At 42.7% G+C, this 72,089-nt stretch overlaps 1 protein-coding gene across 1 annotated transcript; it reads left to right on the top strand.

The window, feature by feature from the left end:
- The first annotated feature begins 40,974 nt into the window (after positions 1–40,974).
- On the top strand, positions 40,975–51,082 carry LMO2 (LIM domain only 2). The gene is made up of 4 exons (XM_016147124.2): positions 40,975–41,019; positions 41,143–41,383; positions 45,399–45,614; positions 50,121–51,082. The coding sequence occupies exons 1-4, from the start codon at positions 41,013–41,015 to the stop codon at positions 50,338–50,340; spliced, it is 684 nt and encodes a 227-aa protein (XP_016002610.2). The 5' UTR covers positions 40,975–41,012; the 3' UTR covers positions 50,341–51,082.
- Positions 51,083–72,089: the final 21,007 nt, after the last annotated feature.

Here is a 72,089-nt window from a genome sequence, read left to right as displayed (position 1 = left end):
ACAAAAGCCAGGGTCCCCCTAGGAGTGGCAGGAGGTGCTGGCACAATTCACCGCCAATGGTGAAGCAGGTTCTATCAGGTCTTCCAGGGATCCCATGCCACCCCTGTAGGTACCTACCTTCATGGTCTATGCGTGGGGTCAATATAATCCCTGTAGATAGAGATCTCACTAATTCCACTGACACAGGCTGAGTCACAGTCAAAGCACTCCACCAATTGGCTGTCTGGCCTTGAGCAAGTTGACTCCTCTCCAGGGCCTTCTGTCCTAGGAAGGGGTTGAGAACATTGGTTTCCAAGGATTCTCTGCCCTTGTTTTTCTCAGAATGTAAATGTTAATAATAAAACCACAACAGCCAGTATTTGTTGAGTGTTGACTATGAACCTGGCATAAATCTAAGCACCTTATAAGGTTTAATTCATGTAATACTTACGACAACCTTTGTGACGCAGGGTCTATTATCATCTCGTTTTACACATGAAAAAGTAGTCTTAGAGAGGGTAAATCACTTGCTCCAAGTCGCAGATCTGGTGAGTAGTAGAGCTGGGTTTGGAATCCAGTCAGCCTGGCCTCAGAGTTCAACAGGCAGGGAAAAGCAGCAGACTCATGGCGTTTCATCACGGCTCTGTTAAGAAGGCTGTATGCATTACAAAGTTGTCACCTCAGTCTCTGGAGTCCCTGACAAAGCTGTAGGTCTGTGAAACTCCAAAAAGAAAATTTTAATACTTTCCCAAGGAATGAGGAGCTTGTTCTAGGCATCAGATCGATAGGCAGCTATCATGGACAGTCTAGTCTTATGAGTTCTTTACAGCTAGGATAGTTTTGATTAGTCTTTGCCCATGGCATACCAGTTATCGATTATTTAATATCACCCTGGATAGAAAGAAGAATGTCTTGTTTGTAAGGATTTAGAAATTGAACAATTTTCTCAGAGGAGTTTCTCAAAAAAAAAAAAAAAAAAAAGACAGCTCTCTGGCTTGGGTAGATAACCAGGCCATGTGCTTGATGGCCCTTCAAAGTCCTGCATAGGTCATCAGATCTCATAGACTCATAAATATTGCTGGATTGGCCTCTCATTTGGAGAAAATGATAAGTCAACCCCACCAGAAAAGTTCTATATCCTAGCTTTTGCCAGCCTAGCTGTGCCATTTCTTTCCTTAATTACTCTACCTTGGTATTCCTTTGGGAACTAGCCCCCCACAACCACCACTTACTGTCTTAGTGGGACTGCCCATTGGGGTACCTTATCCTCCCAGGCCAAGAGAAGGCCATGTGAGCTAGTGAGGCTGCTCAGATGCTCTCTTGGAATGTGAATCCTGAATCAAAAAACAGCACGAATGCATCCCCAAACAGCACCTTTAAGAGAGTGACCCTGGTTTCTAATACTTCTGAGATCTGAATATTTAATCTTTTTCTTTTTAATTACATCTCATAGTGTGCTAATTCTTTTATTTTCTGAACTTATCCAGAGTTTGTTTTTGTTGCCTGTAACCAAAATAACACTTACACAGGATTCAATATTGAACGTCATTGCTTTTTTCTTAGAAGATTTTAATCCTAAAAGACAGACCCTTTTTTTCTGGCCTAACCTCTCCCAACCCCAGAGTCCGAGTCCTTTCTCTTCCATTTCCTTCCAGAGGTTCATGGGCCAGGATGGGAAAGGGCTCTTGTCAATGTGCTAAGCTTTACCTTGAGGAATGAGTGAGGACACCCTTTAAATTACCTATAAAACCCTTTGATTCGCTCAGTAGAGGTTGCCATGGGCAATTTGCTAAGCTTATTGATTATTTTCTGTTTAAATTAAAGTTTGATGTCCTGGAACAGGCTGTGCAGCGCATGGAGTTAATGGAAAAGGTAGAGATCCAGGGGAGAGACACTCGCTGGGGAAATGGAGGGTATTCAAGGGGAAAACAGGGAGTCTATAAAGAGGAGATTGTCGGCGCCAAGTTGTAGTAAATATGATGGTGATAAAAAAAGATAGAGAATGGAATTTTTTATAGAAAAGGTCAGTTTTCTGGACATTTGAAGCCTCAGGGAGATAGTGGGGAAAAAATGTATTCATTCCACAAATATTCGTTGCATGCCTGTTACATGCCAGGCATTGTGCTGGGCCCTGGGGAGGGATGATGCAGAAGGCATGATCCTTGCTTCTGTACTTCAAACCAGTGGTTCCCAGAGTGTGGCCCCTGGCACAGCAGCATCCTCACTGCCTGGGAATGTGCAGGACATGCAGCTTCTCAGGCCCCAGCTCAGATCGACTTTATCAGAAACTGAAAGTGGGGCTCCGTTGCTTCCAGTAGAATCTGATGCATGCTATAGTTTGAGAACCACTGCTCTAGATCCTTAGCCTTCTGCCAACCCAGAGCTTAACCACTCTGGTCTGCTGTTGTCCAAACGCCAGACTTTCACAGGCTTTGTGGCTCCTTCTGCCCTGGTCAAAGCTAATCTTCCATAGAGACAGAACCACGGTCTCCCCCAGATGAGCTCTATTATGCAGTTGAGTTTAGATGCTTGGGGCAGAAGAGGAAGTTAAAAAAAAAAAAAAAGTAACAACTGTGGAATGGACTGAGAAAGAGACAGAGGACATACTGGGCTGCAAAGAGAAGTCAGGCCAGCAATGCCCACGTGCAGTTATCTTCGCCTTAGGGAAAGCTAGAATTCAAAATCGCCATGTGTTGATCAGATATGGGGAAATCTTATCAATTCAATCAAAAAGAGGCTTCATGTCATGATGCCTAAATTCGAGCCCATTAACTCTTCCATTTACAGTGTGTTTTCGTTTCCTATTGCTGCTGTAACAAGAACCAGTACTAGTTTTGTATTGTTGCTGTAACAAATTAGCACAAACTGAATGGCTTAAAACAACACGAATTTCCTCTCTCACAGTTCTGGAGGTCAGAATCTAAAATCGAGGTTCGTCAGGACTGTGTTCCTTCCGGTGGCTTCATGGTAGAATTTGTTTCCAGTTTCTGGAAGCCACTGGAATTCCTTGGCTTGTGGCCCCTCCCTCCCTTTTCTCTCCTGTCTGACCTCTGCTGCTACTCTTACATCTTCTTTCTATGACAATGAGCCTCCTGCCTCCCTCTTACAAGGACCCTTGTGGTTATATCAGGCCAACCTAGATTATCCAGGATAACCTCATCTCCAACTAAAAGCCTCCAGTTCTCCCCCAAATGGAGGTTATAATAATTCTTGGTCCTTACAGGGCTATGAATGAAATGATTGCATATGTCATTTCAATGAAAGATGTAAATATTATAATTGCCTTAGTTTCCTCATCTGACAAATGGGGATAAGAGTGGTATTTCTTCTTCATCCAGTTAAAAATATGTATTGCTTACTTACCCTGAACCATATTGTATTTGTGTTGTACTGGAAAGGGCTCGACACAGTATCTGCGACAGAAAAAACACTCAGTAAAATGTAGCTGTAGTAGTTGCGTAAGTTCCTTAGGTTTTAGAGCCTTATATATGTGTCAGCAACAGACAGAGATGAGGCTGATTCTCCTGAGGAGCCAACCGTGTGATGACTCACATCATCTCGCAATGTTTGGAAGAGAAGCAATAAGCTCAGGTCCCAAGATGCTCCAGCAATCACTAACTTAAGAGTCTGTCCACTGGGCTAACTCAGGGTCAAAATGAGCCTCCGCACCGCGCTTGGTAGGTGACAGGGTTAGGACTGCCCGTGCCCACCAGAGGCTGTTACTGCCACTCCCCTGGATCTGCATTTGTTGGTGATCAGGGGAACAAAAAGCAGCAGCGGGTCCATCAGAAGAGAGACATTAAAGTTGATTAAGTGAGTGGGCCAATTAGCGTCTGGCTTCATGCAGTGTGGAGTTAATTAGCCTCTACAAAACAACAACAGCTGCTTTAATGGAGGAGCAGGAGGCCCAGCAGAGAGGAGCCATGGGAAGAGAAGTGATGGGGCTAGTGCTTAATAACTTGGCTGCAGTGGGCCCTGCCCCACTAAAAATGTAGAACAAAGCCCTGGGCAGACTTCCCTGCATGTTTCCAGACGGCGCATGGGGTGGAGAAACAGACCCTTCTAGTGTCCTCCCCTTAGGGAGAGGCCAAACTCAGACCTCAGGCTTGAGTTATTTTTCGAGACTGTTTAGCAGAACTTAGTTTGCATCCTAACAAAAAATCACTACCCTATATATTTCGTCTTGATTCTCAACTTCATAATTCACATTTTTCCCTAATGATGGTATTTTTTCCTTATTACAAAAGTAATACATATTTTTGGGAGAACATTTGGAAAGCATATAAACATATAGAGGAAAAAAAAATAGTCCCTCCACCCTGAAATGGGTTCTTTCATTCGTTAACCATTTATTGTTTGCCTCCTAAACGCCAGTGCTGTTCGAGGTGTTCGGACAAAGTACACATCAGTTTTGTTTTTCCTCCATGCAAATATATACACTGTTTTATAAATTAGACATACTGTGCATGATCTTTAATAACCTGCTCTTTTTAGCGATATGTCATGAACATTTCCCCCATCTCATTAACTGTTTTCTAAAACTACTCAGGCTCTGTGGTTCCACTAATTAAGCTATATTTTAGTTGTCCATTTATTTATGCCTCCTGCCTCTTCTAACAAAGTTCTCTAGGGCAGAGACAACATCTTTTTTTTTTTTTTTTTTTTTTTTTTTTTACTACTATATCCTCCCCAATGCCTAAACCAGAGCCAGGCATGTGGGAGGCACTCATTAAAAATGTGATGAATGAGTAAGCAAATGAGGGAACAAATTTAACCAGTTCCTTCTTATGGGCCACTGAGGTTGCTTCCACTTCTTTGCCTTTATAAAACAGGCTGTTCTATCACCTAATGCGGGGTTCAACTACAAATGACAAAAAACTTCCCAGAGCACTGGCTTAAATAAGATAGAAGTTTAGTTCTCTTTTGCAAAAGTTCAGGAAGTTACTCCAGAGCTGAGATGGCATTTCACTGTCCATCAGCATGGACTCCATTTCCAAAGTCACCTCATTGTTCAAAATGGCTGCTAAAGCGCCATCCAGATTCCAGCCAAAAGCAAGGAAAAGGAGGAAAGAAAAGGACATGCATCTTTCTTCAAGGACCCCTCCCGGAAGTTCCATATATCACTTCTGCATTCTCATTAGTCAGAATTTGGCCACGTGAAGTCGGAATTTGGCCACATGACCATATCTAACTATAGGAACTTTAGGAAAAGTGGTCTTAATTATGCAGCTCATATTTAGAGCTACTGTTAATGAGGGAAAAAAGGACGAAAATTAGGGACCGTTAGCTGAGATGGCTCTTGGACTTCTAGATTGACCCCAGCCTCTCAAACTAGCCCTTTGCTATTTTGACCCTTAGTTTTTCCAAATGGGGATTTAGATATGTCTCAGGACAGCCTGGTTTCTTGGACTCGGGTCTGGGACCAGTGTACTGGGAGGGTTTCCGAGCCTTCACCTCCCTGATGTCAGCTTCGTCTTACCAGTTGACATAGCGATTGCCAAAGATTGACTCAATAAAGATGCCCCATTTCCCAGAGGATGTTTTTCCAATTAGTACAAAGAGGAAGTTCCAGCTGTGAGAACAGGAATCAGGGGGTTTCTGAAATGCAATGATTATTAGTAACAATCAATCAAATGGCCTCACAGGACAATGGAGAGAAAGCCAGTTCTCAAGGATTCTATGTGGGACAAGGATGACGAGCTGCCCGTACAAGAGGCAGAGTGGTTCGAACACAATGTGGCCAAGCCCCTGAGACAGTGAGGGACTTTGTAACAAGATTTTACTGTCTGCAGTAAAAATCCTGCCAAAACGCATTCAGGAACGTGCAGGGAGACATGTATTCATTATTATGCCCCTAGCAGCTATCACAGGAAACCATCTGGACTCAGATGGCCTATAAATTTGCAACTTGCAGTTGGGTGGGCTACAGGGAATCAACCAAGCGGGAAGTCAAGGTGTGAAGTGGATCTGGCAGGTTCCACGCACAGGGCTAGCTCAGAAAGTTGCCATTCCCGGCATTTTTTTTTTTTTTTGTAAAATATAAGAAAAGAGCACAAAACATAAATGTGTACTTTAACAAATTATCATAAGGTGAATACATATGTAACCATCACCCAAGTCAAGTAATATGACACCACCAGCCCCTCAGAAACCTCCTAGGTGCCCTTTCATAAACACAATGCCCTCTTTCCCCGCGAAGATCATGATCCTGACTCTAATGGATATAACTCGTCTCACTTTACTGTTTTGTCACTCAGGTATGCACCCTAAAATGGTATAGTTTAGCTTAGCAGTTTTGAATAAATATTTGTCCAATTTATATTGGATAGAATCGTAGAGTCTATAGTCTTTTGTATCCGGATTTGTGTTTTTGGATTTTTGTTTTGTTTGGTTTTTTTTGCTCAACATTATCTTAAATATTTATTTAATTTGCAGAAACTCTAGTTTGTTCATTTTTATTCTCAAATATTATCTCACTTATCTATTTTACTGCTTTTGCGCATTTTATGGTTCCTGGACATTTGAGTTGTTTTCAGGTTGAGGTTATTACAGGTAATTCTGCTATGAACATACTCGTACATATAACCTTGCATATATATGTATGAGTTTCTTCACAGCCGACAATCTTAGACTTCAGCATGCATGAAAATAGTTGAGAGCTTCTTAAAATGCAGATTCCTGGCTCTTTTCCCTAAAGATTCTGATTCGGTGGTGCCCATACATTTTCATTTCCAGCAAATTACTAGGTGATAATGAGGCTGCTGATCCCTGGACCATGCCTGGGGAGCAGGAGTTGGCAAACCGTGGCCCACAGGCCAAACCTGGCCTCCCATCTGCCTTCATATGGTCCATGAGCTAAGAATAGGTTTTACAATTTGAAATGTTTAGAAAAAAGGCAAAGAAGAATAATATTTCATGACACATGAAAATTACATAAAATTCAAATGTCGGCATCCAGAAATGGTTTCATTAGTGCACAGCCATGTCAATATTTTTTTTATGTATTGACTGTCAATGCTTTAAAGCTCAGTAGAGTTGAGTAGTGGTGACAGACACCATTTTACTTTTTGGTCTTTTACAGAATAGGTTTAATACCTGCTCTAGAATATATGCATTTGAGTAGAATTACTGTGTTACAGAGTGCGTACTATAACCGGATAACACCAGTTTCTCAGGGAGCTGTACCGCTTTTTGTTCCCATCAGCAGTGGACAAAAAGTTCCTATTGCTTCACACTCTTACCAACACTTTGTCAGAGTTTACATTTTAACCAGTCTATTGGTTGTGCAGTAACATCCATCCCACTGTGGTTTCAATTTGAATTTTCCCAATTATTAACAGCTGTTTTAAGCACATTTTCAAGTGTTTTGCTAAGTTCAAATCTTTTGCCCTTTGGGGTTATCTGTCCTTTTCTTTACATGTTCTGGATACATGTCTTCGGCCATTGATGTGTGCTACAGATTTCGTGCCCCACTGCAGGACTTGCCTTTTCACCTGACGATGGTGATTTTCATGTACAGAGTTTTAAATTTTAATGTAGTCAAACTTACCAAACATTTTTATATTATCGCTTTGCCTTTCACATTTAAGTCTTAGTTTATTTGGAATTAACTTTTTGTGCATGGTCTGAGTAGAAGTCTAATTCCATTTATGGATACTTAATTTTTTTTTAACACCACCTATTGAAAGACAACTTTTTTCCCCACTGTTCTTTGGGCTACTTTTATTATAAGGCAAGTATCCTTGTATGTCTGTCTGTCTGTCTGTATGTATGTATGTGTGTGTGTGTATGTATATATATATATATCTGTCCTTTTCTTTACATATATATATGTATATATATACATATATATATATGCATGCCTATTTCTGGGCTCTCTGTTCTATTTCACATGTCTATTTGTCTATCCTTGTACTAACACTACATACACTATATTATTCTGTGTGTTGAAATCTGATAAAGCAAATCTTTCCACCTGTTCTTCTCTTCTTCAATAGTGTTTCAGCTATTTTGGGCCCTGGAAGTTTTTTTCCTTTTTAAATTGTTCTGACAAAAATCATGAAGTTGATGGAGAGTGAAAAGTCATCACTGACTGGTAGCAGAGGTCAAACCTCTTTGGAAAGCTATGTGGTAATACTCTGATTACTGATCCCTTTATCTACTCCTCCCCCAAAAGGATATGTACTTTAACCTATTAATTTCATATCCCGAAATCTAAAGAAATATCCAAAATTAAAATTCAAACAGAGGAGAAGTTGTGACTCCACAAACATTCAGTCTCATGCTGGAGGTATCATGATGAAGCAACCTACTTTTACCTTCTAGAACTTCAAGTCTTCTTAAGGGAGGCAGCCACAGAAATATATCATTGCGATCCAGTGTGGTAAATGTTCAGATAGATGTAGGTACAAACACTATGTGCACAAAATCGTTTATCTCAGAATTATTTATAATAGGAGGAAGTTGAAAATTGCTTAAGTGAAGGAATAGACAAGTAAATTATGGCACATCCATAAATGATTTTAATACAATGCTACGTAAAAGAGAACAACATGTGATGCTCTAAGAAAAAAAATTATATCTGGGAAAAAATAGATACATTGGGAAAATACTGGAAGGAATACACCATCATGGTAATAGTAATTATTAATGGGGGGGGGGATTTCTCTTTTCTATTTTGCACACCTTACAATATAAATTTATAGTAAAAATATAAGTAAAAAAGCCACTTCCTATCACCAACTGACTTTTTTTCAGTACCTGCCCTGTGCCAGGGAGTGTGCTAAATGCTTTACAGGAGTGATCTCATTTAAGCCTTGGAGACTGCACAGGATGGGGGTTTTTTAGGTTATCTCTTCATGAATAAGAGGAAGAGAAGGAGGCTGAGACCGGTGAAAGAACTTTCCCCAAGTCACACAGTGAGAGGCGAAGCTGACGCATGGACAGTATCTGCCAGGCTGTGCTCTTAGTCACTGTACCAGCCCGGTTCCACTTGCTACAGAACTGCGGCATCTTTCATAGGGAAATGGGTTAAAGGATGGTTACAGTGTGGTTCTGCCCTAGAAGAAGGTAAGTAGGTCATTAGCCTCTAGACCCCTCCGGCCCAGTGATTCCGATTCTCAACCCCATCTTGTACTAACTAGCTAGGTGATCCTAGACAGTGACCGAATCCTGCTGAGCCCCAGCTTCTTCGTCTGTCAAATGCAATAAACAGAGCCTGCCTCGTGGGTTGTTGCATTGATTAATGAGATAGTATATAGTCCATGTCCTACAAAAGGGAGGCACTCGTTAATTTATTTCCCTCCACCCAAGGACACAGGAAACTTTAAAAAGCCCCAGCCTTTTCCTGTCACTTGGCCTCTGGTTATTGTCCTGGGTGTAATGGAGTGGAAAACTCTATACATGGCTCCCTCTGACAGTGAATTTCTAATCTCAGAAAACTTAATGGTTTTTGTCAACTTGATTGTCCAGTGAGAGCGGATTAGGGGAATGACTTCCTTGTCACTGGAAAGTTGACTTGCTTCACAGTGGTTTTCCTGCTGCCGGTGGGAGGCATGATCGATACAACACAGACCTAAATACTTACCTGTGGTTTTGAAGCTGAGGACAAAGGTTGGGCGTTCCATTTAAGTGCTTTAGCCATTTCCAAGTAAACTCAGGCGTGATGTGCATTAAGCGGTTTAGGCTGGTGACCCAGAGCTCTGCAGTCTGAGGAGCAAACCAGAAATTGAGCAGTTGCTTTCTCCCGACCAGCGTCGCAGAGGCCCCTCTGGCTCAGGCTGAATCTGTCCTCTCTGCTTCAGTGTTCCCGTCTGGGGAAGGAAGGCCCATTAGTTACTGTCTCTACTATGCTGGGAGGATGGCCTTGCTTTTTTCTGTGTCGAGACTTTGCAGGCAGAATGCACTAGGGCACAAATGAACAGCGACTACTAATGGAAGGAAGCTTGGTTCCAAAGCCCCCTACTCACTGCCAGCCTGCGACCTGGAGCATCTCTTGCACCAGGCTGTGCAGCAGATGGAACTGAAAAACGGACCTTGGCAGGGAGCATCTGCCAGAATTTGGTCACCTGAGGAAACTCCTGCCCTGCCCAGGGAAGCTCTCTGAACCCTGGAAGACAAAACAAAGCCCTATTTTATCGAGGCACTTAAAATATGTCACTTCCTTGGAGACATCTTCTCTGACATTTTAGAATAGGCAGGTCCCCTGTACATTTTCTTCAGGACACTCATTCTAATTAGAAACAAAACAATCTCTCCATCCATTGGAATATAAGTTCCATGAAGGCAAAGACATGTGTCTGCTTTGTTCACTGCTGATCTTTGTTTCATGCTTACGAATATTTTGGGCACGTAGTAGATGCTCAATAAATATTTGTTGAGCACATTAATGAATAAAGCTATGCAATTACTTGTTTATGACCTATCCACACTATTTGATTACAAACTCTATGAGAGAAGAAAATGTGTCTGTGTTATTCACCCTGTATCCTTAGGACCCAGAACAGAACCTCACACATAGTAGGTGCTCGATAAACATGGAAGGAATAATGAAGTACTTAAAATTTTTTATGTTGAAGTAATGATATTAATTTTAGTTATTTAAGTAAAAAAAAAAAACCTCAGTACAGTTATTTCAGAAAAAGAGAGTAAAGTAAAAGACACTCACATCATCACCCTTAGACAGCTACTTGAATTATTTTGATGTTTTTCATTTCAGAGTTTTTCACCTGTGTATTTTACAAATAGTTTTTAATCAACTTATTTTAAGCATACACACCTCAACTGTCCAGGTGAAGAGAGTTTTACGAATTTAAGAGCAGGAAGGAAGTCCTGGATGCACAATGTCTTTCTGGCTGTCATAATTCATTGTGGATTCTACAGTGAGAAGCATGGCTGTCTAAAGCTCCAGCCCTGGAATCAAGGCAAATCTGGCATTGGAAAAAATTCGCAGGTTAGAAATAATCCACAGGAAAGCACTTTACTTTTATGTACACAAATCAGGGAAAGTTTCTGGGCTGCTGCTAAACGTAACTGGTTCCATGCACTGTGGTGAGCTGACCGTGGCTCAGCGTCCGTTTCTCAGCCTTCTTTATCTGGTTCATGCTGTGGAAATCAACCTGGTTTCTATCTCTAAGGCTGAAGTGATATGATGCCAACAAGTGACTTCCGCTGTAATTATAGAAGTGAAGAAACCACCATATACTTTAAAAAAAAAAAACAAAACAAATCAAAACCCCATTCCGTTATATTCAAAATACATTTCTAAACATTTTGAGGAAAAAGGTTTTACCTCCTGTGAGAGGCAGTCTGTAATGGCAGAAAGCCTCTCAGTTTACGATGAGGAAAATTCATGCAAACATTTCATTTATAAATAAGGTAGGAAGTTGAGTGGAAAAAAATAACTCATCTGTTGTTGGGGGACCACTCTGGGGGCAATCCAGACTCTGTTGACTGGAGGAAAGATGTATATCTTGACCTTGATCTTTTGTCTTGTTTTCCTGTTTCTGACCTGAAATAGATAGGAGTAAGGGGTGGGGAGAAGGGATTATCTGAGACTAATAAAGGAGCACTCCTTCAGGAGACGGTTCAGCAGAAAGGCAGAGGAACTGAGCGCTAGTTCCACGGCTATGCCCACCTACGTGCGTGAATAGGATCTTCTTTCTGGGGGCTAGAGGTGGTAATGACCTCACACCACCTTCATAGAGTTGTTGGAAGGATCAAATAAAACACTGGGCGTGGGAGCACTTTGAAAAACAGATCGGCAAATGTTTTAAAATGTATGGTAAGGTTTAATAGTGAAGGAGAAAACTGTACTATTGCCTGGTAAGAAATGTCAATGTCCAAGCTCCAGCCCCAGTATAGGAGACCTGCTGAGAAAAAGTCGAGAACCCAGGACTTTAGTATATTGGAGACACAGAGAAATAAAGAGAGTGCAGTTTTCTTAAGCATACAAAGGATTGCCAAAGGTAAGTAGCACTGGATAATAGTCGAGTTTAATGGGAAAGAGCATCTATAGCTGTTTCTACTTCTTTAAATTTTCCTTTCTAGGATATTAGTGTGTTTGTGAAACAAAGACAGCAAAGGAAGATGACCGTTTATGCAGAGATTCTAAGAAAGTTAGATTTCTAGGGCTAAACACATAAGTTCTATCACAGTTCCCCCCAAATGTTTACAACTGAAACCGCTGGATCTGACCAACAATGTATTCCGTTTAACAGGTTCCATTTCTTTTTACCTTACTGAGTTCACTTATTCATTCAACAAATAGTTACCATGTATCCACCTGAATGCACAAGGAGAAAATAATTAGCTTCTCTAGGGTAGGTCTTAGAGTCCCAAATTTATTGGGCATTGTAAAGATCCAAAGAAAGAAATGAAAGAAAACATTGAAAGATCAAAGTATCATTCAGAATTCAGAAAAGAAACATCACATGTAGTAATAGGGACTATGGCTATATGTTTACTCTCCATCTTGGGCATACAGATAAACTACATTTCCCAGTACCCCTTGCATTTAGCTATCAACACGTGACTGAATTCTAGCCAATGAAATGAGAAATTATATGCATCTTTTTCAAGCTTGGCCCATAAAAGCAAACCCACACAATGCTCTTCCCATACAATACTCCTTTTTCCCATTCGGCTGGCTGGATTGAGATGATCACATGTTGAAGGTGGCAGAGCCTCCATCAACCTAGATCCCTGAACAACCACATCGAAGAAGCCTGTGCTGTGAACTGCTCACCAATCCAGTACTATTATCAGAAACACAAAGTAAATTCCAATTATGTTGAGTTATGATTCATTTGGGAGTCTGTGGTTTCAGCAGTTATCCTAATTTAACTAATACACATGGCAACTAAGCCTTCAAATTTTGAACCTGTAAGAAGGAAGAAATGAGGACTAGTAATGTAGAGATTTAACAGCAATGGATGGTTTTGTTATTTGTCATTAAAAAGTGCAAAAGTTTTGAGATTCTCATTCTAATTGTCCCAAGGACTTTCCTTCTCTATATAATCATCTTTACACTTTTTTCTGCCATGGTTTTTCCATGGCGTGTCAGAAAGAGAGATTACACACACGCACACACACACACACACACACGTGTACACACACACATTATATATATATATAAAATAGCCATTACGTCCAAAATAGTTGCAACCTATTGAACTCCTTTAATGACAGATGGAGAATGGAGATATGAAAGGAGAATATTAGACATCAGGGAGAATCTCGTTTTCTATATCTCTGGTCATTGCCAGGGTACCCACAGTAATGTCAGAACTCTGTAGCCTGAGCCTTACCCAGGCTCTGGGCCAATGGGAGCACAGCCTCATAGTGCACCAGGAACCTGCTCTTTATCGATGAGCAGAATTGATGTCTCTTTGGTTGAATTTGATAGAAAACTCAAACCAAGATGATTTATGCTGATAAGAAATGTATTGATACATGAAACTGAAAAACCCAGGGGCAGGGGCCAGCTCCATGCAAAACTGGATTTAAGGGCTCCAACAATGTCATTAGGACCAGATCTCCCTCTGCCTTTCTCCTTTGCTTTGCAGGCTTTCGTCCTTCATTCTTGGCTCCACATGGTGGCAAACTGGCTGCAGCATCATCAGCTACCTAAGGTGAATGCTCTTCTCTGAACCACTCCCAGTGGCCAGGGAGGCGCAGTGCTTTGTTTAGTGAGATGTGGTCACATGGTCTACTATGGAAACTAAATGTGGAAACTCCACTCAGAGCTTGGAGACTAAGAGTAGGGAAGTGATGACTTCCTAAGGGAATATCAAGGGCTATTACCAAAAAGGAGGGATGGGAGCCAAGATGGCAAACCACACTGGGTAAAGAGGTAAGCAAAGCACCAAGTTCAGGTTATAGCTCTGTGCGGAACCTTTATACCTCCCCACTCTCCATGGTGCTGACCCATCTCCCTGGCCTTTCTAGAACCTGAAGGGAGACGTGAACTCTCGTTCTGAACCCCAGCAGGAAGCTATGACTCCTGTCCCACTTGCCTAAGCCCTCACTCAGGGCTGGTTTCTAGATTTCCCTAACTTGAAGTTGACCCTGAATCTTGCAAGAGATGAGAGTGGGTGGGGCAGGGCAGCTTTGGGGTCTTTAGTAAAATTTCTGCCTATAGATACCGCTTTTGGCTTTTCTCACTTCTCTATTTTCTGATCTCTGCTGCCATCCATTCCCTATTTATGGTGTGCCTACTTCTTGGTTATTATCATGTGCCTAAATTGCACTTGGGCTTTGCTCACATTCCTTTGGACTTGAGAATTATATTCTCAATGGAAGAGTTTCCATTTATTTGGTCTCATGGTATTTCTGGTTCCTGCCTTCCCCCTTCTCCCAACCTTAGTCCCACTGGCTCATGTGACCAGCCCTGCTCAGCAGTTGAGTCATCTCTAGACTGTTTCGGCCCTACAGGCTCATAGGATGTGAGGACTGGGGATTCAGCAGCCTAGAGAGGGACAGTCAAGTGTCCCTTGGACTTTCTTGGACCAGAGGAACATTCTCTGGCCTTGTGACCCTTCTCTGGCTTTCTAAAGTAGGACGACTGATGCTGTTTGTAGACCTGAAAATGAAGTCACTTTGAATGCACATTGTAGCTAATCAAAGCACAAGCTGGAAGACAGCTGATGGACAGAAAACATCCCGAGTCCTGAGCTAGTAGGAGGAAAGACCTCGGAGTCACCCGAGGCCTGTGATAGAAGCCACCCTACATGACAGAGCCTTCATCATCTACCTCAGGGGAATTTAAAATCATTCAGTGGCTGATTTTCTATGAAAACCATCTTGAATAAACTTTCAGATCTCGAGAAAAAAAGGAAAAAAAATTTTCTTATTTAAAAACTAATGAAAACATCTATAATAATGATGATAATGGCTGATATTTATTGAGCCTTTTCTATGTTAGAAGAACTTTATATATCTCACTGTGTTGGATCTTTACAATATCTTCATGAGATAGGTATTATAGTCCCTACCTTTTATAGGTGAGAAAATGGAGGCATGGAAAGGTAAAATAATGTGTCCATGATTACATGACTAGTAAGTGACAAGAACTAGTCTGTAAATGAACAGCTAGTCTGGTATTAGGGCCTGTGCTCTTAAACTCTACATTAGAGTGCTTAGTTTTAGAAGAGGTTCAGGTCTTATACAGGGCTTAAACAGAGCTCAGGGACAGTCCCAGGTGAAAAATTTCAAAGCAAAGCAGAAGCGTCACCAGGAGTAGGCAACAGGTTCTCGTGGGCTGGTCATAACATAGAGATCGGGCTCGGCCAATGTCACAAACAGGGAGGAAGTCAGACCAGGAACACCAGCGCTCAGAATCAGGTTACCAAAGGTCAGGTTGCCAAGGTCAGCACTCAGAATCAGGTTAACAAGCGCAGGAGGACCGCAGGAGGACTGAGGTGGGGTGGGCAGGGCCAGAGAGAAAGGTGATCTGCCAGGAGGCAATTAACCTGTCTCCTTACAGGCGGTGTTCCCCACATCCTGTGTGTATCTTGGCTCACAGTTCAACCCCTTTGTACTCACAGAATCTGGACCTCAAAGCATTAAGCAGAGAAGTTCGCAGTGGGTTAGAAAAGGTGGCAGCAGTGGTCAGCTGGAACTAAGACCCCGTCAAATTATTTTCTGGGCTGAGTATCTCCAGTGGGGCCACACAATGCCTGGGAGATTCACTGGGAGATCTGAGCTCTGTACAGAGGTGAGAGAAAATGGGAAACAAGAAAATGAGAAAACCACTGTGATTGTGGTGAGAGGTCAGAGATTTGCGCTTTGACAATTACTGCGTTTCCCCTCATGCTGAGAGCCCTGGAAACCTGGGGTGTATGTATGTGGGGGACCTGGGAGGACAGGCTGTGCCAGACAATCTGGGCTTCTTTCCCACAGTTTGTCCACTCTTTTTCACAAGTTTTGAGTACAAAATGTCTCTCCCTAGGCAGGACGAGCTTCAATAATAAGATGCCTAGAGTTGGTTATGACACTCAAGACTCTTGCAGGAAGAAAATATTTTTTTATGCCATCATAAAACTGCCCAGCTCACCTACGTCTGCCGTGGAAATAGTGCGTCTGAAGACAGAGGGGAGATAAGAGCATCTGACCTGAGGCTGAGGTAGAAGGGAAAGTCTGGGATATACGTCCCCTCCCAGCCAGAGAATCGGACTGGCCTTTGTGCTGTGCCCAAGTTAGCAGGAAGCAACACACAGCAGTTAAGGGGTTTAGGGTTGGAGAGGTCCCTGGCCTGACCTGGCCCTATCCAGAGGAATGAAGCCATGAAAGTCTCCCAGGGACGTCTTCCCCACTAGAAAGGTGGGGAGAGGTGTGTGTGGAGGGAGGGCATGTGTCCTCAAGCAGCTTCCCAGAATCCTCTGCTTAGCAGAGCTGCTCATCCTAGCTCCTGCCTACAGTAAGCAAGTGCAGGTTTGCCAGAATGAGTCCACGGAACATGCCCTCAAACGAGAGACATCCCAGCATCTGGGCTCTAGGGGTAGGATGACCTCTGCCCAAACATTGCTCTGCCATTTTTGGCTAAGTCACCTTGGATGACTTCCCATCTCTGAGCCTCTGTTTCCTCGTCCAGGAGTTAGGGGAAAATAGTGTCCATCTAGCAGTGCTCTGAGGCTCCACAGGCGAAGCTCAAAGCATTGTACCTAAAAATATTCTTACACAACCGTCCCACCCAGAACTTTAATGATGGTGTTCAAGAAACTCATCCTTCCAGAGATGCAGCTTACAGGGTCTCTCTCACACAGGTCCTGGAGACACAGAGATGAATATGGCAGGGTACACAGTGAGCAGGGGAGGCGAGACTCACAAACAACTGATGAGAATCAGCGCCAAAAGTGCCTTGTGGCATGAATGTGCAGCTTTGGGAGCTCTGAGAAGAGTGTCCACCTAGGGGATCTAGAGAGTCAGCATATGATTGAAGCAGGATTTTATTGGAAGGGTAGTTTTTGGTGGAAGGACATTTTTGGAAGAGGTAACCACATGAACAAAAATATGATTGAATATGACCAGAATATCAGGAACACAATGAATGATCTGAAGGTCTAGAGAATACAGTCCCTGATGGGGAGTAGAAGAGGAAGTTGAGAAAGGTGAGCTGGTCAAGACTTAGACGTGGCTAATATAGCTGAAGTGATCTGATAGAACAATGCTATCCAAGGGAACTCTCTGTAATGATGGAAACAGTGTGTGTTTCCACTGTCCGATATGGCAGTTATTGGCCACCTGTGAAGCTAAAAAGGCTAAGGAACAAAATTTTGTTTTATTTAATTAATTAAAACTTAAGCTTAAATAACTACATATGGCTAGTGGCTACCATATTGGACAGTGCAGCCATCAGACTTATGGCAATAACCTCAGATGTGTAGTCCTCAGTGCCCTTGCCTTGCAGTCCTAGCCTCAGCTCTTAAAGTGAAAGCTCCCACGCAGGCTGTTGTGTGGTTGTGCAGCCAAGTGATGAGTTGCACTGAGATATAACTTGTTTCCTGCTTGCCGAGCTGTGCACCCCAACGTGGCTCTGTCTTCTTAGAGGAAGGAACAGCTTTTTCTAATTCTTACAAAGGTGTCACATGGGCTAGTAGCTGCTCTGCTTCCTCTAAAGTCTCTGTCCTCAGTGGTCTGTCTGCAGGTAGAGTCAGATCTCCTTTCTGCTCCTATTCCCAGAGCTGCTGGGCCAGGCAAGCACACCTGGGGCATGGCCAAGGTGGGGAACGCGGGACACCGGCTGTCATTCAGCAATGCTCCCACAAGGTCCTCAGTATGGCTGTCAGTGTAAGGTTCTGTTCTGCAGCCTCGACTGTTAACAAGCAGATCTCTTGACCTGAACTCAGGAGGAGGTAATAGGAGGCTCTTACTTTGGCCACAGTTGGAAAGAGTTATCATTATTCAGCTTTACCGGCAATAAAGCACAGTTTATAGTTTAATTCCTACTTGGCTTCCTGGTCTATTTCTCAGTTGTTTCTAATACAAGGAGAGGAGAGAAGAGGGAAAAAGAAAGGTAAGCCATTACCTTTCCTTCTGAATCTCCTCACCTCCCAACAACAACAGAAAAAAAACATGAACACATTTTCTAGTCTTGAATACAAAAGAGTGACATATTCGTGAGTCCACATATCCAGGCATGACAAACCACTCTAAGGCATAGACTTTCACAGTAGGAAGGAATATTGAATTCTAAAATCTCATCACTTGGATCCCAGAGAAGCTGGATGACCTGCTCAAAGCCACACAGACATCAGAGTCAGACATCCAGAGACTGGATCCCAGTTTCCAGACCCAAAGGTGGCAGACTGGTGGCCATTGGTTAAAGTCACCCCACTGTTTTAGTTTTGTTTTGTTTTATGTACACAGTGTTGGCCTGTGCAGGATTTTAAAAATAATTTTTAGTTATTTGCCTGTACCTAAAAACCAGAAGAATTCACTTTGAAATTCTGATTAGCTATCATCTTGGGCCTGTAAATACACAAGGCAGGAAGGGCCGGGAGCAAAGTAGTGTCTGATCCTGCCACAAAGAGTGGGAAAGAGAAATGAGAGATGTGTACCATGGCAGAAGCTGATCACCCAAAGCCATCAACCCGGATCCCAAAGTAATTTTAGGTGCTTTTGAAACATCTGGTTTACAACTCATTATTGCTTATTAAAGGACTTAGAGTTTTAATTTGTAGACGTTTAAACAAAAGGTAGTTCTTAGAGATCATTTTGGTTGAGCCAATTCATTTTACAGATGAGCATCACTGGGTCCCAAGCCAGACAAGCCCGCGGTAAGCACAGGGTCACAGAGGCAGTAACCAGGCAGGATTCGTTTGACTCCCCTGGCTCCTGCTTTGTGGGGACTCCAGACCCATCACATTCTCTCCTACGAAGAGTTTTGGGAACAAATTCCCAAGAGTGAGAACTCGCATATATTGAGGGCACTGATTTCTGCACTAAACACGTTTATGTCCAACTTGGCACATAATAGGGATTCAATAACTGTGTTGAATGAACAAATAAATGAATGAATGTGTGAACGAGTCAGGTAATGACCTCAAAAGTAGGTGTGGCTTCTCCATGTTACTGTTTTTGGTACAAAATCTTTTCAAACGAATATTGATGAGTCTTGGGAAAATACTAATATCTATGTCAGTTACAATCTATTCTTTTATAAATAGATGTGAGATTGCTCTGATTTGGAGAAGTAGTGAATCAGAGCGATGGTGTTACATTTTTCTGGATGCATGTTATGGTCTCATAAAAATATTAATATTTTTATTATCCTAAAATAAAAACTAAAGAAATCTTCACTGGGTAGTAAATCAGGAAGAAAAAAGAGAGGTTGCTGCCCAAATCCAACTGAAAATGTCTCTTTTTGTACCATTTTCTGAATACCCTAGTGCCATCTTTGCTCACAGCCAAGCAGCTGGCCCCAATGTCTTGTGTCTTGCTGACCCACAGATAGTTCAGTGAGAAGCCTTTGATTCAATTTTTACTCCTTCTCTTATTATAGCTCTCTTGTCTAGGACTCCACTGGGGGCCCAGAGCTGTCCTCAGAAACACTTCTGCCCTCCACTTACTATTAGCCATTGTCCTTGATTAAAACAAATGCCCCTCATCTTTGCCTGTGCTTGGGACAAGTTATCTTCCGAGAAGCAGTTTGGTCCTGCAGGTTATTAAGTTTTGGGGTGAAGAGGGTGCCCCAATGGTCTTCGGGCTGGTTCTGACATGTCCAGATCCAGCTTAGACAACTTTGTCTGTTACATGAAGGTGATAGATAACACATCAGAAGGAAAACGAGCCAAGTGACTTGCTTCATTTTGCTGAGCAGTGTTGGGTCCTTGCTGGGCATTTGCCAGGCTCCACTTGATAGGAGGACATCACTGGTCTTGGTCACTGTCCTGAAACAGGTTCTACCACTTTGATGGCCTTTGACAGTTGAAAGCCTTTTCTCTATAAACATCAATAGGCTAGAGAGAAATCTCCACAGGTTTTCACTTTTTTTTTTTTTTTTGATATTTAAAAATGAGGTTTCAGTATGTACTTTGAGACAGAGGGGCAATAAACTACAACTTATTTATTGTGTGCCAAAAATTGTACCAATTGTATATCTTATTAAATCTCACAACAGCCTGGAGGGGTTTTATAATCCCCACTCAGATGAAAAGAGGAGGTGGGGAGAATATGGGTCTTGTTTAAGTAAGGGGCTGAGCTAGAATTCAAACCCAGGTTTTTCTAACTACGAAGCTAGTGTCCTTATCTTAGCATTGCCCTTCCTGAGAGACTGGTTTTTTCTTTTTTTCAAAGCACCCTGAATCACACAATATAGCTGGCTTTCTTTGTGTGTAATCACTAGGACTTCATAAGACACCATATTCCCACCATAGTCTAAGATGCTGCGTAATGAACATACAATCAACCCGAAAATCTACTATTTGAAACACCTTGGTTGGGAGAAAACTCTCAGAACCCCAAAGCAATAGTCAGGACGGTGGCAAATGCCGTCTGATCGCCCAGCCCAAGGCTCAGCCTAAAACCTTGTGCAAGATAACCCAAAGGGTCTCATAGCTTCCTGGTTGTTCAAACAACAACTACAGCAGCAGGAATTGAGACCTAAAGATCAGTGGGGTAGAAATGAGGAAGGAAACGGCATTTTAAATGACTATTTTTCTCCAACTTGTCTTTTCTTTCTAGATATAGCCTCAGAAGTTGCATGGTTATGGAGGGACAATCTGATTGATCAAATCTCTATGTACTTTGAAGTCTGGGGTGCAAGAGAATTCCTAGGAGATTTAAGCTTCTATCTCTGAAGGCTCGTTTGACTCAGACACCTCCACAGGAGGCCTTTCCCAAGCTACTCTGGGAACTGTCCTAGGCCAGCCGTAAAGAAGTATGTCATTGGAGCGCTCTGCCCTTTTGAAGATCTAATCTTAATCGTCCTCTTTCTTTCTGTCCTTTTCTTTCTTGTTTCATCAAATCTGTTGCCACTCTGGCTCTTTCTGCCCCTCCTCCCTCCCCCGACCCCATTTTTCTGTTTCCTATCCAAGGAGTCTCTCATGTCCCCACTTCTGGATTTGTTCCCTGAAGGGCAAAGCAAGGGTAACTACTTCCCTCCTCCTTTTCCTGGGCACGCAGGGCATTCCTTAGTGATGAAAATCTCTCCTCCCTAAGAGCCGTCATGACTTCACGCGCTCAAGTTGTGGCGAGAGAAAAGGTTTCGTTTGATGTGGTTAAGGCAGTCATCCCTGCGTCTTCACACCCTCAGCCCCAAGCCGCTCTCCTGCTCATCACCCTCACTTTCCATTTCTCTGGAAATGTTTCACGTTCACCACGAACCCCCACAGCCTCAACCAGGCCTGAAGCAGGGCCCAAAAAGGGAGTACACTTCCTTTCTTGGTTGAAATACCGAATGCTGTGGCTAAGCCATTCCAGTTTGGGCTCATTACAGGGAACAAGAGAAAGAGAAAGCAAGAGTGAGTGGAGCAGTAAAGACTGTTGTTACACGGTTTCCCTTAGGCCCCAGGAATAGAAAGCCAGACTTCCGACTTGCAGTGCCCCTGTGCAAACCACCAGACCACACTGCCAGATAAGAAAAATGTTAGATTGTGTCATACTTCCTTCATCAGCTCTTGCTTCTGAAAATGACCCTGAATTTCAGAGAACCTCGACATGATCCTAAGACTTAGAGAAGATGGAAGAGGGAGGACGAAGGGACCAGACAGCTTTCTTTCCGGGTATAAATTTATTTTCAACCACAAAATAAAGGAAAGGAAAGACTATGAAAGATTAGTCACAAGCTAACTTTGTTATTTGCACATACCAGAGAAAGAAATGACCCGGACGTAAACAGCCATATAGAAAGGGAATCTGCTAACTAAAAAATCTTTCCTCGGCCTTTCCAATTCACATGTGTTCATTTATTGAGTACCTACTGCATGCCAAAGACTGTGCTTGTGGATTCAAAGAGGATGAGACATCTCCTTGAGTCTGGACAGGATTCAGACTCACCCAGATTCCATCTCCTGTGCTCAGCATCCCCTCCACCATGGAAATAATTTTGCTTCACTCCCCCAGAGCAGCCTTGGCGGGCGCTTGCGTTGTCAGCCGCTGCAGGAAGAGTGATGGCCCAGGTGTTGACAAGCTCCTAATTGGAAGGTAGGAGGTGCCGCCAGAGATCAGCTATAAAAGATATCTTTGGACCAGGGTGGGCTGCTAATGCTTGGAAGAGACTAGGGGGTGAGGCTTGGAGAGCTGTCACCCAGGGATAAGGACTGGCCCAGCAGACAGAGGACACAGGCAGGGGGAGGCAGCTGACAGACAAGGCCCGCGTGGGGAAGCAGCCATTTCAGGGGACGGCAACAATAATGTACATACCAGGACTTGGGGAGTTGGTGAGCTCACTAGGGTGTAGGGCACAAGGAAAGAAGAAGCTGGAATGGCCCCACAGACCAGGGTCAAAGGGGCAGGGCCAGGAGAGCATCTGATAAGACAAGGGAAAGAAGAGACCAGAGTTTCTTTTAGACAGCCAAGAAAGAACCAACCACTTAGGAGTGACTTCTGTCTGCCTGTAAGTGTTGCAGGCCCTGAGGGGCTCAAAAGAAGAATTAAGTTCGAGTTTAACATGATTAAGAGGTGATCAAATCCATACACTGAAATTATTGCTGGGTAAGACAATACTGCATGTATTAGGAAATACTGGTGATTGTGTAAGCTCTCTCCTTGTCTTATTTCATTTAATCCACTCAATAATGCTGCAAGGTAGGTACTATTGTCCCTGTTTTAGAAATGAGGGTACTGAAGTTCTGAGAGGCTGTGGACCTTATCTAAGTTTGTCTCTCTAGTAAGTGGCTGAGCTGGAATTCAAATCCAGGTCTACCTGAGCCTCCAAACTTTCCGGTATAGCCTGCAGCATCCATTATGGAAATAAAATGGTGATTCTTGAGCCAGAGGGAAAAGTAGTAAATAGTGATTGATGGTGTGTGAGAGAAGTTCAAAGGGAGGAGCCATGGGAGGGGGAGGGTGCTCTGAGGGAACAGGGTCAAAGATGGCTTCTTGGAATTAAAGGGTCTGTTGGGGCTCATTCAAAGCTGTGGGTCTTGAGTTTTCTCCACTTTCTGAGCCAGAGAATGCGGGTTGGAGTGAGGATGTGGGCCATCCAGCCTTGCTGTCTGGCACAGCACAGAGGACCTCCCCCGAAGACCCAGGAATTCCACATAGGGGGCACATCTGGTGTGAGTGCTCACTGCAGGAGCGATGGCTCCACCCCGTCAGATAGAAAACCAGGCCTCCAACAGGCCCAGCCCTCTGAACCTTGGGTTTGCAGACAAGCTCAAAAAACAGCGACTAGCCTTGAGCAGAAGTGAGAAGGAAACATCCCCTCCGCCCTAGGCCGTAGAGTGGGCTTTGCTGTCCACAAGGACCTGTGGGTGTCCTGGCAGAGAAAGGAAGTGGCACAGGCACCAGGCACTAGGGTGCCAGGGCCTCCTGAGAAGGAACAGGTGCGAAGCAGAGCAATTAGCTGAGCTGGCAGAGGAGCAGGCAGCCTAGGTCTGATTGGGGAAGCCACCGAGATTACGTCATCTGCTGGTGAGTAGGCTTCATTAACTCTTTGATGAATGGAGGATTGCGGAGGAACTTTTTCTTCTTCAACGAGCCAGGAGAAGCGGCAATTAGATTTGTCTTTTAAAATAAAACTATTCTCCAGCTTCCCCATGGTGTTCTGGGCACTCTGGCTTCTCTCTGAGAGAAAAAGGAAGACCATCTATTAACAGGCTGTGACTCGGAGAGGCCCCGCGGTGAGTCAGGCGCTCTCTGTGTGATCCGAGTGGTTGCTAATGTCTTCGAGAACTGCTAATTTATCCATCTAATTTGTTCTTCTACACCAGCTACAAAGGGAGACCATTCGTTATTTTGATCCAAAACACAGGCTAGTGTTTACCATGATCTCCCCAGCAACTGTGTGTGTGTGCGTGTGCGTGTGAGCACAAACGTGTGTGTGTGCACGTCTGTTTGTTTGCACAATGCCCTTATAAAGAGGTGGGGCTGCCGCCTTAGCTAGCATTTTAAAACTCATTCCAATTCAGGCCTGAGGGCAGGGATCATAATGGAGTGCCTCACAGAGGGCTTGGCCCCCAGAGAGGTGATAACTTGTAGAATGTCTTTGAAAACCAAGGTGCACAGGGAAATTGGCCACATGTTCCTAGCGGCACAGGGACTAACGAAGGAGAGCGAACGTTTGCGAGCGTCTGCTTCGTACCAGGCACCGTGCCAGGGTTTTATATATCTCGTCTTACTGTCTTCTTAAACCATCCTTTGCAGCAGGTTTTATGCTTTCATCATTCTGGGTTCTTGCCCCAGCGTTTCTGCTTAGAGAAAAGCTATATTCCCCTACATCCCGCCTCAAATAGTCGACCCTCTGTAAAACCTTTCCTGACTTTACCAGTAAAATGGGTTATGCTCTTCTTTGTGTTGCCAGAAAATTATAGACTTTAGGGAGATGGCAGCCTCAGTTTTCTCATTTGTGATACAGCGGTCATTGTGAGGAATAAATGAAATAAGTCATGTAAGTGCTTTGACAGTGCCTGGCATTTAGCCCTTGTTAGTCATCCTCATTGTTGTTAGTGATTGTAATAATAACACCACCCATAATTCCTTGCCACTGGTTGTAAGTTCCTTGGGGATTGGAATAGTGCCACTTTGTTGGTCGTTTTAGTGTCAGAATCTAGGAGTGTTTGGCACACAGTAAGCACTTGTTTTCTAGCTGGTGAATGAATGAATGAGTGAAGTATTTGCCTCCTCCAAGCTTCTGTGGGCTTCTGGATGTAGGCCCTTGTCTGAGCCGTTTCCATATCTCTAATGTCACCACTTCATCTGGCACAACGTACGTGTTCAGTGACTCTGTTGAACAGATGAACAGGGTTATGAGAAGCTGCTATCCAGCCAGTGCCTGGTCCAGGGAGTCTGACTCTGTGCCCGTGTCCATGCTCAGATCAGGATGTCTTAGCTCCTGCTCCATAAATTCAGTAAGCGTGTCCTCGACATGTCACCCCCAGATGGTGAGCACCTCAAGACGGGACCAGGTCTTATTTCTTTTTAAACCCTTAGTGTCCAGCATAGCACATGGCACACAGGAAGTGCTTCCATGGCTACCTGCGGACTTTTACACCCAACTGGAATCAAAGGGAACAGTCCAAAATGAGTGTGTCATCTTTCCCCTATCATCACCCAAACTTTTTCTTCCACAGAAGGTCCTCTTTTTGTTAAAAACCCGTTTTCACAGTTACAAAGGTCTAAAACTCCTTGAAATTATTGTAGCCTAATGGAAAATAACAGTCTTTGTGGCCAGGCTTTTCTGGGTTTCAATTTTGGCTTTAGCAACTATGGGCCATCCTGCCTGGACAAACTCCTTACCCTTCCTGAGCCTCAGTTTCCCCTTCATTGGACAAGAATAATAATACACACCATTCATTCATTTAGTAAATATTTATTGGGCGCCTGATATATGGCAAGAACTAGGCCTGGAGATACATAGTTGTGAACAAAACAAACAGCGCTCTTGCCTGAATGGCAAACTCCAAACTCGAGAGAAAGAGAGAGACACTTAACAAAGAAGCCAGGAAACATACAGTACATTGGATGGTGAAGTGTTGAGCTTGGACTGACATCTACCACCATGTGGATCTTGGAGGAAGGCGAAAGAGATCCTGGTCCCCAAAACCAATGTTCTAACACAGCATGCCTGAGGCTACCTACTCTTCACTGCGCAATGCTGAAGCAAGGACAGCCACTCACAGCTGTGGGATACGGTGCCCCGAGCATCATAAATGAGCAGACCCAGCTCCAAGTGCTACTGTGAAGCCTAAAACCTGAAACTGTTATTGTGGAAGCTTTAGGGCATCACTAGGGGCTGTGCCCGATAGGGCTGATGGCCTCAGTCTGGGACACAGTTTTCCTACTCAATGCCAAGACACCTGGGCAATGCGGCACCCACGGTGTCATCCCTATGTGTTTTGAATGTACAACACTTCTTCTGCAACTCCATAGGCCAGGTATACCACATTATCCTGAGCAGCCACTGGGAAAAACAAAAAGGAATGTGTGTGGCCTGAGCTCTTAGTGACTGCCCCCTCCACAGGTTACATTCCCCATAGTTGTGATGCCAAGTTGGCTGCCCAGCACATAGCCCTCCAGCACTCCTTCCACTTTATGCATCTTGGTGAGAGCCTTCCTAATATCAACCGATGTCTCCAGGACCTGGATCTGGCTCCAGAAGTTGAACTGGCCCAAGGAGTCAACTATTGCATTGCAGGCGATGACCACACCCCAGAAAACCACCATGTCTCTACCCAGTTACCCACATTATCTACCAAGGGGTCCTCTGACAGAGCACAGGCCTCTTCCCTCAGCAGGGGGTGGGGGGGTCCCTCACTCAGTATGTACCACACACTCAAAAGAGGTAAACACCAGATAAATCCTCAAAGTTATAATTTTCTCCTCCTCATCTTCCCTTTCGGGCACAATAAACCTTGTTCCCACTGTGACTAAAACTTCTCCTCCTGGACCTTCCAAAGCAAACCTACCACTTAATGCCATCCCCAGGCTAATATGTATGTCCACAAGGTCAAAGCCACACCGCAGCGACTGGACCTTACATAATGTTTGGTGTGCTCTGCCCCCATGAGCAAGCTACCCACTTATTCACACCATGCCAGGTGATGCTAAGCTAAAAAAAAAGACCCACTAAATCACCAATACCAATGCTGCTGGTCTGGGCCCCTAGGTCTTGCCCTGTCCCATGCAGGACCAGATGGACAGGACATAGACTGATGTTATCATGTCTGGTCCCTGGCCTATGAGTCCGGATCATGCATCTGTCCAAATGCACATGCCTGTGTTTATGTCACAGCACACCGGGACTCACAGCCCTTGCTGGCCCAGATGTTAAAGGAACACGAGCAATTAGGAGCTCCGGGGGGAACCCGGTTCACCTGTGCCACTCTCCTACATAACGATGCCCCAACTTCCTAAATCCACCTGCACACTCTTCTAACTTTGACAACCTCCTTAACATTTTTCTGACTGTCCCATGATTGAATGCCACTGGTCACAGTCCCCAGTGGGAGGTGATGAGCCAATTTCCTACCCATTACCCTAGATATGAGGGATATTTGGGGCTGGAGGAATGGCGCTAGGGCTCACAATACGACCACACAAGGAAAACAGCAGATGTAGCAGAGGAAATGTCCAAGTTCCTGTCAGAACCTTGAGACATAAACAGTCATAACTGTTGCCTTTCAATGAAGGGCAAAAATCCCTAACTAACTGCCAGAGTGGCAGATAACAGACGAACTCCAGATGATTTGCCAGCTGCCCAGGAGTATGTGCCCTCAAGGGAACCTCTTGCTGCATGTGGATAAATAATGCAGGCAAAATAATTCAAGTACCCCAACAGATGTGCCACCAAACCAAAACCAAATTTTACACAAGGTGCCTTGAACCCTTTAGGACCTGGATGTCCCTGGCAGCCTGGAGTGAGCTTGTTCCAGGGGCCCTTCTGCCAGCAAGCAGATTTTGTGTATTGAACTGATGATGTAAAATCAGTACAGCCTGCAGACCAGTTTGTTAACAAGAGTCTTAGCATCGTGAAGCAAATGTCAGGGGCTGAATTTTGGAGAAATTATACTGGGTACAAAAATTAGCTCCTGGAAAAATGACACTTGGCCAAACTTTGACACCCACCAGGGCAGAAACTATCAATAACAATCAGAAACAATGACCCCCAACTTCTGCTACACCTGATAGGTGTCATACAAGGTAACCCACCATGTCCCTGTTTGATTTTCCCTCCCCGGCCTGACTCCTAGTGAAACAGAGCACCTAAAATTAATCTACCCCCTCTACCACCTCCTGGCATTTTTCAACAGGTGGGCTCCTGTCCTAGATCTATGTCCCTAGGACCAGGCTCTCTCCTTGAGATGCCAGGGAGCCTTCTTGTTAGGGGGCCCCTCACCCAGGGCTTCCCTCACTTTGCCAATGCTGGAGTCAGTACTAAACCTATGAGTTTCTTGTGATCATGGCTTAGATGTGGTGCATTTGGAAAACCTGTGGCCAAGTTAAATCATAACAAAATTACTGCAGAAGGAAATCTGAACCTGTCATTATTCCGTCACTATCTGAGAACTGCACCTCCAACTCCTGACCCCACACCCAGGCTATTTCCTGTCAGCCACACCTGCTCTGTTTACTGGGTCAGCTAAGGGAACTGGCTTTGAAATCACTGACTGTTAATCCCTACATAGTCCTTCACAGCTCTGTGACCTGGAGCAAGTTCCTTAGCCTTTCTGTGGCTCAGTTTTCTCATTCATAAAGTTACGATTGCATTACTTACTCCATTAGGGTGTTGCAAGGGCAATAAATAACAAAAACCACTCTTGGTAAAGCTCATAGTACAAGCCTGACACAAAAACAATTCTCAAGAGTTTATTCATCAAGGGGTAACTCAAATTCTACTTCCTCCAGAAAGTATCCCATGCTATTCTCACTTCAATTTCTCCTTAACCCAATCTCATTGTATTTCCGGTCAGCACCTCATTGTTGAATACGTATTTGTTCCCTGTCCTTTTTAACTTCCCAAATAAGAGACAACGGTCTTTGAAGGAAGGGACTGTATTATGCCTGGCTCTCCCACTGACTTGCTGTGTCACCTTGCACTTAATTTTCTTGGGATTGAGTTTCTTTCTCTGCGATGGCAATACATGACATGTGTGCCCACGTTTCCCCATCCCATGGCCGTGGGAGACATTAGTACTCAATAACGACTCTCCTTCCCGCAGAACCTGGGGTCCAGACTCAGAATCTTTCTCAACTCAGTGCTTTGGACAATGTCTGCTAATTTATTCAATCAATATGTATCGAGTACTTACTAGGCACTACCCTAATTGAGTATTCCGGAGATAAAAACTTTGGGCATCTTGTCCCTACACTTATGGAACTTGTCACTAAGTGAGGGGGAAAGATAATAATAATAAAAAAAAAATACATAAATTAAAAAAAAATCAGGTGGCAATAAGTACAATGATGAAAACAAAATAGTAGCTTGTCAGTGTCTAGAGAAGAGGCTACTTTAGATTGGGTATCTAGAAAAAGACTTTTTGAGGCCCCTGGAAATTTCGATCTGGAAGATTTGGTGTGAGCCTAGAAATATGTGTTGTTAACAAGCAAATGCAGGAAATTTGGGGGAGGGGAGGATAACTTAGAGTATAAGAGTGAAGTTGTGGAGTCAGAAGACCTAGGTTTGAATCCCATTTCCTACACTTATATAGTAGTGTGACCCTGAACAAGTTATTAAAATTTTCTGACCCCCTGTTTCATTTTTCGTAAATTGGAATGCAACTACTACTGTTCTCAGAAGGTTGTAATTAGGATTAAATGAGACAAAACATGGAAAATGCCTGGCATATAGTATGTGCTCAATAAAAGGTAGTTATTGTTTTCAACAATAGGTCCATCTATTCCTAACTGTAATCTTTTGTCTGAATTACTCAAAAGACAAATCCAATAAATGAGTTGAGTTTTGCCTAATGAAACTCTTCCTCTTGAAAAATCAATTCTCAAAAAACCTTCTTGTGAACAAGAATGCCAGAGTCCAATGAATAAGTGTCCTGTGGCTCTCTGGTTTAGGCAGGTTTGAGATTTGAAATAACTTTGGCTTAATTTCCTCTTCTATCAAACAGGAGCCTGGCTACTTGCCCTTTCTAACTCAGGGTGGGGGGTGATTTCTGGGACCAAAAGGAATGTGAGATTGGTAAAGTGTGAGACGCAACAGAAAATTCACCTTCTCAGCCCAGCTGGAGCATCCAACTGCAAGGCCGCAGCAGCAATGATAAGGAGAGCTCCTGATATACTAGCCCTGAACGTTTGGAGAAGTGGGCCAGTCTTTCACATTTATAAACTGAGCTGGTACATAACGAAGAAAAAAAAAAAAAGTTGGGCAGGAAGCAGCCCTTTCAACCAGTGAAGAAACCGTTAGAATCCATCCCTTTGCCCAGATGCCAAAGCTCTGCCTGCCCCACCCAGCAGCACTATCAAGAACCCTCACACTATCAGCAAGCCCTGGGGCTATTTGTCCCTAGTTTATCAAGGACCTGTGGAAACACTTCTCTGACTGAAGATAAAGAACTTTTTTTTCTCCTCTCTCTCTCTCTCCCCCTTCTACTTCTAGCTCCTACCAGAAAGTTCCTCTCATTTTCTTTCAGTAACGACAATTCTGGAAAGAAGTTATTTTTCAGCCTGGACTTGAAGTACCTGGAGGAGAGGCAGGTAAGAAGAGTTTCATTCATTCATTCCTTCGACAAATATTCACTGAGTACTTACTACATACTGGACAAGGCTCTTAGATCCGATTCTAAGAAGAAGGACCCTGCAGCCTTTTTGGGGAGCCAGATAGTACTGAACGATCACACAATGTAGAATTACACGTTGTAATCCAAACTGGAAGTGAGATCATGTGGTGGTGGGCCCTAATCTAGTCACGGGAGCTGGGGGAACTTCCTTGAAAAAGTAAATTTTGAGCTGAATGAGTGCGTATAATACTCTCCTAGATTTTGTTCTTGCCCTCTGAGTGGGTGTTTTCAGGATTGGAAGGATGCCTTGGGGTCCTAAGGACTTGCTGCCATTCCAATGCACTCCTGTTTCTGATACCAAGTCACAATTACTCGACCTTTGTGAAGGTTAGGATGGAAATGACTTATTGGAGTGATAAAGAGGCCAGCATAAACCTGCCAGGACCTTTTTCAAGATTCAGTTCGCTTTGCAAAAGTTGCCAGATAAAAGATATTTCCAGATGGAGGGCCATGCAGGAAATACAAATGGAATATTTTTTAATAGCTCTTCCTTTGCAAGATATGACCCCAGGCAGCCTTCTGCAAGATGATGGGAAGCATCGTAGCCTGAAAGCATGAGAGGAACTGAGCTGGCCCTGGGACCTTTGGAAAGGGGCTGTGGCCTAAAGAAGCATTAGAGATGCTCCTTACATGATCTCCCCACCCCCACCCGCCGCCTCCACCACCACCATCAAAAATGGAGCCTGTGCCTACACTAGTGGATTCTCAGAGCAGAGGGCAGATAGATATCTATAAAGGTGTTGAGTTCCTTTGAGGATGTGGCTTTACATAATAATAAACTGCGCCCCTTTCCCTGTCCTTGGAGCCAAGTGAGCTTCTCCAAAGAATGTCATCTGGAAGCGAGGGACCAGCACTACCCACGGGGGCAGGGATTGCTGGTAGGGAACCTAAAGCATATCTCAGAGCTCACAGGACCGGAGTCACCGTAACACTGGGGTTGTTAAATGGGTCTGTAGATGAACCTGAGAAAGTCGTGAACTCCCTGAAACAATAGGTAAAATTCCACATGTTGGCACAGATGGACGCCTAGAGAATGGTCTTTAAATGTTACCGTTTTGTGTGTGTGTGGGGGGGGGGTAAAATTTATATAACATAAAATTTACCATTTTAACCATTCCCAGGCTCAGTGGCATTAAGCACATTCACATTGCCCTGTAACCAGCACGGCCACTCGCCTCCCTTTTTTTCTCTCAATCTGAAACACTGCACCCCTTGACAGTAACCTTCCCCTCCCCGCTCCAGCCCTGAGCAGCCGCATTCTATTTGCTGTCACCAGGAATTTGAACACTCTGGGTACCTCATATGAGTGGAATCATACAGTCTTTGCCCTTTCGTGACTGGTTTATCTCCCTCACTATAACGTCTTTAAGGTTCATTCATCTCATAGCATGTGTTCGCATTTCTTTCCTTTTCTAAGGTGGAATAATATTCCATTGTATGCACATACCACTTTTTTAAAATCCATTCCTCTGTTGATGGACACTCGGGTTGCTTCCATCTTTAGGCTCTTGTGAATAATGCTGCTGTGAACATAGATGTACAAATATCTGTTTGAGTCCCTGCTTTTAATTCTTTGGGGCATATACCCAGAAATAGAATTGATGGATCAATAGTAATTCTATTTTAAATTTTTGAGGAACTTACGTACCGTGTTTCATAGTGGCCACACCATTTTGTATTCCCACCAGCAGCATAGCGCACGAGGGTTTCGATTTCTCCATATCTTCTCCAGCACTTGTTATTTTCTGTTTTGTTTTGTTTTTTAGTAATAGCCATCCTAGTGCACATAACATTGTATCCCATTGTGGTTTTGATCTATATTTCTCTAATGATTAGTGATGTTGAGCATCTATCTCTCCATGTGCTGATTGACCATTCGTGCATCTTCTTTAGAGAAATGTCTTTTCGAGTCTGTTGCCCATTTTAAAATTGGATTGTCTGGGGTTTTTTGTTGTTGTTAAATTGTAGGAGCTCTTTACGTATTCTGGATGTTCACCACTTGTCGGATAGATGGTTTGTAAGTATTTTCTCCCATTCCGTCAGTGCCTTTTCGCTCAGTTGAAAGTGTCCTTCGATGCACAAAAGTTTTTCACTTTAGTGTAATCCAATTTATCTGTCTTTAATTTTGTTGCCTTGCTTTTGGTATCACATTCAAAAAATCATTGCTAAATCTAGTGTCATGTAGGTTTCCCCCTATTTCTCCCCTAAGAGTTTTGTAGCTTTAGTTGCTAGGTTTTTAAGAGGTCTGTGATTGACAATGCATGGGACATCCTCAATGCTGATTCTGGAGAGACCCCCCCACCACCACCAATGTAAAGACCCTTGAGTCTTGGTGAATGTCCATGTGAATCTAGGAATTGGGAAATTGATACCATGGTTGTGACATTTGAAGACTTTAATTTTAAAAAAAAATTATTGAGTATCTCCAAATTTATATAAGTATGCTGGGAGCTAGTGAAATGAAAATCATGGCCTCTCTTCTCCAAGAACGCATGGCACTTTTGAGGTGGCAAGGTGCTACAAACATATGAAATCACTGAACTGCAAGGCAGAGTCTAATGAACACCCAACCAGGCCCTAGAGCCAAGAGCTATGAGAACTCAGAAAGATATCAACTACTGTGAGCTCCAAGGGACAGAGCAAACTTCAGAGTAAAGATGTGGGTTGAGTTGGGTCCAGGTAGATAGACACCACGGAAAAAGGCAGAGAGGACTGGGGGCGGGGGTGGTCGTATGAACTGCAGCAATGATTGCCATTCACTCAGCATTGCGCTCCGCCTGCTGCATACATTATCTCAGTTATGCCTCCTAACTCCATATTTATCATTGCCTCTATTTTATCATTTCAAGCACTGAAGCAGAGATTTGCCTAAGATTAGTTACCCAGATAGTAAGTTGTGAAGCAGAGACTCGAAACTAGGTTTATTTATCTCCAAAGCCTCTGTTCTTAACCACTCTACTATTTTAGTACCAAAGTTTTGAAACACAGACAACGCAGTCATCCCAGATAGAGAGAACAGGATAAAACAATGCATAGAAGTGGGCACACACAGGGTGTTTGAGATCAAGGATGAGCAGCCTGGCTGAATGGGAAGGTTCAGGCTCTAAGGGTGTGCAATATAAATTTGAACTGATATAGGAGGCAGGGTGCCTTTAACAGAAGCACAGGGATTTGGTCTGGATCCACCAGAAGGGCAGGATCGCACACAGAGCTGCAGCTCTAACCTTCCAGTCCACCTCCTCTTTCTCTGAAAATGAGAACGTTGAGGTCCCAAAAGGTTAAGCAACTTGTTACGAGCACTAGGGAGCCATTGCAAATTCTTGAGCAGGGTGGTGACCATGAAGGGACCAGTATTCCAGATAGGTTAGCGTGGCTGTAAGTTAAATGAAGGGCAGCCGAAGGGAAGCAGAGAAACAGCATGCAGCTCTTTCCCTGGCTTTTGCCGAACAGTCCCTCCATGAGCAATAGGTATTTCCAGGGAGCTCGGAGACAACACTTCTTCCTGCTGAGGTTTGAAGCCTTAGGAAGGCTCGGTACACTAAGCTAAGACATGAGTGCTGGAAAACACCGCTTCCCCAGAAGCGGCCTGGCCCTTTTCTCCAATGAAAGGCCTGTCTGGAGTGCAATGTCTCAGACCAGAGACCCCCAATTCTGAAAAGCCAGTGGCCAGGACAGGCTCTCGATATCTTCTCTTCATGTCACCTTCCTGAGCATAAAGCTGGTCCATGTGTCTGTAGACCTAACCAATCTCCCTGTGTCAGTCACCCATCAGGCAACAGTCACCCAAGCAAAGAGGTTGAGTCCACCCTGCTTGGCCAGAGCCCTTGTTGTGGCAGAACTCAGTCTCCATCTATGTCCAGCCAAGAAAGGCCTGTCCTGGTTGACTATCCTCCTCTGAGGTTCTCTGCTTAATTAATTCTAATAACAGCTGCCATTCATTGAGCGCTGTGCTAAGCATTTGACATGCATGACCTCATTTTATCCTACAACCCTCTTATGAAGATATAATTATCCCCATTTTACACATGACAGAACTGAGGCTCAGGGTAGTCAAATAATTTGCCTAAAACCATATAGCTAAAAGAGCCAGGACTAAAACATAAGCCTGTCTATCTCCAACACCTGTGCCTTTACCCCCGCGATTGACTGGGTGCTCCACATTGGTTGACTGCAGCCACATCTCCTTATGGGCATGGGGGCCCTGCAGTGGAGAATTAAGCTATTAAGAGCAGCCTCACTGCTTTTTGACACACACACACGCCCCTCCCTGAATGTTCCTAGGAATCAAGAGTCTGATCGTTTTCCCTAATCCGAATGGTATCTGGGCCCTTATTATCTCCCAAACGTGATGCTCAAGAAAGACAAGAGAGCTTCAAGTTCCTCACAACTTTTACCCAGGAACGTAGGGCAAGTATACTTTGGCCAACGGGAGCAGGGCTGCCATTTGTATATTGACTCATTCAATGAATATTTCTCGAGGGCCTACTGCATGCTAGACACATTCTAGGTGCTTAAGACACAACTGAGAACAAGTCATAAAGAATTTCTATTCCCATGGAGTTTACATTTCAGCCAGGAAGAAAAGCCAAAACAAAACACCAAGAAAATAATAAATACATATATAGTTAAGCAGAAGTAATGATGATACTAGGAAGAAAAATAAAGCAAGACTTTTAAAGGGGATTTTTAAAGGCTCTTATGAGGATAATAAAACATTTGAACAGAGACCTGAATGAAGTATATGGGAGCCATAGGATAACCAAGAGGAAGAGCATCTCAGGCAGAGGAACGAGCAAGTGCAAAACCCTTCTAATAGGAGTCATCTTGGTATTTTCAGAAATAGAAAACGGATCAATGTGGTTTAAGGAAAGAGAGTAATGCGGTTGTGATGGAGAAGAGTAGTATGAGCCAGATAATAGGAGGCCTTCTAGGACACAGTAAGGAGTTTGCTGTTCCAGGGCCCCAGGCACCCTGGTGTGTCAGTGCCTCTGAGCAGCTAAAGAGAAGAGACGGTTTGCGTGAACCAAGAGCACAAGGACAGCTCACTGAGTCAGCTCCCCCAGCTCCGATTCCCCCTTGAACTCAGCACAGCAAATAAGTTCAAGGTCCCCTGCCCAAGGGAGAGATGGGAAGGGTTTGATGGTGGCAGAGATGGAGGAAGGAGCTGTTGTTGACTCTATGTCTCATTTGCCTTGTCCATCAAAGGGGATGTGAATTATCAATGGGTATTAAAGATGGAATCTCTCTGGATAGGTAAAATCTCCCTTAGAAGCCAGTCTTCTTTCCAAGCACCTTTCATGTTTCATTTCACAGAATCTTTTTAACATCTCCACGAGACAGGTGCTCTGCATATGCCCACTTTACAGATGCAAAAGCTAAAGTCCAGAGAGGTTGAGCAACATATCCAAAGTCAGTAAGTACAGAGCTGCTGTGGTTGGAGTTGAGTGGGTGAAGCCCAGTAGGAAGGCACTTCAGGGCCTCAAGGAGCAAGCTGGGAAATCCCGCTTCAGAGGCCCCTTCCGCTAGGACATGCTATGAGCTTAACTCTACGAAGACCTCACTGTGAAACTGTGACATTTGAGTCAGTTGCTTCAGGACTCGATTTCGTCTCTTGTCTCAGTTGTTAAAGTGTGACTTAGGACTTGTTAAAGGAGTGAAAATCAGATCAATAAAATCAGGGAAGTGGCGGAAGCAGGCAATGTAGGAGGGAGGCAATGAAGCTGTCAGCAGCCTACCGAGGGCCTAAATGAGCACAGCTCTGCACTTCTAGTTGAAAACCGTGGGCTCCCCGAACCTGAAGCCAGATGATGTCTCAGGCACACTGCAGCCCTTTCTACAGCACCTCAGTCTCTGCATTCTTTGGCGAATGTCTTGACCAGCTGAGAGATTGTTGCTTCCTAAGCCAGGGGTGACTACTTCTGAAAGATGGAGTAATAACACCAGCTACCGTTTCTGAGCACTTACTGTGCGCCATCACTGTGCAAAGCGTTTTTATGAGAATATTGTCCTACTGAATCCTCTCAAAACTCCTGTGAGGTGAACCAACATCCTATCCTGGTGGCCTCACCCTAACCCTAGCCCTGCTAAGCATTATGATTGCCTTCATTTGACAGAGAAACTGAAGTTCAGAGAAGTGAAGTTCCCCCAAATCACACAGCTAGCAGACAACTGAACTATGTCTGTCTGACAGCTACGCTCATTCTCCTAAACTCAATTGATAAGAATTTTTTAAAAGATATTTTGGGGTTCTTTTGTACTGTATAGAAAACCAGATTTATTTATCAGTAATGCTTCTAATAGGTCAAACATTCTGTGAAAACATATCCATCAAATGGCCCTGACATGTTCTGAAATAAAGTGTGAGCCAGATATCTGTGACAATTGAGTAGTTTAAGAATTTTGCACAGGAACTGAAGCCATATCAAAACAAATCTTTATTTTTGTTATAATATGTAAATGTCACAACTAGCAAGCATATTATACAACTTGGCTTCTAATGGTTGGAAAAAATAAGTAAATTGTCATTCTTGTCATTTTCCCAATGACATTTGCATTTTTTGTTTCTATTAGAGGTCCATGTTAGCAGAGCAATGTAGCCTTAGTCACTTGAAACTCTTCCCTAGAAAACAATTGTAAATGTAATAAGTGGAAAGAATAGAAAATGCCACCAGGAAAGAAGTAATCCACCTGGGGTCAGGTTCATCATGCAGACTGATTTAGTCTTCCTCTGACATTCACACTCAGGAAGGAAGGCTTGGAAATTTTCTAAATTTTAGGGTATTTAAAATTTGCAAGAAGTGAAGAGAGGGGAAGAAGGGATTAAATTACTATCCCACTGGGTAGGAATCAAACACAGATTTCCCTAACTCTCAAGGACCATTTTACATGTTTGAATCGCCTCATAGTTCTTGATTCCCTCCTTTGCATAAGGTATAAGGTTGCTATGGAAAGATACAATAAGGTCATGATTGCTTTAAAATTATTCATAATAAAAACACATTTTGAGACTTGATGCTAAATGTTAAACTTAAATTCGAGCAATTTAATTGCCCGTTGAATAGAAATGAAATCCCACTAGTAGGCAGTTATTTCTTCCAACCACTGTGTGTGAAATTGAAATCTTAAGATACCATTTCAAATATTCACTTCTCTAAGGAAGTTCTCCCCAAAGAGTTGTGAAAGATAAGAAACTGACCCAAAGTCATAGGCAGTAATCGCTCTTTCTCTACACACTTGGGTCAAAACAGAAGTATATTATTAAAAGGAAACTTTATGCCCCAAAGTTGGCCGTTCAGTGGTTACCTCCCAGAACCCAAGGATGTGTTTATTTTAACAACTTGAGCCTCATGCAAAACTGTAGCAAGAAAAGTAGCAACTTACCAGATTTAATAAAAGCAAGCAGATGCAAACATATATCATCTAGTCACCAAGATAGTGAACATTAAAATGGAAAATGCTTACATGTGTTGTTGAGCAGCAATGGGAGGTAAGGTAAAGGGACTCTGCTCTGTTTGTTTTTTAAAAACAAGTAACAGTTTTGTAATTCAAGTGAGAAATTCTTATCCGAAACCCCATTTCACCTTTGAACTTAATTTCAATCTTTCTTACTTACTTACTTATTTTTGAGGTATAATTGACATACAACGTTATATTCGTTTCAGGTGTACAACATAATGATTCAATATTTTTATATATTACGAAATGATCACAATAAGTCTAGTTAACATCTATCACTATACATAGTTACAATTTTTTTTTCTAGTGATGATGACTTTTAAGATCTACTCTCTTAGCAACTCATAAATATGCAATACAGTATTAACTGTAGTCACCATGCTGTACATTACATACCCAGGACTATTTAATGTATTACTGGAAGTTGGTACATTTTTACCTCCTGCACTCCTACCCCCTTCACTAGCAACTACCTGTCTGTTCTCTATATCTATGAGCTTAATTTTTTTTGTTTTGTTTTCATTTTTAAGATTCCACATATAGGTGAAATCGTATGGCATTTGTCTTCCTCTGCATGACTTATTTCACTTAGCATAATGCTTCCTAGGTCTACCTATGTTGTCACAAATGGCAAGATTTCATTCTTTTTTATGGCTGACTGATATTCCATTGTATAAGTGTACAATATTTTCTTTACCTGTTCATCCATTGTTGGCCATTTAAGTTGTTTCCGTAGCTTGGCTATTGTTAATAAGGTTGCAGTGAACATAGGGATGCATATGTCTTTTTTGACTTAGTGTTTTTGTTTTCTTCAGAAAAATAACCAGATGAGGAATTGTGATATTCAAGCTCTTTTTAAATTCTCCCAATGATGTCTTTTACTATAACAACAACTGTCACTTATGAACACTTAATATGTGCTAACTGCTTTCCATGCATTTGATCTCACATCTGTTATTACCTCCAACCCACTACAAGTCTATGGGCCACGCTTTGCACTCATTCACTCATTTAATCCTCACAACAATTGATGCAATAGGTCTGGCATCCCCATTTTACAAATGAAGATACTGGGAGTTTCAATTCCTGCTGTTAGCGCAGGTTCACACAGGTGGGAGATGGTGGATTGAAAGACAGGCCGTCTGCCTCTAGAGCCACTACCTGATACTGTTTCCTCAGATTAAGTAACTTTCCTAGGCCATGCTAGCTGGCTGGCAGGTAAGAGCCTAAATCAAACCTAAGCAATCCCATTCCAAAGTCCTGTCATTTAACCACCCCACTGATTGGTTGTAAGGAGGTAAACTGCCAAACACGATCTATATGTTTATTTTCATTTCTGATTGTAGAGTGAGTGGTAGGTTACATGTTCATCACATAATTTAGGTTTGCCCAAAAAAATTAGAGGTTTTCTTTTTTAATTAAAAAATAAAGGTCTGAAAAAAGATTTTTTTAAAAGGGTCTGGTCAGGAGAATGTTTTTTTACATACTGAAGACCTTACCTTGGACCCAAAGCTGATCTTAAGGCTTCCTTTCACACACACACACACACACACACACACACACACGCGCACACACACACAAACACACAATTATAGCCATTAGAGACCCAAGCTTTGGACATGGAGACAAGAAAAGGACAAGAACGTGCAGACAATAGTAAATTCTGGTTATACTTATGAAAAGTTCATGAGAATTTGGCTCTGAACAGGGAAAATGAAGCATCCAGGGATTCACTTCTAACTTAAACCACCTTTCAGGGCGACCTCATCCAGGCCTTTCAGTGCCATCTTTAAAATGGGAATAAAATATCTATCGCCATTATCTAGACTGTTTATAAAAACAAAACAAAACAAAAACTATGGATTCTGAAAGTGCTTGGTAGTTTCCTCTTTACAAGAATTGTGACTAGCGTCATGCACAAATAGGCCTTTCACAATAATTTCTGAATGTGATCATTTTCAAGGTACTCCAATGAGGCCCAAGATATCCCAAATTTTTCTCTACAGAGGGCACACGATTAGCCTCCTTCTCTCCCCTTCTGGATTCCTCTCTCTTCCAAGAATTTTCCCCTTAAGTTGGAGGGGACACCTCAACCCCAAAATCAAGTCTGGCTTCTTTCTCTTTCCCTGACCCAAGGCAAAACAGTTTCTTGATCATTGCTCTTGATCACTAGAAAGACACTTTCTCTGTGCAAAGTATTACTGGCTTACAGGGGGCCAGTTCAACCGCAGGAGTCTGATTTTTGAAAGATGCTGAGGGAGGGAATTCCGCAGCCAGCAGATGGAAAGGAGACTCAAGACCAGCGCGGTCCCTCCCCACCACCCTCCCTCCGGGATTATCTGCCCTAGCACTGCTCAGGCGTACCCAGCCTGAGCGGTCCCTGCTCAGCAGAGCTCCAGTCGCCTCTCTGGAGCGCGCACGCAGTCACAAGCCCGCAGCCAGCAGAGCCACGCTGTCCCGGGTAACCCCTTGCACCACGTCCGCGGACTTGGGACCTCGAACCCCAGACGGGCGCGGAAGCCACTTGAACGCTTGCATTTCTGTATGTGCTTATTTCACATTCTTATCTATCTTTTCTTTCTTCCTTGAGCGCCCCGCTTGTTACTTTCAGTCTTAGTTAACCGAAAGGGAAACGCGAAGAGGGGAAGCCCTGAGAATGATTTAGAGGCAACCCAGCCGCCTCTCCAAGGAGGGGGGTGGGGGTGGGGGGGTCTACTGAGCAACTCTCCCCGTCTCCAACGCGGGCCCCTTTAAGAAGCTAAGTCTGTCCTGCTGCTCCTGCTGTTTATATTAAAAAAATCCCCAGGAGCCCCGTTAAAAAAAAAAAAAAAAAAGGAAGAAAAAAGGGGGGCGGGCAGCTGTCTCTTTAAATGTGATTTCCTTCTATTGTATTTGAATCGTGATCAGGAAAAAGGAAATGAAACCAGAGACAGAGGGAAGCTGAGCGAAAATAGACCTTCCCGAGAGAGGAGGGAGCCTGGGGAGAGAGGACGGTGCCCTCTCCGCCCCCAGGCCGCCGCCCCCTCCCTGCCCACGGCGGCGAGCTGCGCGCCGCGACCCGGGCGGAAGGTGCGAGGGGCTCGGTGCGGCCAGGCGGGCGCGCACCATCCCCGCGGGCGGCGCGGAGCCGGCGACAGCGCGCGAGCCGAGCCGAGCCGAGCCGGACCGGGTGGCGGCGGCGGGACCGGGATGGAAGGTTAAGTCCTGAGCAGCAGCAGCAGCTGCAGCCGCCCGGGGCCAGGCTGCGCGCCCCGGTCCCCGCCTCGGCCGCGGCGCGCCGGCAGCCCGGTGATTCGCTCTCTCTCTTTGGCGTTTGAAGGGAGCGCGGTGACTGTCCTTGAGCGCGGAGGGGCGAGCTTGCCGCCAGAGCGCCGGAGCAAGAGGAGGCGCAGGAGCGGCGGCGGCGGCGGCGGCGGCTGCGGCGCGCGAGCACACGAGGGGGTCCGAGCCCCGGCAGCCGGCCAGCCCCGCGCCACAAAGGGAGCGCCCCCGCCGCCTGGCACGCCACCTCCCTCCCCAATGTCCTCAGCCATCGAGAGGAAGAGCCTGGACCCGTCTGAGTAAGTGTGGCGCCCCTGACCCTGCCCCCCACGGTGTCCACGGCCTCGCGCCCCGGGGCGGCAGGGTGGCGCGGGCGGCCAGCCAGAAGAATCCGGTGCGCGCCTGCAGCGTGCCCTTGGCTCCCTCTGCCTTACGCTGGGCTCCCCCTTGCTCGCGGGTGACTCCGGGGATACTGGGAGAGATGCTGAGTGGCAGGGAAAGGGGGTTCACCCTCTGTGGGCCCCTCCTGGCTACCTGCAACGCTCCTCCAAAGCCACTGCGGGCCAGAAAGTTTACACGAGAGCAGGCACAGGGAGAGCTCAGAAGCGCGCAGGTGCAGTCCCGAACGCGTTCAGGGCTTGATTCTGTTCCTTCCTCCCCTCTCCATCTTCTCAGTCCTCTTTGTCCATTTGGTCCTAGAAAGGGGGACGTTCCAAGTGGAGGCATCCCGAGTCCCAGACGGCCCCTTTCCCGGGCCGCAGGTGGAGCAGCCGCCAGCAGAGCCAGGGACCAGGAGGCCGAGGGGGCTGCGAGCATCCACCTCGGAGCTCGCTCTGGCCTCCGGAGACTTTAGAACAGCTAAACCCAGAGTTAATCTGGCTACATGCACCCCCTCCCCTGACGGACCACTGATGGGGGCTTGTGAACCTCGAAAATTAGTGCACGTTTTGTGTATAGGTGAATTTTTCTGGGGAGCGGAGTTTCATAGCTTTTATCATATTCTCAAAAGGGTTTGGAATCAGGTAACCAGAGCTCTAATGAGCATTTGCTGCATTTGTTTTCTGAGCCTCTTACTGGTTTGAAGTGTTTCCCTATTCCCAACCTACCTCCAGCTCATTTTTTGGTGTTAATATGGTGAGAGAGGGTTGTTCAAGATATTTTCCCGTCAGCGCAAATGCCCTTTTAAGATTCATTAGCTGTCTGGTTTTGAGAATTTTTATCCTTTTGAAGTCTCCCATCTAATCCTTTGAAGGGATTTGTTACACAGACCAAAGGAGCTGGTTAATGACTTGTCCATTTGTGCCTTTAAGAGGCATTTGTTTTGTTTTGTTTTTCCTGCTTTAAAAGAATTGTGCTTTCCTGATTGAAGTCCCCCCTCCCAATTTCAGCCTTCTATGGTGTTTATATACCTGGGTTTTACCCTCAGTTACCAGCGTAAAAGCTCAGTATGTTCTCATAAAACACAGGAAGTATCATGATCAAATGAGAATATAAACATCACTATTCAAAATTGAAGGTTCAGACACCAGTTCTATAAGGAGCTAGGTTTGTTTTAACAAATAACCCAGTTTCTTTAACTTCTCAGGAGAAAAAGAATATTCTTTTTAACATATATAATATATATTCTATACATAACACACACACACACACACACACACACACACTGGATTTAAAGGGTGGTTTGTTCACTTTTTTTTTTACAAACTTAGAATTACAATTTAGCCCCTAGTTTTCAGAGCCTGGGCAAGACCACAGTACTACAATGAGAGTGAATTGGATGAATTGGTGCCTAATGCCTTTTCAATCAGTAGAACTTAGTCACTAATCCTTTTATTAGAAAATAAATCTGGAGGTTTCAGTTCCCTGAAGGAAGTTTGCTCTTTTCAAAGTTTGTGCTTTTTCACTGAGATTAGAAAATTGAAACATCCTTACCTCATAATACATCAGGCACCTGTAGGATGCGCATCCACTTCAGCCTGCGTGTCACTCTTCACCCAATGAAGACAGGCTCTGAAAGAAGATGGACCAGCTAGTTTAGGAATCGCTGCTGTACATTTTTCCTCCTCTCTCAGAAATTGATGAGAAATTATCCAAAAAATCTAGGCTGACGAGTATTCAGGTGTAATATTAGATAGGCTCTAGGAGAATATAAAATATTAATTTGAGGGTGAATCCTACTCAGTTATTGGCTTGGAACAGCCACCAACGGTAATGTGTTATTATCAATAATTAGAGAAAGATCGATAGAGCCAATATCTTATCCTGCCCTTTCCTGTCTCAGGCCATCACAATAGGCCCCTTCGCTTAACGTCTCTAGTGTGGACCACTATCCTACCAGACGCTTCCCTGTGTTCTTATTCAAAGCCAACTTGGGTTAGTGCGATCAGCATCAGAAAAAAACTTGCCTAGGCATATGCAAATGAAACATTTAGACAGAAAGAAGGCTGGAGTTCATGAACAGAGAGATTTCCTCTACCAGCACCTCCCTGTGAGTAACAAGAGCAGTTCATTTTAGTTCCAGGCAGTTTGGCACCAGCTAAGTGCAAATTCTCCTCTTTCACAGTTGGTTGGCAGCATCCACATCAGGGCATCCAGCGGTGGTGAGGCTCCCTCAGAGTTTTTGAAAGCCCCAAGTAAAACCGGGGGCTGTGGGAGGAGAAAAGATGCCATTCTGAGTTGATGCACATGAAAATGCCGGGTGTATTATTTTTCAGAAGGGAGAATGGATGTCGTTATATCTAATCTGTGGAAACAGAGCAAAGCAAGTCAGGCTTCAGTGAACTCTTTAAACTATTTTAACGTCTTACATTTTTAAAAGAAAACTGGCTCAGGTTTTACATTTTCTTGTTCCAAAAGGAGATAATCTCATGCAGGATCCTTATACTCAATCTACAAAGCGTGGGCTTGGTTTTAGTATTCCTAAATATTCATAGGGAGGTGTCCAATTTACAGACAAAGTCATCTGAAGTTGTCAGAGTGTGTCATCAACACTGATTACTTGAGCTATATCGTCCCAAAGTGTAAAGGTTGCTGAGCTTTGTGGGCACAGGCTAATCAGGACACATGGTCATCTAATAAGTTAGTGTCAGCAAGAAATAGGAGACACAGATTTATACCCTTAAGGTACCCAGGGGAAACTCCCTTTGGAAATTTCACAGTTGGAAGTAGGTCCATTTTAAAAAACGTAATATATATTTTAAATAGATTTGTGTTTGAGTAAGGGTCAAAATAGTACTTGTTAATTGTTATAAATCAACAGGTATTCGGTTTTCCCCCCTGTCCCATTTGGTGCTAGAATCATTTCTTCCACTCCCTTTATTTTCTTTTGGCAAATAAAGCCATTTTTTGAAGATGTAAAGAGAACGTATTCAGATTCCAGTTAAGCAAAGTGACCCGAAGATGCTGTATAACGTTTTAATGAAAGAACACTTACTGAACTGTTAACAATTGCCAGGATGGAGATTTTAGAGTCTTAATTGCCTTCCATGCTCTTGAAAATAATGTTCTTCTCCCCATGTTCTTTCCTAAATCAACTGTATCCAAATCAGTTTTGCTGTTGTAAAAATTTCACACACAGAAAGGTCTATTTGATGTCCTTTATAATGATGGCCTTACCACCTGGAATCTATCTCCAAGGATTCATTTGGTTAGAAGGATGGGATGAAGAATTTCTGTAAAAAAAAAAAAAAAAAAAAAAAAAAAAAAAACAATGAGAATTCCTGTTATATCTTGATGGACTTTTTATTTTGGAAAGAGAAAGGCAACCTAAAGTGATTTTTGGTCTCCTTTCCTCCTCACCTCTGCTTTTGTGCAGCTGGGAAGGGCTTGAGGTAGGACGGCAGCTAGGTTCAACAGGGAACTTGCAGATTTTTAGCCCTCTAGGTAGCTGACTGTCCTGGCAGCAAACAACTCTTTTAGACCCGCGTGCCTCCTCTGGGGTTTGGCAGTGCCCTAGGGTCCTGGGTACGGGAGGAGGGAAAAGGAGAAATGAGGAAATAGAGTTGGAGAGTAGAGGGGGAGAGTGGGATAAAGAAGGGAGACCAGAGGTGCTTGGAATGGTGCTGGACTGTGGGTAGGGGCCAGTACCACCTACAGTTGCCTTGGGTGTCTCTTGGTGCCTTGCATTCACTTCTTATAGGAGTAAGGATATAAGGTCTAGCTCTCTCCTGTCCACCCCAAGGCTGGCATGGCCTCTCTTTTCTCCTTATGTCACCAACGGGCAAATGAGTGAGGTTCCCTATTTGGCTCACAGTGATTCCTAGCCCTGGGTCTCACCAAAACAAGGTTGTCCCTAATGCTTGGCCTTCTTTCCAGGGAGCCAGTGGATGAGGTGCTGCAGATCCCCCCATCCCTGCTGACATGCGGAGGCTGCCAGCAGAACATCGGGGACCGCTACTTCCTGAAGGCCATCGACCAGTACTGGCACGAGGACTGCCTCAGCTGTGACCTCTGCGGGTGCCGGCTGGGCGAGGTGGGGAGGCGCCTCTACTACAAGCTGGGCCGGAAACTCTGCCGGAGAGACTATCTCAGGTATCCCTTGCCGCCTTCCTGGGCCCTCAACAGGAAGGCTGGGCGTCCAGAGACATCCGAGTCCGTCTGGGTCGATCTCCCCGAGCCCCTGCTACCTTCCGGAATGAGGTCAGGCTGCAGAGGCTGAGTGTCAGCGGCCCCATGCAGAGAAGCAGTTGGCATTTCTTCCTGTTGGAGCATGTTCTCAGGGATACATTCCTATGGGGTAAAATACTAATATTTTAAAGGCAAGAGAATGATAAACACAAAATTCAGAATACTTTATGTTTGAGAATGGGTTCTTAGGAGCTCATTTGATGCTTCAAAGCATACCAATAGGTTATAAATTTTCTTCTCTATGACTTGAACATTACATGATGAAAAATTTAAAAATAGCATGTTTCTGTTGTGACTCTCCAAGAACGTGACCGTCCCCACAGGAAGGCCCTGGGTCAGTTGTAGATTTGACCCCAGGCACCATTGCTTTCTAGCTCTGTGAGGGGCAAGTTACTGACCTTTCCTAAGCCTCAATTTCCTCATCTGTAACATGGAGATAATAGAAATACCTTCTTCCGAGAACGAGGTGAGCATTAGATGGGGTAATAATACATGTAAAGTGCTTGTCTTGGTGCACAAATATCAAATAAATGTTAGCCGCTCTCATGACTAACGCTCCTGACATCATCCTTAAGTTTTTTCCTGTCTGGAGAACAAAGAGATGGAAGACTGGAAGGGCAGATAGGAACTCCACTACACCAGTGAGACCAGCGCCGAGGACAGCTGCCGTGCTCCGGGTCATACTACCGGCCCTGTGAATTTTCCGGCACTCAACGAGTGCCTTTGCCCGGAATGTTCTAGCGTTTCTAGTTTCATATTAGCTGCCGTGGAGGTAACTCTGTGCCCTCTACTGTCAGATCTGCTCAACTGTGCAGCTGTCGTTTTTTGTTGTTGTTGTGGTTGTTGTTGTTGTTGTTGTTTGCCATCTTCCTATGGCAGAGGGTCTGTGGAGCATGCAGCCCTAACCCCATGAAGCTTGTGTAGACTCCAGTGCCCTTGGCTGCCAGGGCAGCCCTTCCTCCCCATCCTGCTTGCGGAGCATTTTATGTTAAAAAAAAAAAAAAAATGCAGGCAATTCCACAGTGAAAGCGGCTTATCTGTTTAGAGACTGATGAATAAGCTTTTTATTTATTTATTTCCTAAATTCCCTGATAAAATCCTTGCAAATTTGGTGGTTCAGAGAAAATAAGTAGGGTTTTCAATGATTATGATGATCATTTTGGTTAATTTCTTTTAAGTTACAAGAAAAATAGAACCAGGATAAAGAGAGACCTGATTTTGCTCACTACCAGTTTGCCAAGTCAGTGCAGAAAGCAGACGGGCAAATGATTCCCATTGGGCCCCCTGACTACATCCCTGTCAGATCATTTGAATCTTATTAAATGAAGTGCAGATAGAGTAAGGTCAGAGAGCCCAGGCTTCTCCCTATCTCTACGGCTTTATATAACATTCAAGAATAAACCCGGTACTGCCTGGGCTTGTTAATCTTTCCATTTTTAAAAAGGAGAGAGAGGAATGGTCTGGGAGAACCCAATGTTAATTAACTTGTGTCATGGTGACATGAAATAATTCTTCTCCCTGCTACATTCCTAGACAACATGTTAATTAACTGTGTTAGTGCATAGTGCAGGCATTTCCAGCCATCCTTTAATATCTATATTATTGTTATTAAAATGGGCAAAAGAAAGCTTAAGATGTGATACTTCCTGACGGAGGAGGAAAATATTTATTTATTTATTTATCTATTTATTTATTTATCTATCTATCTATTACTTTTACTTCTGGGTTGGTCCTTTAGCCATAGACTTGTATACATGCATTTGTAACGTATCCAACAGTGTCTTTAAAAGGCACACTGGAGGAGTGACCAAATGGGTCCTGTGATGGGGTTCAGCCCTTCTCTCCGCTAGGATAACTTCTCCTGAGGATTTCCAATGGCTGACTCTCCTGTTACAGTCCTTTTCAGACATTTAGCCTCAAATATTCACGAGACCCCTACGTGGAGCCTAAACCATGAGCTGTGTGTCGTCCTGTTGGGAACATAATAGTAGCTGTTAATGTCAGTGCTGGCCCACATCCCCTCAGGTCCCTTTAAGTTACCAATTTTTGCATACGACGCACCCCTCACTCCAATCCCAACCCCGGTAGTTTTACTTTCAACAGGCAGCACCTGTTAGAGCCGGAGCATGCCCACTCCCCCCAGACTCCCAGCTCCCCCAGTGAGGGTCTCTGCCTGAGATGCTCGCCTCCCTCTCCATCTGTCCATCTTCCCCTGCCACCTAACTGGTTCCCCCTGAGAACATATCCTCAATAAATCCCTACCTCGGGCTCTGCTCCTGGGATATCCAGCCTAAGGCACCAATTGTTGGCGCCAGAGGTGAATGCTCAAGTTAGATGTTAGGTCCTGCTGTGTTTTTACTATTGGTAGAATCTCAGAATACCAGAGCTGGGAGGGGCTGCGGTGGCCCTCTCTTCCAGTTTCCTTGCTTTCCAGCCTAAGACACAGGAGCCAGGAAAGAGGATGTCATTTGCTCCAGGGTACCTGTCTAGTCAGAGGTGGTGCTGGGACCTGCACTTTTCTCCCAAATCTTAGTCCTTCATCCTTCCCTTCGTTAGCTGCCTGACGTGTGTTGTAATTTACCCCCGACTTCCCTATAATAAACGTTCTCCTTCCTTAAGGGTCACACGCCCCAGGCGGTTGGCCCCATTCCCCTGCACACTGTTTTGCGAGTCGTTTATCCTTGCTCAGGCCCAAACTCAACTTGCTGAACAGTCAGGAAACCAGAACTGCCTTCCCACTCTGTGACCTCCAAGGTGGCAGCTTCCTACAGCTTTGCCATCTGCTCACGTCGGGATGAAATGCTCTCCGCCAGTAATGAGTCGGCTCCCAGGTGGTGCCTTGCAAACCCTCCGAGCTCTCCGCATGGGAAGCGGGTTCAGAAGGAAATGAGCTGGCCTGGCGCTGACAGTGCGCGCTCCACCCACAGACCACGTCATCGCGATTCCATTAATTCTGCCCGCATGTTTCAAAATGTATCAGCTGTCCTTATCTCCCCAACAACCTCTCAGAATGTTCCACTTGATTTTCTGCTATTCTGAAGTTAATAAGAACTTCTGATAAGAACAAACATTTACTTAAAACTACCCTAAAGGTTTTATGTGCAAAGGACCTGCTCGCGAACGTGCCCCGTTGCCAGCAGGCACGTGTGAAAGTGACTTCCTGGAGCGAGATGGGCACAGCTGGGAACACCTGAGATGTGTTAAAACACAACTGGCATTGGCTTAGCCCTTGACTGCTGGTGCTTTGACATGCTCCATTTGACATGCTCCCTACAACAGCCGAGTGACGTAGATCCCATGCTCACTGCCATGTCACAAGCTCAGAGAAATCGGAGTTCCCCCCAGGGCCACCCAGGTACTCAGGGCTAGGCCTGGACTGAATCTGGGTCTTTTGATTCCATTACTTGCATTAATCCATTCTTGAAAACTGGTTCTTAAACTTCAGCCTGCATTAGAATCACCTGGAAGGGCTCATTAACACACAATGCTGGGCCTCTCCCCACTCAGAGTGTCTCAATGGGGGCGGGGGGGGGGGGGTTGAGAATTTGCATTGCTAACAAGTTCCCTGGTGTTACACATGTGGCCAGTCCCAGGATCACCTCTGAGAACCACTGCGCTAGGCTCTACTGTGTTGCATCTGCCACATTGACACTGACTATTGCTTGAAATATTCAGTCACTGATCTGGTACTCAGGAGAGTCTCGATTTCCATGGCAGAAGTTTCTCCAATGATTCATACCAATGGGGCAGCAAGGACTTTGCATTAAGAGCTTCCATACCCTGTGAAGAGATGTTGTTTGTCCTCCAGTCTCTGAGACATGATTAATTGTACCACATGTTTTTTTGCCTCCCAGAGGCTGCGGCCCCAGTGAACAATCATGTAGAGATGGCCTTTGTAGCTTATGGAGGAATTCAAGTCCAGCCTCCTCCATCGTGGAATTAGTGGCTGTTAGCATGATAGGGAGCAGCCAAAGATGCCCATTTCATTGCATTCCTGGTCAATTCTCTCTCAAAGGGGACCCCTGGTAGGAACTCCTCTTCTACAATGAGAGTTCACCTATTGGGGGTGGGGCACACAATACGTGCCCATCCTCAAATCATTTCAGCTGAGAGTCTTTTCCACCCAGGGGGGGCCTGGGACAGCCTAGAGGGGGTGAAGAGTAGTGCTGCAGGCCAGGAGAGAGCTCAGAAAAGGGATGAGTTATGCCAAACACAAATGCCACAGATTATGGTTTCATCCCAGAGTACTTTCTTCCTTCCAGGAAAGACTATACGGAGTGGGCCACCTGTCTGGACCCAACACTCCCTTGCTTCCTGACATCTTGGAAATTCAGCCTATTTCTCGAGCCCTTTCTTCCAGTGCCATCTCTGCCACTGCCTTCTTAGCTTCTTTTCCTTTTATCCCCCCAGGCTTTTCGGCCAAGATGGTCTTTGCGCCTCCTGCGACAAGCGGATCCGTGCCTATGAGATGACCATGCGGGTGAAAGACAAAGTGTATCACCTGGAATGTTTCAAGTGTGCCGCCTGTCAGAAACATTTCTGTGTCGGCGACAGATACCTCCTCATCAACTCCGACATAGTGTGCGAACAGGACATCTACGAGTGGACTAAGATCAACGGAATGATATAGGCCAGAGTCCCCCAGTCACTGAAGTCACTGTCTCCGTGGGGTCTTCACTCTTAGGCACTTTGGGGATTGAGGGTGGGATGAGACATTTCTTAAGGGACGGTAGACTTAATTGGGCACAAGACAGCATCCAAGTGACTTAATGCAAGGGATAAGATTTAAATGTGAGGGAAGAACCAGCCTTTAGGGAGAACTTATAAACAATGGCCACAGCCTATCCGTAAACTGACATGGTTAATGAAGGAAAGGAGCATCCGGGGGGCAAGCAGGTGGAAATTCCCATCCACACATAGGGAGTTGTGTAAAGATATGTTATGACCTTGACTCTTGAAAACTAGAGATGTGCAATTGATTTCTTCCCAGCTTTTAGGACAACCCTGTTCCAATCGCTGTTCTCCACACAAGGGAAGGACAGAGAAGAGAGTGGCCCTCCTTTTATTTCTGGCCACCTTCCCAAGGCCTTAAGCTTTGGGGTCAAGGGAAACTGCATGGAGACACATTTCAGTTGAGAATGGAAACTACAACTTTTAGCCAAATTATTTAAAGCAATGCTGATGAATCACTTGTTTCTAGACACCTTAGTTTTGAGGTGAGAAGTTCCACAGAATGTTTCTATACAAATGTAAATCTTAAAAAAAAAAAAAAAGCCGTTCAACTATTTTATTATCTTAGATTATATCAAAGTATTTGTTGTGTGTAGTTAAGGAAAAAATCTTCTGCAGACAATAAAAATGACAGACTAAAATGCAGTGTTGTTTATTTGATGATGGCAACAATTTGGGATGGCAGAAAAATAAATGGCTTTTTATATTGTAAAGGAGAAGTAAATAAGCAACTTACTTTTAGGTCAAATAAAAACTTCCTTTTATTGCTAAGGTTTCTACAAGGCAGGCACATTTCTATATTACTAGCAATTATATAACAGGTCACCGTGTAGCTCAGAGGGATGTAGAATAATTAAATTGTTATTGTGAAATGTGCGTTTCACTCCAGCATTGTATGGAATGAACGGAAGGCAAGATCATTGCCTTTGGGAAACCTGTAACCTAGAAAGGACACAAATACATAAAACAGATTCCCTTTGGGAGAGAAGGTAATTACCTAGTTTGAAATGTGGCAAGATGCTGAGCTTGACACTTCGATTTTCCAAGACGTGTGTCTCAGGGTATTTTATGACAAGTGGTTAAGAGGACCTTACTTGGAGGATTTAAAGCAAGCACCTTCCTTGGTGGCGTGTTTGCCTTCCACCTTATCCAGTCCACCATGGACTGATTCCGAGCGCCACCTGCTGGTCATCGCCTCTCAGCTGGCCAGTTCAAGACTGCCCCAATGTAAAACCAACCTAGATGGATATACTTTTCAATTCTTTCATAAAAATGTTGGCAAGCACCGAGAAGTCTTGATATATTTGATATGTTTAAGACATCAGAAACATGCATCTATCGCTACTGTTAGTTAACTATGATGTTCCTTTAAAATTTCCACCACTAAGATTTGCTTGTTTTTCTTCTTCTGGAGGAGAAATAATTAAGTGTTGGCCGTCTTGGTCTGTAAAGTGCCAAAAGTAGTTGGGAAATTTGACTGTATAAGGTGGCCTATTTAAAACAAGTATAATTACATTGCATTCCAATTCTGGTAGTGGTAAGGTGCTGCCAGTGAGGGATGTTTGTTCTAAATCAACAAAGGGGAGGATGTTGTTCTCAAGTTGTGGTCTCTGAACCAGCGTATCAGCATCACTTCAGAACTTATTTAAAATGAAGATTCGTGGGCTCCATTCCAGATAGAGGGTATCAGAAACCCTTGGGATGGGGTTCAGCAATCTGTTTTAACAAGCCCTAAAGATGATTCTGACTCACGTTCAAGTTTGAGGCTGGAGTTCTCAAAAATACCCCTGTTAGGCGAATCACACACTCTAAGTTGTTAATAGTTAATAACTGACACAAAGGTTGATCACTGAGTGACTTCTCCACATGGGGACAAACACCATCTACCCTCATTCCATAAACTGCAAACTTCTACATAATTTTGTCACTCAGCTAATGTTTGTCATCTACCAGATCAAACACAATTCAATCCACCATTTTAACCATATTATCATTATAATAATAACAATAATAGATTTTAACTATGCAACTATATTGTGAGCAGTATTAGGTAAAAATAAAGATTATTCTTGCTTTGGAAGTATAAGCTTTATTCTTAATCCCCATGGCAGCACAACACACATAAGATTCAGGAATTCAACCAATACCTTTGCCATCCATGGTAAAGCACTTTTCACTTTTCAATGGCACCATCTTGCAGAATTGTGAATGGCTTACAATTTGAGATGATATAGTCTTTGTGGCACAACTCCAAGAGCCCAAATGTCTAACCCACAACTGACTTAAGAGGAAGGACATGTAAAGAGATTTTATGGGGGACCAGATCCCAGAGTCCATCCTGGTGGTCTTTGCCTGGGTGAGGAACCCAAGTGTCCTGGACCCAGAGTCAGGAGCACTGGGCACCTGCTCCTTTCCCTGGTCTATGCCCTAATTCAGCAGTTTCACTTCCTTTCACCTCATTAATGTCATGTCCCAAAATAACTTTCTTTTCTTGCTGTCTTTAATAGAACCACCGCTTCTCAGGGAATCTTAGAACTCCACAAAGTTAAGATAGAGCAGTGGCTAGGAACTTTATCATCTGAAGACTTGGAATGACATGCAATGACATGACTCCTTTACTCAACAAATATTTATGTAACACCACGTGTCAGGCACTATTCAAGGCACTTCACAAATGTCAACTTCTTTAATTCATATAACAGGCCTACTGTTGGAAAAACTGAAGCACAGACAAGTTTAATAACTTGCTTAAGGTCCTACAGTAATAAATGACAGAAATAGGCTGTAACTGAGAGTCTCCCCACCCTCTGCTCTGCTGCAAAATAGGAAAAATTAAGACCTTTCTCCTAGGTTATTTAAAAATATTTGAGTTCACTCTAGCCAGAAATGTAACCAAAGCACAATAATACAAGATGAGCACCATAATAAAGATATGTAAAAGTGCTATGGAAACACAGATAAGGGAATAATTAAATTGGCCCAGGGGTGGCTAGCTGCAGTAATGAGGAAATGACATTTAAAATGATCCTGGACCAGGAAGGAGGTGACATAGGCAAGAGCAAAGACTCAGAGACCTTGACCTTGCAGAACAAGAGTCCGGTGAGCCCAGAGTTTTCATGATGATGGTGGTGGTGGTAGGCTTTGGCTAGAGAGAGACTGGGGCCAGTGAATAAATAAATAAATAGGGAAGATGAGGTTCTCCACAATTTGGGGACAGAATGACAAATCTAAATCAAAACCCAAGAATCTCTGAGGGACAGAGGTAAGAAGTAAGGGAGGTACAAGACAGGCCTAGAACATCTTATTATGCCAGAAAATAAAAAAGTGTTGAAAAATATGTATGTACACACACACACACACACACACACACACTCACACATGTCATAAGGATAAAGAAGCAGACTGAAGGGGCTATCAATGACCAAATTTGGGACAATTTGACTACCAAAATAATTTAGGGTAGAAATGAGTTATAAACCATTGAGGGAAAAAATAAGAATTTATGAGTTCATGCAAATAAATGGAGAGAAGGGCGGGCTCTTGCTTATAGCAGAATCTTGAGTGCCAGCTGATAAATGTGAAGAGAGTGTAGGAACTGGAAAGTTATTTTGCAACTATCATAATAAGATGACAGAATCAAGCAAGAATCATCAACAGTGGCTAAATTTCAACAGAGAAAGAGCAGGATACCTGGATGTTCTAGGAGTGCCTTCCTATATATTACTTATTATTTACAAGGGGAGAAACCAGTGATTACACACTGGGGAAATTGGATGACACCATCAGCAGGTGGTCAGTGAGGGGCAGATGGACGCTGTGTGCCTCCAGACGTGATACTCTGCAAAGGACACAGCATCACTCTTTTTAGTATTCTGGCTGAGAATGTATAAACTGAATCTAATTATGAGACAAATGATCAAACTCAAAATGGTGAACATTGTATTTAAAAAAGGAAGAGGGTGGACTCTATTCTTTAAGAATGTTAACATCATAAAAAGACAAAGACAGGCCGTGGGAATGTTCCAGATTAAAGATTAAAGAAGGCTAACGACTAAATCCAGTACCTAGCTCTATGCTGGATCCAGTGCTGGAGGGAGAAAATGCTACAGAAAGAATATCATTGGGTCAATTGATAAAACTAGAGTACGAATGGGTAGATTAGTTCAAAGTATCTTACAAATGTTAAATCTAGTGAAGCTGATAACTGTACTGTGGTTGTGTAAGAGAATATCATTTTTGTTAGAAAATACACACTGAAATATTGAGAAATGGTTGAGAAAAGTGTGCGCGCGCGCGCGCGTTTGTGTGTGTGTGTGTGTGTGTGTGTGTGTGTAGAGAGAGAGAATGAAGAAAATGGGGTAAAATGTTAAGAGGACAATCTAAGTAAAAAATGTACAGGCATATTATTTTTATTCTTGTAACTTCTCTATAAGTTTAAAATTATTTATAAATGTGTGTTTTTTTAAAATTCAGGAATCTGGACTTTTTCTTGTTTGTGGTGTTTGGTTCAATTAGAAGAACAGGAGATAGAAGGAAAACATAGTTTAAAATTCAGTAATGTACTACTACTGTTCATTTGTCACAGTTTCAATGTACTTTGACCTTGTAAATAAAGGCTATGTGTCTTATGCAAGTAATTCCCCTCAAACACACACACATAATGTGAATAATGTGTTCGGAATTCACTTAGTGACAATTTCTGAAGCAGGTTACTTCTCAACCTCATAAAATGAGTTTACTACAAGTTCTACATTTCCTTTGTAATTATGATCAAGATGTAATCATCTGGCTCTGAAATGTGTGTATTATAGGGCCAGAAATAAGTTATAATGTTTTACGTTTCATACCTAGATCTAAGAATTGAGTTAAAAGACATTTCAGGGCATTAAAGTCACTTACATTCTCTACCAGTGGCTATGTATGAATTCTCCCCCAAAACCATCATTTCTCCGAGTTAATAGAATCTTTGAAGCTAAATCAAGTCAATTTCCATTGTCACATTGTGAAGCTTTTGAACTGGGCTCACCGAATTATCCTATTTGATGGTCACATTGAAGATGGCTTTGTGGTGAGCCTCAGAAAACCCACAGGGGCCGCTTCTGTGGGTTGCAGCCATTCTGCCCCACCCCGTTCATCCTCATTACTTAATGAGCAGTTCAAGGCAAATATCCCATTAGACATACAGTAGGTAAAACAGATACAAAGCCAATGTAATATGATAGAAAGAACACAAAAATGGAAAGGGAAATCTGATTTTGCCACTGATTAGTACAGACCTCAGTTTCCTCATGTGCACAGAATTCAAATTGTAATATCACCAGTGGAAAAGAAATATCCAGATCATTTGCCAACTCAGATTTTTTTCATTGCATTTAATATTATCTGACAAAATGAGAGGGTCTATGATGGAGAAAAGTAGTTTTTAGAGACAATGGGCTTGGGCCTAGTTCTAGTCAGTCTTCTCATCTGTGAAATGGGGATAATAATACCTTAACATATGATTGCATAAAATATGGGTAACCTACATATTTTCTGGCATTCATGCATGAATGAGTTCACTCAGGAAATAGATGCTGAACATCTTGCACGTGCCAGGAGCTGTTCTTGGCAATGGAGATACAGTGGTGAGCAAGACAGATGGACACCTGTTAGCATGGCACTTATAAGTACACAAATAAATTAACAAGAGATAAATTAAATTAAGAAAATAGAATAGGACGACTTGATAAAGTAAAGAGACACAGAGTGATGTCTTCGTTTTCAAGTCAGGGGTGGTCAGGGAAGGCCTTGGTGAGGAAGTAACTTTGAGCAAGGTCCAGAATGACAGGACGGACCCAGCCTTATATACATCTGGAAACAGAGGGACCAGGCAAGCGTAAAGGTCTTAAGCCAAGAACAAATTTGGTGAATTCACAGAACACCAACAAGTCCCAGAGTAGCTGGAGAGGAAAGGTGATAGGTGAGGCCAAATCATGTAGGATCTTGTAGGTCTGGAGATGAGCTCAGGTTTTGTTTTGGGAGGGATGGCAAGCCTTTGGAATCTTTTAAGCAGGACAGTGACACACTACTCTGATTAATGTTTTAAAAGATCTCCCTAGCTGCTATGTGCCCATAGGACAATAGATAGACCAGGTGGGAAGTCATTGCATAATCCAAATGAGAAATTATGGTGGCTCGAACTAAGGTGTTTTCAAAGAGGATGGAGAAAAGTCAGCAGATTAAAGCTATATTTCAGAGGAAACTAAAATTACTTAACAGGCATCAAAAAAAAAAAGTTCATTTTACTACTACTACTAATAGGAACTTCTTAACCACCTTGGGAATCATTTTTTGTTGAAGAAACATTGTCTTCACAGTGTCCGTTGCAGAACAATTTGTCATATTCGCTATGGTTTTACTCGATTGGTGTGACTGGAGGAAATAAGCATCTGAGAAAAGGAAAATTTTATTTAAATACAGACAAAATATTTCCTTCATTACCTGGTGATTGAAGAAAAAAAAAAAAGATAGTTAGTTTAACTACTCAGGATCTGATTTCATTAAAAAAAGAATGTGAATCCTGCCTGCCATGTCTTATAATGAAACCGATGCGCCCAGTGTGAGCGAGCCCAGCATGACTGAACAGGAGAAGGAAGGCGAGAGGAGGCAGACCCAGCTGTATATGAGGACAAAGTAAGATCTAAAGTGGAGGATGCTTAGTTTGGGCAAGATTGTGGCTTAAAACAAACTACGACACCTATAATTGCTAAATAAAATAGACCCAAAGATATTTAGATGCCAAACTGAGATACAAGAAAAGCAAATATAGAAAATATTAGGTACAGGAATAATAGAAGTCAGAAAATTGCATGAAGCTGACACTGAGATGTCCTGAGGGAGTTACTGGCCAGTACAGTCTGGGACCACGCGGAGATGAGAGAGCGAGATTTCTGTGAAGCGGGAGAAGAGTGATTTGACATTTGAAAATCAATCAATGTCATTTTCTGTGTTAATAGACCACACAGTCAATCAATAGATTGAAAAACCATTTGACAAAATCTACAACTGCATTCATGATAAAAATTTTCAACGAACTCAAAATGGAAGGAAACTTCCTCATCCTAATAAAGAACAACTATGAAAAATCCACAACTAAAATCATACATAATGTAAAATACTGAATACACTCTATTTATTTTTAATTTCTTTTATTTATTTATTTATTTATTTTTGGTGACATTGATTAACGAAATCCATTAGGTTTCAGCTGTATACTTTAACAGTAAGGCATATATATGTTTACACTGTGTGTTCACCTCCCATAGTTAGATTTCTTTCTGTTACCACATATTTGACCCCCTTTGCCCCAGCTACCTCCCCCTTCTCCCCACCCCCTACTCTCTGGTAGCCACTAGTCCATTGTCCATGTCTCCTAGTCTCTGTTTGTCTTGTTCATTTGTTGCTTTTAGGTTTATATTCCACATACATGTGATTTTCAACTTTTTCTGTCTGGCTTATTTCCTTTAGCATGATTATCTCAAGGCCCATCCATATTGTTGCAAATGGTAGTATTTCATCTCTTCTTATGGCTGAGTAATATTCCGTTGTATGTATGTACTACAGCTTCTTTAGCCATTCATTTATTGTAGGACACTTCAGTTGCTTCCATATCCTGAGCATTGTGAATAGTGCTGCTATAAACATCAGCGTGCAAATATCTTCTTGGATATGGGTTTTCAAGTCTTTGGGGTAAATATCCAGTAGAGGGATTGCTGGATCACATGGTAGATCAATTCTTAGTTTTTTGAGGAATCTCCATGCTGTTTTCCATAGTGGCTGTACCAATTTGCAGTCCCACCAGCAGTGTATGAGGGTTCCTTTTTCTCCACATCCTCTTCAGCATTTGTTATTACTTGTCCTGTTCGTTATAGCTATTTGAACAGGTGTGAGATGGTATCTCATTGTGCTTTTGATTTGCATTTCCCTAATAGCTAGTGATGTTGAGCATCTTTTCATATATTTGTTAACCATTTGTGAATACTCTCACTTAAGTTTGAGAACAGGTCAAGGATTCCTGCTCTCACAACTTCTATTCAACATCATATTGGAGATTCTAACCAATGAAGTAAGGCAAGAAAAAAGAAATTGAAAGCATAGGGATCAGAAAAGAAGAAATAAACTGTCTTTTCAAAATAAAATATCTATGTAGAAAATCTGAAAGAATCCAAAAACAAAAACAAACAAAACTAGAACTAAAAGTGAGTTTAGCAAGGTAACAGAATACAAAAATCAATTGTGTTTACATATACTAGCAATGAACAATCAGAAACCAAGAAAAAAAAATACCATTTAAAATAGCATAAGAATGTTAAATACTTAAAGATAGATTTAATTTCCCAAACCTGTACACTGAAAATTGCCAGACATTGCTGAGAATAATTAAAGATAACCTAATTAAATGAAGAGCGATACCATGCTCATGGGTCCAAAGATTTAATATTGTTAAAATGTCAATTCTGCAGATTAAACACTATCCCAAACAAGATCTCAGGAAGCCTTTAAACGTTAGAAATTGACAAGCTAATTCTAAAATTTGCATAAAATGAAACCTCTAAATGGCAAAACAATTCCAAAAAGAACAAAGCCGAAGAAGGATTCACATACTAGCTAATCGAGACAGTCTGATGTTGGCGTAAGAAGTGACAATGGAACAAAGTCCCACTGATAGTCCGGAAATAGACTCACACATATATGGCCAACTGATTTTTGACAAGATGCCAAAGTAATTCAATAGAACAATTCAAATGCTGCTGAAATAATTGGAAATCTATGTGCAAAAAAAGGTAAACCTTAATCCTTCACACTATACATAAAAGTTAACTCAAAATGAATCCTAGACCAACGTATAACACACATAAAAAAAAGAGAGAGAGAGAAAAGAAAAGAAACAGAACCACTTTAAAATGGAGTCAGAACTGTCATCTCAAAGGAAGTGCCTTGCATGTCTTATGCCTCAAACTTTGGAATGTTAAAACAGGGCAAAATAACCTTTGGACTGGGCCTAAACCAACACCGTGTCCCAAAGAACTGTTTGCAAGGATAATAAGAAAGCAGATATTATGACTACAGGACTGATGTTTACTAGACTGAAAATTAAAAACATCATTTAAAACGAACATCACTATGTCAGCTTATCTGCACCAATAGAAATGCCTTCCTTCTATTAATATAATTGTTCCCCTTTCCATTCTCATAAATATCCTCTACCTTTGTCTCTTAGTTTCTGTCTAAATGAATCAGTGCTTCCCATATAGTTATTCTTTTTTTTTTTAATCTCAAATAAATACTTGTTGCCCCTCAATTTATCCTTTTATTTTTAGGTTATACACATAATAGTTCCATAAGGAAACATAAGAGAAAAATTCATAATTTTGAGATAGACAATGATTTCTTAAATGCAATATAAATAGCACAAATCATAAAATTTTTAAAAATTGATATAATTTAAAAATTTTGCTTTCTCAAAGATACTTTTAAGAAAATTAAAAGAATGGTGCCGACTGGGAGAAAGTACTTGCAAAACGTATCTGATAGAGGACTTTTACCCTGAATATGTAAAGAACTCTTCCAACTCAAAATAGAAGACAACTCAACTAAAATGGGTAAAAGACTTGAAAAAATATCTTGCTAAAAAAAAGGTATGCAAATGAAAGACTCCTTAGCACTAAAAAAAAGTCAGAAAAAGTTGAGAACCATATGAGATATAAAACTGAAAGCAATAATCGAACAAGACAAAAACTCATAAGCACAGACAACAGTTTGGTAAAGAGGTAGAGAGAAGTAGATCAGGGCAAAGGGGGTCAAAGACATGGCAATGGAAGGAAATTGAACTCTGGGTGGTGAACACACAACGCAATATACATATGACTTATTATTTAATTGTACACTTGAAACTTATATATTATTTTATTAACCAATATCACCCCCAATAAACGTAATTTAAAAATAAAATTAAAAAAACATTAAACATGCAGGAAAAAAACCTACTCATATGTAACGTGAATGGATCTCGAAAGCATTGCACTAAGTGAAAAAAAGACAGACACAAAAGACTAGGTATTGTATGATTCCATTCATACCAAGCTCTAAAAAAGAGAAAACTATAGTGACAAAATCAAAACAAATCAGCAGTTGCCAGGGGCTGGGGACGGGGATGGGGTTGGTAGACAGATGGGTGGGTGGTGGACAAGGAGTATAGGTTCACCTCAGAGGTGGTAGCAATAAGTGCCAGAGGGAAGATGACCTATCCTATAACTTCCAGCATTTAAAAATATTTTTGGATACAAGAAATATAGTTTACCTTGCTCAGGAGAGGGATTGAGAAGTGAAAGAGGGAGGAAGGGAGGGAGGGAATAATGAAATATGATTTCGTTTTCTTGGAATGGTCTTAATTAGATTATTCTGTGTGGCTATCCTGGTTTATAAATGATATTCTCTTTTTTTGTTCCATGGGAAATTCCTGATCTTGAACTGAAATAGACATTTTGGTTGAATTCTCATTCCCAGTAAGAGCAAGAAGAAAAGAGAGGATGAATTCTCTTCCAATGCTTCCCTATTGTTTTGATATCCTGGCACATGTAGAATAGAATGCTGCAGAAATGGGAGGCAGCTGCTTGTGGCCCAACAGGTTTCCCAAGGATGCTGTTAACACAAACCCAACTGTAACCTTTTCTAGCCACACCAGGGTTTCCCAGCACGCCAGTGGCTCTGCTCCAGGAGCAAGAGCTGCAAATGAAGTGATTGCTAATGAGAAAGGAATAATGGTCTCAATGCTGGCCAGTTGCAATACTAAACTAACTCTGTAGCCAGAGGCCTATAAGTCAATCAGAACACCTCGGGGTGAACCCATGACCACACTCCTGGACAGTTTTCATGAAGATGAACTGGGACCACTGCTGGATTTATCTTTGCCACTTGTCTTTGGCCTTAAATTCATGAATCCAGGAGAAAGGCTGGATTTGGGAACCCATTGTTGATGAATTTTTATCCATCCATTATCTCTTTTTGACTGTCCAGTGTATTTCTGTAGCAGAAATAAAATATATTAAAAATTATTTCTTACCATTGTAAAATTGGAATAATATCTCCTACCTACCTACTTCACAGGGTTGTTCTGAAAATAAAGCATTAGAACAGTGCCCGTCACCTAGTAAATGCAATGGAAATGGTGTCAATTATTATATGCACATTCATATACTGAGAACTAATTCTTAGATTAATAAAGAGTCAAAATGTTAAATTTGCCAAATTCATCTTAAAGGTGTGTGATTTTTGTAGGGAATGTGGAGTCAAGATACATGGAGCTTAGTCATGCTACTATCAGGAATGAATTGTCAAATGGGATAACAATCAGAATTGGAACCTGGAGGGAAAGACCAACACTTCCCTTCTCTAGATGGAGAAAAGGAGATTCAGAGAAAGAAAGCCACAATAGCAAACCTGCGATCGTGACCTGTCCTGGGTTCTTCTCCACAATGCTATGCTGTGGATAAAAAGACTCTTTTTAAGTGCTTCAGGAAAGCTAAACACCCTACAAACAAGAAAGAGCGCGAGCACTGTATTTGGACAAATAAAGTCTGAATCTGACGGAATCCTCCCAGCCGTTATATCTGGGGAAAATAGTAATGTGTTCAGCCAACAAAGACAAATCTAAATGAAGCAAAGCAAGTGCAATACCGCCCGATATTCAAATAGGCTCTCTTGAGCTGTGTCTAATGTCAGCATCATTTTTTTAAAGAGACATATCAGTTTCAGTCAAGGTTTTTATTTCACTTTCCCCATTTTTCACTGCCTGGACTAGGGAAAAAAAAATAAAAAGAATTACCAGCTATATTACTTTTTAATTTAATGCCCTTGTGTAAGGACAATAGCAATGAGCCATGATGGAGATGTCGGGGAGGACAGCGAATGGAGAATGTTGTTAGTGCAACATCTTCCATGAATATTGGTTGCAGCAGCTGTCTCTGCCATCATTCTCTCAAGGTAATGCCTTGCTTCCCATTGTCATTGTATCTCAGAATCAAATTATTTGAATTCCAGACACATCGACAGCACATTGAAGGGCCCCTGCCAATTTTTGCAGCTCGCTTGGAGAAGAGCATTAGGAAGCATTACTCATTTATACGACTCCCAGTCTCCTGTTGTAAATTCAGCGCAGGACTGCCTCCAGGTGCGGCCCTTCCGCTTAGCTCTCTAATCCTGTAACCCTTTACCACCAACTCCTTCCATAAATGTGTGCAAAAAAATTTCCGGGCCAGATCTTCCACCTCTTTGAGCTTCTTTCTGTTTGTGCAAATGGAGCCTGGGCTGCCAGAGCCCACCTAGAGACAGAAGCCAGCTGTTTTGCCTCAGTCTGTCCTAGGGATGAAAGCCCCAAAGCACAACACACTGAATTGTCTCCACAGCCTCCCTTCCAACATTTTCATTCAGATGAAGTCTGTTTAAAACGAACATCTGTCCTACAATAGTGAAAAGACTGATGATGGTCCATCTCTTGTTGGAATAGGAAGGAGCCATTAGTAAGGATGTTTTTGAAGATTTTTTTTTTACGAAGTTGGAAAAACATAGATTTTAAAAAATGTGTCTAATCCCAAATATTATGTATGTTTTACATACGCATGTAGATATACCTACACATACATATTTAACTGGAAGAAAATACATTAAAGTTAACCGATTATTTCATTTTTCTTTATTTTTTTCTATATATTGTAAAACGAACAGATATTATTTTTATATTCAGAAAAATAAAGCTGTTTGTAAACAAAATTCCCATCACGGGTGTTTTTATAAACAAAAGGCCTATTTTCAAAAGGTTCACTGCACACCCATAAAACCCCCATTCTGAGAGCAAGAGGTTCCTGCCCACTGCCCCCTGCTTAGAAAGGCTGCCACAGGGGGTTTCTCTACGCACAAGTCTGACACTCTAGTTAAGGAGTTTTGTCCAGCAGGACCAACAGTGACATATCAGTGCAGTAGGATTCTCTCTCTTGAATTGACCCACACAGGAAAAGTAGCAAAGGTGGAAGGAGAAGGGAAGGGAAAGGGAAAAACAAGCCATTAGAATGACGGGCCAGTGTGCGGACTGCTGAGGAGGCAATAAAAAACTCGATAGCTGAAGCTGCCTTAGGCCTTGGACCAGCATCTGATTCCAGGGTTCTGGGCCGTGCACGTCCATGATTCCTATTCTTCCCATGAGGTCTTGGTGGTTGGTCTTCCTGACTATCTGGGAGACAGACCCATGGATAAGAATCCTGTTTTCCTGACTACCATGGGTCTCCTTATAATAATCTATTTGGGGCCAGGTTGTACTTTGATTCTTTTAATCACATGAGACAGGAATTTCAAGCTACCAAAACCCTATAAACAGGTCACTTTATTCTTTTTTAAGTACACTATCCAAAGCAAGGCTATCACTAGCCCATAGAGAATTCTATACAAATTTTAAGAAGCTACCACTTCCTCAAGTTATATTACTTATTTCTCAATATCGACAATTACTGAAGAATTGTAATTCTGCATAATTCTGTGTAAATTATACAAGTAAATGATTCATAATAAAATTATTAAAATTTAAATGTTTACTAATAATATTAGGAACTTAAGTAACTTGGATCTAATAATTTGTTTTAAGAGAAACATCTTGCCTCGGTAGAAATACTACTTTTGATGGTCTGAAGGCTTACTTTATTTATAGCTCATATGTTGTAGAAATGATCACCAGATTGGTAGTCTTTCTAACAGCATTGTGGGCCTCGCACTGCTTTTAACATATTTCATTTTGAGATGCCACATTCTTCATTGATATTGATACTGGCAAAATTAATTGTATCTTGAAAGTTTCAAAGTTATTTGGAAATAAATCTGGTAAATTATCATCACAAAAAATATGCAAAATTTCAGAGAGAGAATATTAGATTTTAAAGAGTTTAGATTTTTAGTCCTTTATACATTGATGAATAGTGTATAAAATTCTTTAACATACTCATCAGTCAATTTCAACTGTACATTTTTACCGAGCTTTGGTGCTTCATAATGATAGTAATTCTTCAAATCACATGAAATATCTAGAATCTTGCTACTCCAAGTACCAGCATCAGGGCATCACCAGGAGCCTGTTAGGAATACAGAATCTCATATCTCATCCCACAATTATTGAATCAAAATTTGTATTTTCATAAGATCCCTAGACATTCATGAAAATTTGAGAAATACTGATCTAGGATGCTGAAAATGCTATGTTATTCTTTCAGCAATATAAAGGCTTCTTTAAAAGACAATATTGTTACCAATATAGAAAAATAGCAATAGATTTTGGATTATAAGTGAAATGAATCTTCTTCCCCTCTCTGGTATTTTTACATTAGAGAAATTGGGGTCAATGTCGAGAAATTGCAATTTGTTTAGCAGCAATAAAACCTTTTTGTAATTATTATAAATTTATTTCTCTTGAAAGATTTTCTTAGCTTATTATATGTTTTCAAGAGAATCATATATATACGCAATAGAATATTACTCAGCCATAAGAAGAGATGAAATACTGCTATTTGTGACAACATGGATGGACCTCGAGATAATCATGTTAAGCGAAATAAGCCAGACAGAGAAAGTTGAAAATCACATGATATCACTTAAATGTGGGATATAAACCTAAATGCAACAAATGAGCAGGACAAACAGAGACTCAGGGACATGAACTATAGGCTAGTGGTTACCAGAGGACTATAGACTAGTGGTTATTAATGGGCTGGGGGATGAATGGGGAGGTAGACGAGGCAAAGGGGTTCAAATATAGGGTTTACGAGGAGGGTGAAGTGGGTAAAAGGGATCAAATATATGGTAGCTGAAGGAAACTGGATTTTGGGTGGTAAACACAATAGAATATACAGATGTCAAATGATACCGTACACCTGAAAATTATACAATTGTATTAACTGATGTCACCCCAATAAACTTAATTTAAAAAAATTAGAATAACATACATTGACTTTTGGTTCCCATCTAATTTGGTTATAACATTAATTTTACCTTCACTTCAAATTAGTACTGAGCAATGCACTTTAGAGAATATTTTCAAAAACATGTATAGTCTTTTGAAAAATTTTTTATCCGTTCGATTATAATTGACATACAATATTATATTAGTTTCAGGTGAAAAACATGTATACTTTGGACTCGTATTTTGGAACCTATGTTTTTATTCATATCATCAATATACACTGCAGACTCCTTCTAATTAAGTTTTAGTAGTAAAATGGCATCTACTCAATTTTCCCATATCGGATTCAACAATGATTTTAAATTTTATGTTCCCTAAATGCATTTTCAATATACTCCAACATTTGGTTAAAGCGAAAGTAGTAATTATGTAATTTCTTATATGATATAAAAATTTCAGTGCTGTCAAATAGATTTTTGCTGCATCATTTAATGTGGGATGTAAAGGAGATACAAAACAAAAAATATAAAACGCCCTAGAATTTTTTTTGAGCATCTTCTATAGCAACTCATTATGTTCTCTACACTTACTTGTGGCATTGTTGTATCCAATTTTTCTTTGGATTCAGTTTTTGTAAGCGATCTTCTGAAAATACGTCTATGCTTTCTTTTGTTTTGGCATCTACTGAACAGATCCCTTTTGTCCAAATGAATATTTGGACAAAATATATAAAATGTTTACTTTTTTGGAAACTCACAACTCTAATAACATAGCTTATATCAGAGGTTGTATCTAAAATAATCAAACAACATTTCATTTATTACTTTCTTCTAAAGTAGTTCATTCATTGCATCTGCTATAATTTTATTTGGTTTTATATTTTATGCCTTAAAAATGTGTAATATTATTTTTAATCAATATGTCATTATGTTATCCAATTGTGTATAGTTTCTGCCCAATGAAGACAATTCTCATCATTGTACTCATGGTTTCTTGAATAAATCTTCTTAAATGTTGATTTGCCAAAAGCTGAATCATGTATGGTATGTGTTCCCAATATTGTTTCCCACTGTCATAGCAGTTTTGCCTGTGTCTCTCTCAATATACGTCCTCAAATCATACTTCCCCTTCGAATTCTTAACACTATTGTCGAAGTGCATTTTACCTGGTGTTTATTAGTAATATGTAATATATACTGCCAATCCTTACTCACATTTTCATTCCTCTGTTGATATTTTTTTCCACTTCTGAAGAATTCGTAATACAGATGAAACAAATCATTGAGGTAGAATGATGTGGGGTTTTATTTTGAATAACTTCTGTAAACTTTCTACCAGTACTGATGGTAATTATATTCGATACAATTTGAGGACTGTTTGAAGAAATATAAAAATGATTTTAATGAAAAGTTAAATTTCTTATATAAGGTAATTAACTTTCAACTAGAGTGTTATTAATATTCAAATTGTTAAATATTCAAGTTATATAGCCAGGTACCTGGGTAGGAAATGTGTGTGTGTGTGTGTGTGTGTGTGTGTGTCTCCAGTTTAATATTTTCTTTTTCTCTTCCCCTTTTTCTTAAAATTTATGTTATGTTTGGCATAAATATTGATGGTAAATTCACATCCTAGTCCTACAGTTTTGGCTCCCATTCTGTCTTTCCAAAAAATGTATTCAACAATCTACTTTTTTCATTTTATTCTCTGTTTTTTTATTCTGAAATTAATTTTTAAAACTTTCATAGTATCTGATCAAAAATCCAATAATTAGTATTTTATTTTAGAACTTATATGTATGTAGCATACAAAGTATATAATTAACAAGCTGCTAAATAGTGTGTTAACATTCTTACTAACAAAACATCCATAACAACAAGCAACTGCTATTATGTAATTACCAGATCATTAAATAGTAATCTCTGATATATGTGCATAGAATTTATTTTGTGGATTATTCGTGCATATGTAGTTTGATGGTGATTTGTACAATAGTGAAAGTTCTTGTACCTTTACATTGGGAAGTCAGCAATATCTTTTGAGTACAGCAAATAAACAGCAGATGTGATGCAATATGAAACATTAAATTAGCTGGTGCACTAATAACAATAGGGATTTTTAAATTTTTTCGAAATACTTATCAGTATATCAATTATAAAATCAGTTTCTTGTTTAAAAGCAGAAATATTTTTAGATGATGTTACATTTGTTGTTCTTTCTGATTATTGACTCATTTTTCCTTTGTGAATAGAAGCAGAACAAAATATATTAAATTTCTTAAAACAAGACACTCTACTGCCATCTGCTGGGAAGCTAAATCACCCATCTTTGTGATAAACAATAACAATAAACATACAAAAGTGTTCAGGATACCAATGGTGTTCTCTTCGATGAGGCGCATGGGTGCAGTGCCAACTGAAATAATCAGCTCCAGCAAACCGTCCGTAACCCACAGGTAGCACTATATTCAGGGCCCATATGTGTTTTCAAAAACCATTCTCATGTTTTAGGTCATTAGACTCAACGTTTAAAAATAAGGGGAAAATCAGGGAAGCTATTGTGATGGTCAGGTAGTGAAGGGTTGGGGCTGGATGACAGTTGGGCAGTTGGAATGAGGCAGCCGCGAAGAATCTGAGAGACAGTTGGAAGGCAGCCCTGATCCGGGTGATGGGATGTAGGAGACAGGCGAGGGATGAGGCAGAATTTCTGAGTCAGGAAGAAAAGATAAATGATAGTTCCCTGGGCAGAAGTAGGGAAACTGGGAAGGAATATGATCTGAGAGAGAGTTTAATCTGCCTTCGATGGACTTGAGGCAGAGAGAGGCACCAGGAAGACGGGGTTCTGCCTTCCATAGCATGTGTCCTGGTAAAGGAGACAGGCAAGCTCACAAAGAACTAGCCGGCAAGGCAAAATGGAGGAACTTCGCTGACGATGCTGCAAAATCACATCGCTCGATGCCAGAGGAAAGGTTCGAAGCAGGTTTGCAGCTCTCTGATCCTGAGAAGAAGGCAGGCAGGTCATCAGGAGGAGGTGCCAGGAAGCTCAGAGGTGGGGGTGGGAGAGGAAATGAAATTTGGGAAATAAATCCACAAAGGCTTGTAACTACATGAATAAGGGAAAGGCAGAGGTGCCTGAGGAGGGACAAGCCGTCACCAGCCTGGAGCACTCAAAACTGTAGGCAGAAGGAAGAGGTAGTTAAAAGAATGGGGCCAGGAGCCAGATGGCTCAGGTTTAAACATTGATTCTGCCCTTCGTTGGTTGTATCTTCTTGAGCCATTATTACCTTCTCTGTGCCTTAATACCTCCATCTATAAAATGGGTACCATTATAGTACCTACAGTGAAAGCTACACGTATGGATAATGTAAAATGTGATTACCAAAGCTTGGCACATAGTAAGGGTCCATCGATGCTAGCCAGCTTTTCCTTCAGAAGGAAAAGAGAGTCGTGGAGAGGTCGGAAGTAGCACTAAAGCGGTACAACATTACTGAAGTTCTGAGGAGGAGCAGGTTTTAAGGAAAACAGGGTCAGAATGACAACAGAGAACATAAATTGAGCACGCTGGTACATTATTTTTGTTAAGGAACTGAGGCTCGTAGATAGGAAGTGAATGGCACAAGGTCACACAGCTGGACAGATGTGGAGATGGAATTTAAATCTGCGTCTGTATGGCCCTGCAGCCCATGTACCCACACTGCCCCCAGGAGCCTCCAGAGAGGGCAAGGAGGTTAAAGACAGAGGAGAGACCGCTTGGCATGGGGAAGAAGCAAAGTGTTCAGAATGGTGTGGGCCTGCAGCCTGGTGTCTAGATCCAAGTTGGGAGACAGGAAACAGAAATGGTGGATGCAGAGAACTTTGGCCCAGAATAAACTGAGGAATGAGGCAGAGTGTGGGGACATGAAAGCATCATGTAGAGGTTTATTCAGAGCAGGGTCACGGGACTTGTTTTCAAGTCAGGAGGAAATGAAGAAGGAGATACTAAAGAGGCTATAGGGGTATAGTTGATGGAGAAAGGCCTTTTGGGGTGTGGAAGGGGCTGAAATCAGGGTCACAGCTGAAGGAACTTAATTTTTGACAAAAGGAAGAAAAGGAGTTTATTTCTGTATCAGAAGAATCAAGGGTGGGACCTTTGCACACTCTTGAGGGGACAAACCGAACCCCACCTTGAGACACAGGTGTCTGGTAGCTGGTAGGACACACTCAACAGGAAAGCTTAGCATTTAAGCTAAGGGGCTTATGGGGCTCTGGGGAGAGGAAGCAAGTAGAGTTCCTGCTAGGGGGTCAGACCAGCCCGTGCTCTGCCTGCCCACATCCCCCATCCATCCAGGTTCTCCACGAACCGTTAGAACTGACTGGAGAGTTGAGATTTAACAAAGCAGATTCTGGCTTCACCAAGGTGGTTCAGTCTGTCAGAGGAGACAGACAGGTGGATGCTGCTGTGGCTGGTGAAGTGTAGGATGCTGCAGGGCACCCAAGAGGTCACAGTGCAAAAGAGAGGTCTAAGCTGAGAGCTGGAGGAAGGGGCAAGGAGGTGAAGAAGGTGAGGGGTCGTAGGGCAGGAGCAGCAGCTTCTGCAAACGAGCAAAGGAGAGTAGTACAATATGTTCTAGAAAGTGAGGTGTGTAGCCGCTGGGAAATAGACGGTGGCTGTGGAGAAAAACTGCACTTTGTTTAAACGAAGCTAAGGGGGCCATTGATGTCTTTTGCACAGGGAGGGCCATTTGAAAGCTGCCTCTGTTTCCTATGTAGGATGTGAATTGAATGTGCATATGACTGAGTAGGAGACCAGAGGAGACTGCAGCGGCCACTCAGGGGAGAGATGACCTTGGTAACAATCATGGAGCAGAATGGCAGGCTCAAGAAATACTCCAGAGAAGGAGCTGAGAGTCTCAGCAATTGTGAAGATGATGGTGAATACTTCAGTGTGGGGGTCATGCTGGGAGAGGGGTGGGGTTTCACGTGAGCCAGGGAGAGACACTCAGTTTTGAAACTGGGCTTTTTGATGTGCACATGGGACGTCCGACAGGTCATGTCCAGCAGGCGGTCTGAGTTGTGGGATGGTGGTTTAGAAGAGGTGTAGGCAGGAGCTGGTGACTTGCAGTCCCGAGTCTGGGGACAGCATGTGGAAGAGTTCCTGCCTCATCTTCCCAGAAATAGGAAGACTGCTTGATCTGGGAGCAATGAGAAAGTCAAGGTTTGGTTTTGTTTTTTAAGCAGATGAGATTTGAGCTTATGTAGAAACTGCTGGAAAAGACCCAGTAGAGGGGCAGGTGGACTCGTTATAAAGAGAGGTACAGGCTGAAGATTAAGGAAAGAGGAGACAGGCTTACACAGCTGCTCTAAAGATGAGAGGAAGGACGTGAGCAGAGAAACTTGCAGAGGGGCCAGGGCTGGGCTTGGAAGAGGGTAATAATCTTGGATGGTTTTCCTCCACAGGACTCTGCAGCTTAGGTTCAGGGAAGGAAACGGACAGGAAGCTGAGGCTTGGCTGGTCACATACAAGGGAAGGACCATGGCATCCATCCTGCACGTTAAAGAAATAAATATAAATAGAGAGGTAAGCTGGGGAAGTAGTGGGACAGCCCTGGAAGACATCTGTGCCCCTGTCGGAGGGGTCTGCGCGGCCCTTTCCCCGGAGCGTACGGAGGCTCCTGGGGAAGACCTCACCCTGACGGGCACCAAGGCCGGGTTCTGATCACTAGGCTTTTGATGAGAAGAGCAGAAAAGTACCTGAAAGTTCCCACAAGACAGCAACCAAGCTCAGCGAGTGGAGAGAGTAGATGTGTGAGAGTATCTGAGATGCTTAGGGGGGTGCCCAGGGGCGGGGGTGCTCTAGGTGGCTTTGCGGGAGGAGAGGAATTGGGGGAGGTGGAGGGACCGCAGGTGCTTGGCTCTGGTCTGCATCGCGGCTTGCGCTGCCCGGGGACGCCCTGTCGACATTTGTGCCCACTAACCGCCTGTAACGCACCACTCTCACCCCTAAGCAATACCCGCCATATCCAGGGCTCAGACCAGAAGCACTTGCCCACGAACTCCATCATTTAATGCTCACAACCTCCTGAAGGGGGCGCTTTGAAGCCCAACTCGTAAATGAGGAAATGGCAAACCAAGAAGTTTGGTGATTTTTTCTGAGGCCGCACAGCTGTCTGATGGAACCCAGCCTCAGCTCCTTGCGGTCTCTTTTCACATCCAACTCAAGTTCCAAGGTCCATGTTATAAGCAGTCTCTCGCAGATAGCCACAGCGCCCTTCCTTGGGCTGGGCCGGCAAGCGGCAGTCCTGCTCTTTACTTATCCCTGCCTACAGAAGCATAGCTACAGATGCCTGGAGAAAACCTCTCCACCCTGATAACAGAATGCATGACCTTTAACTCAAGAAAGCCCAGGGGAGCCTGGGTGCTGTCTAGTCCCCACTCTGACAACTGCGTCTTCTCTGACGTTACGCCCCCTGGGAACATCTAGGGCCCCAGGGTGCTCCTGGGTTTGTAGTAGGGAAGACCTGTCTCTGCCCCGGAGGAGCCTGAGATCTGGACACCAGCCCTGGTGGCCTTGCTGTGCTTCAGACCTCGGCCTCCCACACCCTGAGTGAATTAAGGGCGGGGCCTGATACCTGCCCCCACCCCCTCCTCTGCTCAGTCCACAGGGACCAACTAAACAAGCAGATTCTCCACGGTTTAG

Source organism: Rousettus aegyptiacus, unplaced genomic scaffold (genome assembly GCF_014176215.1).
Source record: "Rousettus aegyptiacus isolate mRouAeg1 unplaced genomic scaffold, mRouAeg1.p scaffold_m13_p_5, whole genome shotgun sequence".
In the NCBI taxonomy this organism is placed as follows: Eukaryota; Metazoa; Chordata; class Mammalia; order Chiroptera; family Pteropodidae; genus Rousettus; species Rousettus aegyptiacus.
The sequence above is the reverse complement of the archived record's forward strand: the minus strand, read 5'-3'. Positions and strand labels throughout refer to the sequence as shown.

Excerpts from the sequence above, each read along its gene's own strand:
- LMO2 (XM_016147124.2), top strand. Across the intron at positions 41,384-45,398 it reads AAGAGCCTGGACCCGTCTGA|GGAGCCAGTGGATGAGGTGC; the intron begins GTAAGTGTGGCG and ends CCTTCTTTCCAG. Across the intron at positions 45,615-50,120 it reads TGCCGGAGAGACTATCTCAG|GCTTTTCGGCCAAGATGGTC; the intron begins GTATCCCTTGCC and ends TTATCCCCCCAG.